This window comes from Lactuca saligna, chromosome 6 (genome assembly GCF_052625555.1).
Source record: "Lactuca saligna cultivar CGN05327 chromosome 6, ASM5262555v1, whole genome shotgun sequence".
NCBI classification, from domain to species: Eukaryota; Viridiplantae; Streptophyta; class Magnoliopsida; order Asterales; family Asteraceae; genus Lactuca; species Lactuca saligna.
Window position 1 is genome coordinate 148,317,418 of NC_136422.1, and position 72,089 is coordinate 148,389,506.

Genomic DNA, 72,089 nt, shown 5'->3' on the forward strand with positions numbered 1-72,089 from the left:
AAAGATGGTCAATATATAGTCTCAACATGTGTATCATACACATGACACAATAAGGTATCTATGTCCACTCCTTTTTTTATCTATATTAACTATGATAGGAAACCTATATCATACGTTTCATTGATGCTCAAATTTTGGCCATTGGCAATCAAAAAACTTGATGGAACAACATTGTCCCTATAAAAGTAAATATTTTATTGTCAAAGACCAAAGTTACCCCAAAAAGTCAAATAATGTCACTCAATTCTTCCTATTTTATTGGGACAATGTTGTTCCATCAAGTTTTTTTGTTGTCAATTACTAAAGTTTGAACAAGGATGAAACATCTATCGTATGGATTCCATCTAGCTCTAAATCCTGAACTAGTCATTAGATTGATTATCAAATACCAAAGGTCAAATAAGGTCACGCAATCCCTGCCATTTTATCTACACATATTTTACATTTTTATATTATAATTAATAACTTTTTAATAATAAGAAACTAATATGTGCATAGACTTGATAGAAAAAGTACAAGAATCCCTGTGTAATTTGTTCACAAATAAATCAACTTTAAACAATTCCAAAAGAAAATTTTAACATGACGAGTCTTGTCGAAATTGGTCAGTTGGTGGTGAAATCCTTGTACGTCCAAATATCGTATCTTTAAATTATCATATCAATACAGTAGCGTTTTTACCCTTAACAAATATTCCAATATCTCTTTGTCTCACATGTATACACACAAACGTGAGAAGGACATAGAAACAAACACACCATTCTACCTTGTCTGGAAAGAAAACAATTAAATATGTCACATTTTTTAATACAAGCAGCTTTATATATATACTATAGTACAAAATATAACATATTTTATTAATAATATTTAATAATAAAACAAAATATAATATAAGTATATAAATCTTTCTGTACATATATACCGTTGGTTGCTTGTCAAAAAGCATCCCATTTCCTTAAAGAAATGTTACTCACAAACTTCCAAATAGTGTGCATTGATGCTTACAGTTTGATCCAATTCATGTCAAAAGCAAACTGCTTTAAAAGAAAACTATATTTTTGACCACTTAGTGTTTTTACAAGTATATATTTATAATATAAATTAACATCTTAGAGTTTATAATATAGTTTTATAATCATATAATGAAAAAGGTATCAAATATGGTACACTAATTTACCAACTAGTCGATTTATATTTTGATTGTATAGTGCATGTGTTTAAAATCTAAATTAACTGAAAATATATTCTTTAAATGCAAATTATCCAAATAAATAATGAGTAATAAAATATTTAAATGCGAAGCTAGATGTTTCAAAGCATTTTTGTTATAATTTTTTTTATTTTCTAAAATATTACTTTTCTTCTAATATATGAGACAAAAATAACTTTTTGGTAATCTTTAATTATTATTTAAACATTTTGTTAATTTGTGTACTAGAATAGATGGATACTTAATTTAAGTTTATTTTATGTTAGTAAGATATATTATAGATATCTAATAAACAACTAAATAAGTGGCACATGCAAACGTGGCCATATAAGTGGCACAAACAAATCTCAAGTCTCAAGTCTGAAATCCCAAATTTGGTAACTATGTTACTATATATGTCTCAACCCATCTTAAGTGGATATACGTTATCATAATCAAAATCTCATTTGAAACATAGTAGTTTGTCCTCGTATCAAAACTCTTTACAAAATTATTTTCATGTACATGTATTACATATACTCATTCATATAATATTATTATATAGACACTCCAACAATGGTAATTTTCAAAATACCAAATATAGTAAAGAACATGTGTTATTAGATAATAAACTCATCCCATAAGTATTTTAGACCTTCTAATCACTTTAATATATGAATGCGAGGTCAAGTATAACCTAAGGGAAGATAATAACTCCAAGCCAATATCACTAAGGGCAGATGGAATCACTGTTGGGCTGTGGGATGTACCGGCATCGGCGGTACCATCGGTTTAGGAAACCTTACACCAAGGGATGAGCGGTTTGATGGAGTATTGATTTTGATTCTTCGGGTTTGTGAACCCGTAAGTTGCATGCATGTGAAAAGTAAATATGATAATTCAAATGTGAAAAGTAAACCATTCAGTGCCACTTTTTGTATTTTGTAACATCCATAAATTTCAATAAAATTTAAACTTTTCAAAACAACCCATTTATTAAAGGAGTGTTTACAAAACTGTTGTTTCCAAAACCTTTATTTAAAATTGGAATCATTTACGCATAGTTTTCAAAACAATAACATTATCAGAGTATCCCAGAAATCATAAGTCCAAAACATGAGGATGTGTGCGGTCACACCTTTGCCTTGCCAAAACATTTGGAGCACCTGAAACAATAAACCAAAACCGTAAGCACAAAGTTTAGTGAGTTCCCCCAAAGTACCAACACACAAACAGTAGCACATATACAAATAACAACACGTATGTAGAGTCTTCAGTATGACTGGACCGCCATCACCAGGCCTTCAGTCTACCTAGCCCACTCTCAAAACCTTCAGCATGTTTGGTCCGTCCTACCGGGCCTTCAGCTTGTTTGGACCGTTCTCTGAATTTAGAGTCTTCAGTATGACTAGAGCCCCCTCGCGGGCCTTCATTCTATCTAGCTCGCGCTCAGAACCTGCAGCATGTCTGGTCCGCCCTTACCGGGTCTTTAGCTTGTCTGGACCGTTCTCCGAGCCTTCGCCCTGACTGGTACGCCCAGATAGGCCTTCAGTCTATCTGGGCCGCCCTGGGTATGTTGGCCTTCAACACAAAGCATGCACGCCTCAACCCAACCACACATACACACAATCCATGTCGACATATAACATATAAGCATACATATAATGTATCGATATAAACATTACCGGGTTTGTTGACTGGCAACACAAAGCAGTCCAATCTCAACCCAACCATACTACTTTAATACAAGCTACTACAAAAAATATATCCAGGACAGATAACAGGCAGATCTAACCAATCACTAAGCATGGAAACATCCTATATACAAGGATACAGGTCTAACAAATCACTAAGCATATCATCATGCGATAACCAGGATAACAATCCAAAGGGGTCGGTATTGGTGCCTTCAACCCTGTTAGTACAATGAGGAAAACTTACATCACAAGCAGCATTGACTGACAAGATCCAACCCTTGAACCACAACTCTGAACTCAACCGCCTACAACCACCATGTGACTAACTTCATTAAAACCCAAATTACAAAATACCCTCAGAAGTCAAACTTGGATAACCCTGGTCAAAGTCAAAGTCAACAGTCAAGGTCAACATTCCATGTTGACCCAACTCGTCGAGTGCAGCTAGCAACTTGTCGAGCTCCTTCAGAACTCAGAAAAACCAGGAAAAAACCCTAACTAACTCGTCGAGTTATCTCATCAACTCGCCGAGTTTATTCAGAATCCAGAAAGCAGGAAAACTCGACTCAACTCGCCGAGTTGGCTAAGTAACTCGACGAGTTCCTTCATCCTTTTCATAATCAGTCCTTTTCAGTTAGATCCAAAGTCCAAACTACAGATCTAGTCCCCTAGGGACAAGATACCACGTAAAGTTGCTAAATTTACGTCCATGCATGGCATCAAAGGGTTTAAAACACTCATATGAAGCTTAATAAGGAGTTTAGGGCTTGGAAGATGGCCAAATCTTGATAAAGCTTTAACCTTTAGGCCCAATGAGGCCTTGAGGTGTCCAAATCTGAAGTCACATGTAACGCCCGTAGATCTAGGCTAGTCAATTTAGAGACGATAAACATCAAAAATGACTTTTTGATGGAAGATTATTTATAAGGATTAATCTTAACTAAGTTATAGTATATGTTACAAGGATTCCGTACATATAAAGAACGCCGAAATCCAAGTTATAACGAATAAGTTATGACATGTCGAAGTTTCGCGACAGAACCGGCACGACGCCGAATGACGTAAAATACAAATTTAAGATAGAACGATATCTAGCCTTAGTAATCTAAACTAAAGTGAAGAGTTCGTTAAACCGAGAGCGTGCATAAAAAGAACGCCTAAATCTGACTTCGTATGAGGAAGTTATGATTTTCCGAAGTTTCGACTTAGCAGTATGCAACCCGAATACTCGAGTATGAGATCGAGTAATTTTTAGCCGAAACAATCTAAATGAGAGTTGAAGATCGCATCGATAGTAGTCCAACGATAAAAAGATAAGCGAAAACGGACGTCGGATGAAGAAGTTATGAATTTATAACGGAGTTTTTCTGTCCCGACCTACTAAAAATAATATATAAGTAATATATTTATAATATATTAAAAATAAAGTCAAAATTAGCCAACGGAGTCTAAATGAGAGTTGTAGATCATAATCTCACCTATGCGTCGATATAAAGAACGTCGAAAACGAAGTTCGTATGCGAAAGTTATGAATTTCTGAAAATCAGGGCGCGAACCCCAAAGTTGTGTCAGAAACCACGGCGTGGCAACAGTGACCACGACGTGGCATGACTTCTGACGCATTCTGGAGCCTGACAGAGCAAGTGGACGATGACGTAAGTAGTGACGACCAAGCCCACGACGTGGGAAAAGGTGTCCCGACGTGGCAAAGGTCAATTTTGCCCTATAAATAGGTTTGAAGGGCTAGCCGTTTAGGGTTGCTATTTTCTCTCCTCTCTCTCCCGTTCTACATCGATTTACGTGCAAGAAGTACCCCCGAAGCCCCGGTATCATCCCGAGACCCGAAGTGAGTCCTGAAGCCCGAAGATCCTGAGAAGTGAAATTCCTGAGCCGAAGCTCTGCCCACGAGGAGCCTGGTTTTTGCGAAGATCTTCCATATCTACCAAAGAATACTACCTTTACAATTCGTAGTGTTGTCCGAGCATCGTCTAATCAAGTGAGTGTATAGTCACTTTCATCTTACACATAGATATGAAGTATTTTATAAAATACGTGCTATGTATGTGTGTGTATATATATATATATATTATTGTTTATACGTGTGAGTGTATAGTCACTTTTCATCTTACATATAGATATGAAGTATTTTATAAAATATGTGCTATGTGTGTGTGTGTGTGTGTATATATATATATATATATATATTATTGTTTATAAGTTTGAGTGAGTGGTTACTTTAATCTAACACATAAATATAAAGTATTATCTATGAAATACGTGTTATGTGTTATGTATTATTTGTCTATTTGAGATGGGCTTGGAATTGATGTTTTTATACGGGTGTTAAATGATTCAAACTATCTATGTATTTTATATCTACAAAATATGTTGGGTAGATGAAATAGTGGCAACTATGAGACGTAGTGCCTATTGTATAAACCTTGGTGAGTATGTAGTTAGCGCCTATTGTATAAACCTTGGTGACTATGGAGTTAGCGTCTGTTAAAGTAAACCTTGGCGACTATGGAGTTAGCACATGTTGAGTAAACCTTGGCGACTATGGAGTTAGCGCTTGTTGAGTGAACCTTGGTGACTATGGAGTTAACGCCTGATAGCTATGGACTTAGTACCTGATAGATAAACTTTGGCAGCAATGGACTTCGTGCCGATTCCTTAGGTAAATCCTTAGGAACGAATGGATAAAGGATAGTTGATTCTTAGGGTAAAACCTTAAGAAATAAAGAGGATAATGGGGATGAGTATTTGGGTTGATTGTTTGATAATTGAATATAATAAATGTATTATTGTGGGTTGAAAACCCTATATACTCACCAGGCTCCCAAGCCTAACCCACTCAGTTTTCTTTGCATTACAAGTAATGGCACAAGAGTATAAGTTGGTGGACCTGACGAGAGATTTTGGATTATAGATCAGTAGTTATAAATAACTGTTGTAAGGTCTATTTTATATTGTTTATGTTTTTGGTTTGTATCGAAACATGACATCCCGAGATTTTGTTATTTAATGAAAATAGATTTCTTTAAGAAATGTTTTGATAAATTTTATTTTATCATATTTTGTTTTGGGAACAAATTCCGCAACTCTTTTAATCAAAGGATTACTCTGATTTTATAAAACAAAGCATAAACAAATTGGTCTTTTTTGGCCGTGAAATTGGGGATGTCACAGTTGGTATTAGAGCATTAGTTTAAGCGAACTAGGAATTTGTAGGATTTTTAGACTTAAACTTAGAATGCTAAGCGATGATTGTGAGATGAGTGTCTACCATATTTTAGGCACGAGCACTAGTATATTTTAGGAAAGATGCCTAAAATGCTATATGTTTGTCTTATATGCTATTATTTGTTTGGATCTATGGTCTGTTGCCGACCGGATCTAGAAATTTTATGTGCTCAGGATTCTAAACGTTTAATTACGATATTATAACTGACATGTAATTTTTCGGAGTAATAAGGAGGATTACACGTATAAACCTTCATCTATCTATATTCTTGTCTCGATACACCGAACGTCTGCTTTGGTGTATAGAACGTTATGGTGAAGACTCGTAGAGAATTGAGTAAATGGAGGAAATGAAAGGCTTATGATAGTGAATGACACCTATTAGAAGATTGTAACGACTCAAAAATACGACCCAAAAATTTTTGTTTTTAATATAACCAAAACTGTAATCAGAGTATCATAAAATAAAACCATGCGTGATGTATTCCAAAACATAATAAAATACTGAGCGGAAAACTGTATCATGCTACATCAAATCAAACAACTAAATCAATCCCAGGCTAAAGCTGAGGCGGTGGTGTGTGCGATGCCGTCATCCCGAGCTCTTCCCTTTGCTTGCGGAAGTACCTGAAACCAAAACTGAAACTGTAAGCACGAAGCTTAGTGAGCTCCCCCAAAATACCACATACCATACAATAACAATATCATATAAACACATATCGGACCTTGCCCACTGCATCGGGACGAAGCCCGGAAACTGCATCGGACCGAAGTCCGGAACTGACTGGGACCTTGTCCCCTGCATCGGACCAAGGTCCGGAACTAACTGCATCGGACCGAAGTCCGGAACTGACTGGGACCTTGTCCCCTGCATCGGACCGAAGTCCGGAACTAACTGCATCGGACCGAAGTCCGGAACTGACTGCATCGGACCGAAGTCCGGGACTGACTGCATCGGACCGAAGTCCGGAACTGATCATGGCATAGCATATCATAACAACTAGCATGAACACATATACTGCATACTACATCGGGCCGTAGCCCGGAACACATAATGCATAACACATAACACATAGCTCACAAATCCTGTCTGAGCCACGAAGGCATCAAACATACTAACTACTGCATCGGATCAAGTCCGGAAACTACTGCTAACTGGACGGGCCGGCATCGTGGCCTTAGACCCGTCCCTACTGGAAGGAAACTCACCTCGTAAACTGGCGGCTGAGTGTGTGTCTCTGAAAGCTAACGGCTGCTGCTCCTGAATCTCCTCGGCTACAAGTCCATGAACACACTCAATCAAATACTAAACACTGCACTTGGGTAAAATGACTCTTTTACCCTTGGTCAAAGTCAACTTACTTTTGGGGCTGACTCGCCGAGTTGGGCCGCCCAACTCGCCGAGTCTCACTCTCACTTCCAACTCATACTTACTGCGACTCGCCGAGTGTGGCATCGACTCGACGAGTACCCTCTTGATCCAAGAACTCAGACAATCTTCATCCGACTCGCCGAGTCGTATGAACAGACTCGACGAGTTGTTCTTGACCCTAAGGAGATTGCCTTGGACTCGCCGAGTTGTATGAACAACTCGTCAAGTCCCTCCATCACTGAGTCTACCCTCAACTCGCTGAGTCCACTCTCTAACTCACTGGATGCACTCGGCACTGCTAAAAACGAAGGAATCGGGGACTCGCGACCCGACTCGCCGAGTCGCTGCCATGCAGCTAGTTTTTACTCGATTTCTCTTGAATCCAACACATGCAAATGATAGATCTGGGTCCAATAAGCTATTTTACCACGTAAAGTTTCCAACTTTACGTGCACAACCTCATGAGTAAGGGAAATAAGGCTAAAAGATGCACAAAATGAGTAGATCCATGGCTAATATGCAATGTAACTCCAAAAAGACAGTAGATCTGGGCTCTACAACACCCCAACATTCAGATCCAAAGGTATTTCGACTTATTAAGACATTCATGCAAACATAAGGCTTGGAACAACATCAAATAGCTCTTAGAAGAGCTCTAATGGAAGTTTAAAGCATATAACAAGAAGGGAACTCCGAAAATACCTCAATAAACTCAGATTTGCCCTTGGATCTGTGCACTACAACTCGTTTCCTTGCTTCTTTCTTCTTCTCCTTCTTCACACCTTCACAAAATGGCACCAAATCACTTATAAGCTCTCAAGGGAGGATTAGGATTCTCTCACTGTGTTCTCAGGGTGAAAGTGGCGAGAATGAGGCTATAATGTGGTTTAAATAGTGGGCAAACCCGGGGATTTAGGGTTTCACCCAGACGGACGGACTCGCCGAGTCCGGGATATGGACTCGCCGAGTCCCCGGCTCCCGCGTGCACAGAATACGCGACCCAACTCGGCGAGTCAGGCTAGAACTCACCGAGTCCCTCTTGAAAACTTAGACAATTAACAATTAATTAACATACCGGGAACGGGTCGTTACAATTCTCCCCCACTTGTCTCAGACTTCGTCCTCGAAGTCTGCTACGGCTGGATCTGCGAATAACTCCGGGTAGTGCGTTCTCATCTCTTCTTCAGCCTCCCACGTCCATTCAGTTCCCTTCCGGTGCTGCCACTGCACCTTCACTAGCTGAATGACCTTGTTCCTCAAGGTCTTGATCTTCCGATCCAGAATCGTGACCGGCCTCTCAATATAATTCAGGCTGCTATCAACCTGAATATCCTCTAGGGGAACGACTGCTGACTCATCCACCAAACACTTTCTCAACTGCGACACGTGGAAAGTGTTGTGGATCTGACTAAGCTCCTCAGGAAGATCAAACCGATAAGCAACCCGACCCACCCGGGCCATAACCCTGAAAGGACCAATAAATCTGGGGCCCAGCTTGCCCTTCTTCCGGAACCTGATGACACCTTTCCAAGGTGAGACTTTCAGAAGAACCATATCTCCCACCTGGAACTCCAAGTCCGAACGCCTCCTGTTAGCGTAGCTCTTCTGCCGACTCTGCGCAGTCTGCAGCCTACTACGGACCTGCTGGATCAACTCAGTCGTCTTGAGCACCACTTCGGTGCTCCCGATGACTCGCTGACCGACCTCGCCCCAGCAAATCGGGGTCCTACACTTCCTACCATACATCATCTCAAAAGGAGGTCGATTAATACTCGCATGGTAACTGTTGTTATACGAGAATTCCGCTAACGGAAGATACATATCCCAACTGCCCCCAAAATCTAGAACACATGCCCTAAGCATGTCCTCAAGAGTCTGAATCGTCCTCTCACTCTACGCGTCAGTCTGAGGGTGGAAAGCGGTGCTAAAATGAAGACGAGTACCCATCTCGTCGTGGAACCGCTTCCAGAATCTGGAGGTGAAACAAACATCCCGGTCTGACACCACCGATACCGGCACTCCATGACGTGCCACTATCTCTCGCACATAGATATCAGCTAACTTTTCCGCCGATATACTCTCCTGGATCGGGATAAAATGGGCACTCTTCGTCAACCGATCCACCACTACCCATATCAAATCCACTCCACGTGCGGTCCTGGGAAGTTTGGTGATAAAATCCATGGTGATATCCTCCCATTTCCACACGGGAATGTCCAACGGCTGCATCTTGCCGTGAGGTCTCTGGTGCTCCGCCTTGACCTTCCGGCAGGTCAAGCATCTCTCAACGTACCAAGCGACGTCCCGCTTCATGCAGGGCCACCAATAATCAGGTCGAAGATCTCGATACATCTTCGTCGCCCCTGGGTGGATAGAAAATCGAGACTTATGAGCCTCGTCCATCAATATCTGTCGTACTCCACCCCAGTACGGTACCCACACCCTACCATGAAGCGTCAACAAACCCCGACTATCGCAATCAAACGATGCTACTTGACCCACTAACCTCTCACATTTCTGCCTCTCCTCCTTGAGGCCCTCCACCTGAGCCTCCTTGATCCGCTCCAACAGCAGAGTGATCACTGTCATCCTCATGCACAGATCCCTGATAGGGGCCGCCGACACTTTGCGGCTTAGGGCGTCGGCCACCACGTTGGCCTTCCCTGGATGATAAAGGATCTCACAATCATAATCCTTTAGTACGTCCAACCACCTCCTCTGCCTCATGTTCAGACTCGGCTGATCCATAAGATACCGCAAACTCTTGTGATCCGTGTATATAGTACAACGGACCCCATACAGGTAATGTCTCCAAATCTTGAGGGCAAACACAACTGCCCCCAGCTCCAAATCGTGGGTGGGATAGTTAGCCTCGTGAGGCTTCAACTGTCTCGAGGCATAAGCTACCACATGGCCTCGCTGCATCAATACTGCTCCCATACCTGTGATTGAAGCATCACAGTAGACTACGAAGTCCTCTACTCCTTCCGGCAAGATAAGGATCGGTGCCTCGCACAATTTCTGTCTGAGAGTCTCGAATGCCGCCTGCTGCTCAGGCCCCCAACGGAATACCACCGACTTCTTGGTTAGTCGGGTGAGTGGCACTGCTATCTTGGAGAAGTCCTGAATAAATCTCCGATAATACCCCGCCAACCCTAGGAAGCTCCGAATCTCAGATGGAGACCTCGGGACCTCCCACTGCATCACGGCCTCAATCTTGGCCGGATCTACCAAAATACCCTTCTGGTTGACGAGATGGCCAAGAAACTGCACCTCGCGCAACCAGAACTCACACTTGGAGAACTTTGCGAAAAGCCTCTCCCTCCTCAAAGTCTCCAACACCTCCCGCAGGTGCTCCTCGTGCTGCCCCTGAGTCTTGGAATATACCAAGATGTCATCTATGAATACTATCACCGACCGATCCAGCATCGGTCTGCACACGCGGTTCATGAGATCCATGAACACGGCTGGGGCATTGGTGAGCCCAAATGGCATCACCACGAACTCATAATGACCATACCGGGTCCTGAAAGCAGTCTTCTATACATCCTCATCTCTAACCCTCATCTAATGATATCCAGAGCGTAGATCGATCTTGGAGAACCAAGACGCTCCCTGAAGCTGATCAAACAAATCATCTATCCTCGGAAGTGGGTAACGGTTCTTCACCGTTACTTTGTTCAACTCCCGATAGTCAATGCACATCCGATGCGTCCCATCCTTCTTCCTCACAAATAAGATCGGCGCTCCCCAAGGCGAACTGCTCGGCCGAATGAAACCTTTGTCTAACAGCTCCTGAAGCTGTGTAGACAACTCCTGCATCTCAGGGGGAGCTACCCGATATGGTGCTTTGGCTATCGGAGCCGCACCAGGAACTAGATCGATCCTGAACTCAACCTGTCTCTCTGGAGGTATCCCCGGCAAATCCTCGGGAAACACATCCGGGTAATCTCGAACAATAGGAACATCATCAATCGTCGTCTTGCCCTTCTCCCGGGCATCCAAGACGTATGCGATAAAACCGGCACAACCCTGCTGAACATAGCGCCTCGCCCTTGCGGCGGAACAAAAGATCGGACCACGCTGTGGCCTCTCGCCCTGAATCACTAACTCTCCCCCACTGGGAGTGCGAACCCTCACTAGCTGAAGCTCACAATCAATCACCGCCCCATTGGGGCTTAGCCAATCCATGCCCACGATAACTTTATTCCCTCGCAGGGGAATAGGAACCAGGTCCACTGAAAACTGCTCATCGAATATCTGAAGAGAACACCCTCTATGCACTCTACCGACCCTCACGGTCCTATCATCTGCTATCTCAACCTCTAACGGACAATCCAGTTCCCCTGGAGCTCTGCTAAATTTCTTGCTGAGCGCAAGCGATACAAATGATCGGGTAGCTCCCGAATCGAACAATACCAAAGCAGAAATGCCGTTCACCAAGAATGACCCTAAATAAAGCATATCATCAAGAAATATACAAACGATAACAATAATAATCAAAAGGTGAAGGAAAGATACCTACCCGTCACCACATCAGGAGTCGCTCGCGCCTCCTCTGCTGTCATCTGGAACGCCCGGCTCTTCGCTGCTGGTGCATCAGATCGGCCCTGCCGGCCATCTGTAATCCTCAAGGTGGCAGGGGCAGGTGCAACCACCTTCCCTGCTGCAGCTAGACTGGGACACTGGGACTTTTTATGTCCCCTCTGATTGCACTGAAAGCAAATCAGGTCTGATGCTGAAACCGCAGTAGCAGGGGCCGTACAATCCCTGCTCATATGCCCAATCCGACCGCACTTGTAGCAGCCGGAACTCCCTGCCTTGCACGCCCCCTCGTGCATCCTCCCACACTTGCCACACCGACCGTGGCTCTGCTGACTCCTGGACCTGTGATCTGAAACCTTGGGCTTTTTGCCCGCACTACCTGAACCCGAAACCACCTCCGGTTTCCTCTTCCTCTCCATCTCGAGATCAATCTCCCTTTCCCGAGCTCTAGCAATCATGTCGTCCAGCGTTTTACAACTGGACCGGCTCACAAACATGTGGATATCACTCCGCAACATCTCATGATAACGGGCCTTCTTCATCTCCTCATCGGCTGCATACTGAGGAACAAGAAGAGCCCTCTCCCTGAACTTGGCGGTGATCTCCGCCACTGACTCGGTAGTCTGAGTAAGATCCTGGAACTCCCTGGCTAGCTGCTGCACCTCAATGACCGGTGCAAACTCCGCCCTGAACCTGGTAGAGAAATCAGTCCAGGTCATAGCATCCAACGCCGCATCATCCCCGATGGCGTGTCCGACCTCCTCCCACCAATCCCGTGCCCTGTCCTTCAGTAGACAAGACGCCAATCTGACCTTGTCCCCCTCAGGACACCTGCTAGTGCGGAAGGCGTTGGCCACATCCGCCAACCATCTAGTACTCGCTATGGGGTCCCGCGCCCCATGATAGTCTGGAGCTCCGCACGCCCTGAACTCCCTGAATGTAAGAGTGCGCGACCCCATCACGGCCGCCATCTCAGCCCGGAAAGTACTCAGTCTCTCATCCATCATCTCCAAAATACCCTCCTTGATCGAACCGAAGATCACAGGAGTCTGCTCCAATATGATGCGGGTAACCTCAGAAGAAAGGAACTCTCTGGTCTGCTCATCCATCTGCCCGACCTCCGGGCCTGATCCCGATCCTGATCCCCCTCCGGCATCTGAGCTTCCGCCTGCTGGTCTCGGGCGCAAAACTACCATTCTGAAACATATCATAACAACATCAGAACATTGAAATATCTCAAGGGATCATGACACTGCTACTAGCTTCCTGGTCTTGTCTTGGCCTTCCTTGATTCGAGTACGGATCCTCTGCTTTCAGTAGTACGGGCCCATACTACCTTCCACATCTATCCGTACTTTCCTCAAGAGCTACCTTGACTCCACCAAGTCACTTCTACTACTGCTATTCTCTGCTACTCTCATCCTAGGCTTGCCCTAGGAAAATCTCAGGCTCAACACAACTGGTCCTCAGCTGCTGAAGGTTTCCTCATAACGCCAATTAGCCATTACCTAAACACCATCACATGTGATGAGGATCAGATAATCCTTTGAGTAAAAGACTCGTCCCTATAACGGTTGGACTCAAACAAGAGCTGCGCAATAGGGCCAGTTCCAGTACTCTGAGATTATTCAATCCTAGTCACATGTGGTGTGACGTGTTCACCTAATGGCTAACTCCCATCACTCGGAACCCCACTAAGCACAAAGCAAGCAGCATTCGGACACGGAAAACAGACTCAAGAAAACTATTCTCATAACAAGAAACTGCACTAGCATAAGATGCTAAGCTCCTGCTATCAGGCATAACCTAATCAGGCTATCCCACTGCTGTCTACTCAGTACTAGCATGCAATACTCATAAAGTTGTAACACATAAGCAGGCACATAAGGCATTCTCCTAAATCCTTAGTCCTATACTAGCATGCTGTTCTACTAAAACTGAAATTGAACAAATAACTTGTATGGGTAATTTGGGAGTACTTACTTGAGCTCGGCTGACCGCATGCACACACCTCTATCTTGTTTAAAAAAAATTCTTCCTTTCTAAGTACTTTCAAAATTCTTTTTTATAACACGTTTTTATTTTAATAAAACCTTTCATTTCCCTTAGTTTGAGTTCAGATACACCCGGAAGTGTATCCGAATCCCTCAAACCAGGGCTCTGATACCAACTTGTAACGACTCAAAAATACGACCCAAAAATTTTTGTTTTTAATATAACCAAAACTGTAATCAGAGTATCATAAAATAAAACCATGCGTGATGTATTCCAAAACATAATAAAATACTGAGCGGAAAACTGTATCATGCTACATCAAATCAAACAACTAAATCAATCCCAGGCTAAAGCTGAGGCGGTGGTGTGTGCGATGCCGTCATCCCGAGCTCTTCCCTTTGCTTGCGGAAGTACCTAAAACCAAAACTGAAACTGTAAGCACGAAGCTTAGTGAGCTCCCCCAAAATACCACATACCATACAATAACAATATCATATAAACACATATCGGACCTTGCCCACTGCATCGGGACGAAGCCCGGAAACTGCATCGGACCGAAGTCCGGAACTGACTGGGACCTTGTCCCCTGCATCGGACCAAGGTCCGGAACTAACTGCATCAGACCGAAGTCCGGAACTGACTGGGACCTTGTCCCCTGCATCGGACCAAGGTCCGGAACTAACTGCATCGGACCGAAGTCTGGAACTGGCTGCATCGGACCGAAGTCCGGAACTGACTGCATCGGACCGAAGTCCAGGACTGACTGCATCGGACCGAAGTCCGGAACTGATCATGGCATAGCATATCATAACAACTAGCATGAACACATATACTGCATACTACATCGGGCCGTAGCCCGGAACACATAATGCATAACACATAACACATAGCTCACAAATCCTGTCTGAGCCACGAAGGCATCAAACATACTAACTACTGCATCGGATCAAGTCCGGAAACTACTGCTAACTGGACGGGCCGGCATCGTGGCCTTAGACCCGTCCCTACTGGAAGGAAACTCACCTCGTAAACTGGCGGCTGAGTGTGTGTCTCTGAAAGCTAACGGCTGCTGCTCCTGAATCTCCTCGGCTACAAGTCCATGAACACACTCAATCAAATACTAAACACTGCACTTGGGTAAAATGACTCTTTTACCCTTGGTCAAAGTCAACTTACTTTTGGGGCTGACTCGCCGAGTCTCACTCTCACTTCCAACTCATACTTACTGCGACTCGTCGAGTGTGGCATCGACTCGACGAGTACCCTCTTGATCCAAGAACTCAGACAATCTTCATCCGACTCGCCGAGTCGTATGAACAGACTCGACGGGTTGTTCTTGACCCTAAGGAGATTGCCTTGGACTCGCCGAGTTGTATGAACAACTCGTCAAGTCCCTCCATCACTGAGTCTACCCTCAACTCGCTGAGTCCACTCTCTAACTCACTGGGTGCACTCGGCACTGCTAAAAACGAAGGAATCGGGGACTCGCGACCCGACTCGCCGAGTCGCTCATCCCGACTCGCCGAGTCGCTGCCATGCAGCTAGTTTTTACTCGATTTCTCTTGAATCCAACACATGCAAATGATAGATCTGGGTCCAATAAGCTGTTTTACCACGTAAAGTTTCCAACTTTACGTGCACAACCTCATGAGTAAGGGAAATAAGGCTAAAAGATGCACAAAATGAGTAGATCCATGGCTAATATGCAATGTAACTCCAAAAAGACAGTAGATCTGGGCTCTACAACACCCCAACATTCAGATCCAAAGGTATTTCGACTTATTAAGACATTCATGCAAACATAAGGCTTGGAACAACATCAAATAGCTCTTAGAAGAGCTCTAATGGAAGTTTAAAGCATATAACAAGAAGGGAACTCCGAAAATACCTCAATAAACTCAGATTTGCCCTTGGATCTGTGCACTACAACTCGTTTCCTTGTTTCTTTCTTCTTCTCCTTCTTCACACCTTCACAAAATGGCACCAAATCACTTATAAGCTCTCAAGGGAGGATTAGGATTCTCTCACTGTGTTCTCAGGGTGAAAGTGGCGAGAATGAGGCTATAATGTGGTTTAAATAGTGGGCAAACCCGGGGATTTAGGGTTTCACCCAGACGGACGGACTCGCCGAGTCCGGGATATGGACTCGCCGAGTCCCCGGCTCCCGCGTGCACAGAATACGCGACCCAACTCGGCGAGTCAGGCTAGAACTCGCCGAGTCCCTCTTGAAAACTTAGACAATTAACAATTAATTAACATACCGGGAACGGGTCGTTACAAAGATACTGTAAGAGTGGTATCTTGCCATTAGAATATGTCTGATAAAATAACGGAAGGTTTAGAGGAGTATGGTACGTCTAAAGTACACCTTCGATTGTTAGGATGATGGAACGGTTGGTGTAATTCTCGAAGTTGTCCTATCGTCTGGAATTTCCACCACCAACCGAGTTGGAGTAGAATTGATGAATAAAGATGCGCATAGAAGAAGACCTAGTAGAGTCTAGGAAAATTTTATGATTAATTGGACACATTCGTATGTGTTAAATTATTTTGTGATTTTAGGACTTGGGTTCAATTGCTTCAATTGGATCCTTGATTTTGATTAATAAGGTGTGTTGTGGGCTTCCCCAACATGCATACATCATATGAGGAATCTTGGCATATCATGCTTCATGATTGTTATAACCAATTTTGGATGAATGATAAGCTTCATATTGAATCCTAATGATAAACACATAAATTTTCATTGTGTTGAATTGCCTTGTTAACCTATTCTCTCCAATATTTAGGCATCTTACCATCTTGCTTAATTGCAAGCTTTTTAGTTATTCAAGTCTTTTAGTTTTCAAACAATCACAACACCCCCTCCCCTTTTAGTTTAATTGTAGTTAATTAGTTTATTCACACTAGTTCTATTAGATTGCATTGGTGATTGAATACAATCATTTCTCCGATGATCGACATCCCTTTTTTACCATTATATTACGTTTTATTTGCAAACAAATGGTGTAATTTGCTTGGTGGACTTGACATCACATCAACTTTTGTCTAGGAAATCTCTGTAAGTTAAATTACACTCTATTTTATTTTAGTGTAATTTATATTTAAATTTATAGTCATTGTTATGAATATATATAAATAAGAACTATCAGTAATTCCAAGCTATAATATTGATTGATCTACTTACAGGAGAGGTGTCTAGAATGGTCATGTTGGCTTAGTTGTTGGATTTCAGATCGGTTATATGTCGAAATGGTCATGCCTTCCAACTGTAATATCTGGTTGATCCTTATTTGATAAAACTATCGGTATTCATTGGAATGATTAATAAGTCTAGACTATTTTCAGTCACGTAAAATATTAGACTAAGATTTATTGAGAATGATACTAGGTTACGTCAAAGGAAAAGTCAGTTTCTAGAAGCGAAGCATTGTCCGAGTTTCGAGTCATCACTTTAACAAGTGAGTGCAAAGTTACTTTCATCTTACACATAGATATGAAGTATTTAAGATAATTAGATGCTATATGTGCATATTATGTGTTCATGATATTTATGCTAGATGAACAATCTATACCTATTTAATTCAATTTAAATTGTATATGTATTTTTATACCTATAAATATATTAGGTAGAGATGGGTAGATGAAAGATGGAATATATGAGAAAGGCCTCGGCTTTTTGGTACGACGGGTACTTGATGTTGAGTCATATAGCGGCATATAGATGACAACCACAGACTATTCTAAAGAGTCCAATGGGACGCTAACAGACTCGCAACCTCTAGGTGTTTTTGAACTAAGTGTTCACCATGTGTACTACATCCAATTCCATTCTCTATTTTTGAAGATCAACATCAATTTTAGACTAGTATAGAGCCACATATTTATCCACATTTTAAATCTTAGTTTTGTTTGAAGCCATCTTGTTTTCCACAACTTCCATATTTAAATATATTTTTTCATTGTTCATTGCCTTCAATTTCTTATGCATATCTGTCATAGTATATACGCAATGCTTATTTGGAAGTTTAGGATCAATCCTATGAAAATACTTATTTTTTCTTACTTGATCCTGCATATTCCATAAGAAATTAAAAGAATTTCGTCAAAAAGAAAAATAAAGACATCGATATTACCATCCAATTAGGACTACCCCTAAACATTCCACATGTATTATCCTTACTCCAACTAACTATAATATTCACTTCCTTCATCTATAGGAAGAGTTTCATTCACATGGATTTCATTCTTGTAGATCATTTGGGTCAATGAAAAGACAATGCGGTAAAAAATCTCAAAATCCATTGACTGGATTTTGCAATGGGAAGAAAGACAACTTGATATTGTGGACAAATAAATTAGAAGGTCACTTGCCACGTAATCATCCATGTAAAATGCCAATTGACAAATGAAAATAGACAGTAGCCAATAAAAAAGATCTAACTTTGGACAAAAGAAAAAATATATATATTTATTTGTAGTATTTCAACTTTATTCTAACAAAATAAAGAAAAGCAAAAAAATCATTTTTTGCAAAACAAACGGAAGATAATGCATCTTTCGGTGTTTAGTTGAACGCCGTTATGGCTGCAAAGATGTTGCATCTGACAGACACAATCCACTGACCCACCATTATAAAAATCTCGAAATCAATTCGAAATTTTTCCCAGATTAACTTACGTAATCTAAATATTGTTCTTCCCAAATTACAAAATCCAAGACACACGCTCTTTCTCTTTCTCTCACTCTACATTCTCTTTCTTTCTCTTTCTAGATTAGAACACCCAGTTTACTTTCCAAGATATTGGAACTCCCCAGTTTGATTGCAATAAGAAACCACTGATTTGAGGTTTTCAATTACACACAATCACAAACATTCATTTCTACTGTTGAAAAAGGAGAGAGTGGGTTTCCTGTGTGGAATGTAATATGAAATTGTGGAGAATACAAGAACAGTATATTATATTATTCGATTTTAATAAATGGGGGTAGCAAAAGCTTGGAGATACACCGGAGGAGTTTTGGTTGTGGCTAAAAACCATCATCATCATCATAATCATAAAAGCAACAATCTGAAGCAGAAAAATCAGCAGCATTTGTTGTCTCGGCATCATCATTGTTTGCTATGGCAGCCGCTGGACACCGAGGCGGCGGTCGGTGGACAGAGGAGGCGGATCTCGTGGACGGTGGTTTGTGGGGTGTTGCTGTTTGTTTTGGGGTTGATATCGTTTTTTACAGGTCATGTTGCTTCTGATCTTGAGTGGTATTCACATCGACTTGTTAAGCGCCGATTGTGGAAGCACAAAGTGGTAATCTCTCTCTCTCTCTCTCTCTCTCTCTCTCTCACACACACACACACACACACACACAAAACACTTGTCACGAACTGTAGGAAACAAATTTGGTTGTTTCTTCTTTTTTGTTGTTTTATGTTTTAATCTCAACAATGTTATTTGTTTGTTCTTCGGACATGGAGTTCAGTTGAAGAACGTATTTTGTTTGTTTGTGGTGTTTCTTTGTTTGTTGTCTGTAACCCCAATATAAACGAGTTTTTGACCTTCAATTTATCAAGAAAAAACTAATATCTTTTGCGAAAAAGGTTAAACTTCTTGAACAAATCGATATCTTGAAGCTTAATTCTGAATTTCTCTGCGAATTTATCCAAAGTTTAAAACTTTTATGCAAATTTTCTGGGTTAAGATCTTGTTGAGTTGTTTCTTGAATCTTTATTTGAGTTGCATTGCTTGAATCAACAGTTTCTCTTTCGTTGTGAAATTTCTTGCATATTTTTTCTCTTTAAAGGTCTAATTTCTCGAACAAAAATCTTGAAGCCGAATTCAAAACTTCTATGAGAATCTTTTTTATGGTGTAAGGCTTGAGTTCTTGAAAGTTTCTTGTGTTGCATTGCTTGGAATAGCAGTTTCTCTTTAGTTGTCAGATTTATATTCTTTTTCCTCTTTTAGAACTCTAGTTTCTTGAAGAAAAAAGATATTTTGATGCTAAATCTCAAACTTCCATGCGAATTTTCAAGGGCAAACTTTTGTTTCTTCAAATTTATTGCACCCTTCTCTTTAGAGGTCTTATTTCTTGAACAAACGTGACATTTTGGATGTTCGTATTTTCGTTTAAACTAATTACCATAATCAGTTTTGAGTGTTTAAAGTCAAAATAGTCGGACTCTTTATTTATTTGTTCCAACATCATTTTTTAAATTTTTAAATTTTACTTTAAACTTAGGTGCGTTTTAGCCCTGGACCCGTTGACATATGGAAATCCAAGTTCTCAAAATTCTATTATGGATGCAGCGAAAGAAGCCCTTATTATGCACGTAAGCCTTCTTACTTATTCTAATGAAGTAATGATTACTCTAAAGTAATTTATAATGGACTACTAATTAATAACTTCTACCATGGTTTTAATTTAATTTGGAAAAAATTTAAACAATACATATTTATGATTTATGCAGCTCCTGCTCGACAAATGCTTTCAAATGGTTATCTACTAATTGCTGCAAGTGGTGGATTGAACCAACAAAGAACAGGGGTAAATATAAATATCTCCTTTTCTTATTTCATTTGGGCATGCATAAACACACACATATTATAGGGGGATAAATGAAAGTATAAATGCTTTCCTATATTAATTTTCTCATGAAAAAATATATATTTTTCTTTATTTTATATCAACCAATTTCATGTTCTCAGATTACCGATGCGGTAGTTGTTGCACGTATTCTAAATGCTACTTTAGTAATTCCCGAGTTGGATCATCATTCGTATTGGAAAGATGATAGGTGAGTAATGAGTTGAGCTATTAGTATTAGTATTACTTATTAATTCATGTCACTTTTTTGTGGGAAGTAATTTCTAAATTTCTATTTAAATTTGTAGTGATTTTGCCAATATATTTGATGTGGATTGGTTTATATCTTTTCTCGCGAATGATGTTCCTGTTGTTAAGCGGGTCCCGGATAAATATATGAGATCACTTGAAAAACCACCGTACACAATGCGGGTCCCACGGAAATCCGAACCTCGGTTTTACCTTGATGAAGTTTTGCCCATACTCTTGAGGAGACGTGTAAGATATTATTTTGAATTCAATAAACAAAAAGACTTAAAATGCAAGAAATAGCAATGTTGTAATCGGGTAGATTTTCTAATTTGATTTGTGCAGGTTCTTCAATTAACAAAGTTTGATTATAGGCTTTCTAGTGATCTTGATGAAGAGCTACAACGGTTGCGTTGTAGGGTGAATTATCATGCTTTACGTTTTACAAAACCAATACAAAATCTTGGTCAAAAGATTGTTATGGAAATGAGGAAGATGGCTACTCGATTTATTGCAATTCACTTGAGGTCTCTAAAGACTACTACCTCTTCATCATATTTTCTTTTATTTGTTTCTATTATAGGAGTGTGCTTTTAATATTTTCTTTATTTAGTTTTGAGCTTGATGTTTAATGGTATGTAATTTTATTTATAGGTTTGAGCCCGATATGCTTGCATTTTCGGGTTGCTACTATGGTGGTGGTGATAAAGAAAGATTTGAGCTCGGTGAAATTAGGAAAAGATGGGTAACATTACCCGTAAGCATATCCATCTTCCATGTCTAAATTAGTAAATTTACCTTCTTTTGCTTGATTTTCTTTTAACTATATTTTACTTATGATTTAGGAAACAAGTCCTGATGGAGAGAGAAAGCGAGGGAAATGTCCTCTAACACCTCATGAAGTAGGTTTAATGCTACGGGCACTTGGTTTTGAGAATAATACATATCTTTATGTTGCATCGGGTGAAATATATGGTGGAGATGAGACTTTGAAGCCTCTTAGGGAACTATTTCCAAATTTTTACACAAAGGAGATGCTTGCTAGTGAAGAGCTTCAACCTTTTCTTCCATATTCTTCTCAACTTGCTGCCATTGATTACATTGTTTGTGATGAGAGTGATGTTTTTGTCACCAACAACAATGGGAACATGGCCAAAATTCTAGCAGGGAGAAGGTAAAAATTCTACAACTCTTCTCGTTAATTGCATGTGTCTAATTTGAATGGCTTTTTTACGTGATAAGGATGAGGAGGGCATTTACTTCTTTTCTTTGAACTCCTCTAGTAAGTTGTTCTTTATGCATTAAGTAAAAAAAAAGAAACATTCGTATATAGCTTAGAAGGCCAAGTCTTGTTCCCATTAAGTCCATTATAGAAAACATAATCTTCTAAATGTCTTTTTATGTCATTTTATATCTTTCAGGTAGCATATCAGCTACTTTTTACCAAACATTATTTTTATCAGCTAGCTTTTCAGCCAGTACACTAAACATAGCTTAGTAAAAAAATAAACACCACCTAAGTATTTGACAATTGATTCGATTATTTTAAAAGAAGCAACTAATTATTCTTATCTTGTGGCATTGAAAAGGAGGTACATGGGGCACAAGAGAACCATTCGACCAAATGCAAAAAAGCTCAATGCTTTATTTTTCAAACGTGAGAAAATACCATGGGAAACATTTGCTAAAAAGGTGAAAGCGGCCCAACAAGGATTCTTGGGTGAACCAGATGAGATGAAAACGGGTCGTGGTGAATTCCATGAATACCCTTCTACTTGTATTTGCAAGAAGCCCTTCAAGTTTTCTGACCTTGATAGCAACTACAATGCAAACCAAACCCTCACAAAATCATCCTTCAACCCCGAAGCAGAAACCGAATATGGACGCAATGAAGAAGATCAAGGTGTGCAAAGTATAGTAGATGGAGGAGGTGTGGTGGAAGAGAAAGGTGGTGTTAACTTTTTGTCTGACTAATGGCAACAAGAAACTTTGATAGTTTTGTTTTTGGATATATGTCTTGGGCTAAGTTGGCTCAGTGTTGTATTTATATATTATCTGAATGCCTATTTTACCCTTGTGGTGTCATGTTAGGGTTTTGAGTTTGAGTTTTAGAAGTGGCATTTGGGTATGAAATGAATCTGTGTATAGACAAGTGTCGACTTCTTGTGATAGTTTTTTTTTTATGGTAGGAGTAGCAAATGGGTGTTAGTTTACAAGATACTTGAACATTCGGTTAATTGATAAGTTTATTTTGGTTTTGAAGAATTAGGGTTCAATTTTGAACCCATAATTGGTTTTTTCTCATATTTCATCTAAAAGATGTTCATTATGATTCGTAATTTTTCAAAAAAAATTGAATTTTTAAACTTACAATTTACTTTGAACCTTTACTTCAATTTTCAATTTACTTTTATCAATTCGGTTGGCTTTAGAGGAAAAGTGTTTCAATTTGCTAGGAAAAACCATAACCAATTAAATATGAAAAATCTTCAAGGCAAAAAATAAATTCAAATTATTTTCATGAATTTATCAATCCATATAACATACCCTTTTAAAAATTCCTAAAAAGGAAGGTCCAAATTCAAAGTGTGACACAAAAAAGAATACATATGTGATTTGTGATTTGTGATTTACTCCCACATGAAAAGAAAATTGGACATCACTAAATCGAATTCTTTCACCCCTTGATTGATTCCTCAAAGGAAGCATAGCAAAGAATCTCCGCAAGTTACATATAATTACAAAAATTAGGTAAAAAAAAAAAAAGTAGAAAGTATGTTTTTATATTTTCATGGTTAACAGAAACATATAATTTTATCTCCCACAAGGATAAAAGAAGAAAATATGAGTTAATTTCTCAAACTCAAAACTAACTAACCGAAGCTACGATCCTCATCCAAAACAAAGTAAACCTGCAAGAACAACAAATGAAACTCAATAGAGAAACTATAACCATAGTCAGTGGCCTCAAAGTTTGATATCACAGAGTCTGAAATTCATCAAATTGACACCAAAACATTGTTCTATTGGTAATGACTAATGATCAATGAGTTTGTAACCTATCAAGTTCAATGCTTGCTAGAATTCAGATCATATTAGAGTATATAAGTGACCATTTTGACACTCAGGTGAAGATAAAGTAAAGTTATTTCTCTAATTTCCACCATCATACAGTTTTAGGAAGTTATGAAATTGACTTCACATCGTGAAAGTTGATAGCAATCAAATCAATTGAGTAGAATTGGAAGTTCCAACTGTGCCCTAACATTGTGGTTTTCTAATGATGTGAAATGATATACAAGGTTCACGAATGTGGTGGTGTGTAAGGATTAAGAGGAGTGAAAACGGAAACTTTACCGAATCATGAGTGTGGAGGAGTAGATGAGGAAGAATCAGGGTTTCCGCGGCGGAGATCTGCAATTAGATCTCCTAATTCCTTCCGAGAAGATTCTCTGCCGAACATGAAGCCATACCTAAGAAGGGGATGATTATGAAGAAAAACATCGGGAAAGATGGAAATGAGATGAAAAAAGGATTTGAAGATTACCAGAAGGAGACGGCAGAGAAGAGTCCGGCGGTTGCAACTGTTTGGATGAGAGTGAAGCTCTTCACCATTGTCGGCACTTACAGATTCTGTAACCGTCGAAGGAGTGTGGTATGTCCGATCACCGATGTTGCTTCTTTTAATTTTTTATTATATCTTTATTTTAGGTTTAGGGCATAATTTTAGAGATACTCACAAAAATAACAAAAAAAAACATATTATTTGGGATATATTAAGTAAAAGTGTCAAACTCAAAAACAAAAAAGAAAACAAACAAAATTGGACCAAAAGTGTCAAACTCAACAAAGTCTAAGGACCATTTATGTAAATAAGCTGATGAACAGCACCAGCTCAGCCGGGTCTCGCAAAAGTCACGACAAAAACTAATTAAAAAAGGCAAAAGTTGACCAAAAGTGTCAAACTCATGAAAATCTAAGGACCATTTATGTAAATTAAGCCGATGAACATATCAGCTCAGTCAGGTACTGTTCATCAGCTCCACAAATTAATATGACGCTTTTAATTTGTATATTAATGTTCTAATTTTTTGGTTTTTAGAATGCCTTATGGGATTTCGGATCTATATATAGAGGGTGTTTGTGATTGTTTTTTGAACTCTAAAAATGTTTTTTTTTAAACGTTTATTGGCTTATAGTGATGGTAAAAAGAGTTTTTTTTTAAAGTATTTGGATTAGTTTTTATGATGAAAAAAGTCATTAAGTCAATCAATTAAAAAATATTTGGCTTAGAATCTCCATTTTGAAGTTAGTTTCGTTAAAAAGCCAATAATTCAAAAAGCCAAGTTTTACTGAAAATTGTTTTTGAATTTGTTAAAAACTTTTTTGACTTATTAGGTTTTCAAAAAATCAATAATTCAATAAACTGTTTTGAAAAGCAATCCCAAACACCCTAATAATATGTAATTCTCTATCTAATACACCAAACATTCAACTAAATTTGTATGTCTTGTATCAACAAAATTCGGTTTAGTAAGGTACTTGAACTTTTATAGGAATCCAATTGTTATGTATCATTTTAGGAGAATGTAATGATAAATTTCAAAATATTCTTTGGGTTTGGAGTCTGAAATAATACATCTTTTTTAACATTTTTAATCAGAAATAACATCAATTATGTTTCTTCGTTTGTTATATTTCATGGAATTTAACCAAAATTCATTCTAATGTTGGATGTGCTCGAAATGTAGTATTTCTTGCATCTATTTCGAAGATGTTCCTTGTATTTTGAAAATATTATTTGTATTTCAGAGTTCTCAACGTGATATTATTTTATTGTGTTGATACATGATTGAAAAAGTTAAGAAAGGAATCTCAAATGGTAACCACTTACTAGGAAGGAATCTAAAATCATCATGTCAATGATGCATTTTTCAATTCTCCTAGCACTAGACTTTTGTGAGTGCCATAAATTTATAGAAACACAGGGGTTAAATGTAAAATATACAATGATAAAGGCACTAATGACCGATGTTGTAAAAATTATGTCAAGTATGTTAGAATCTATTAGGTAATTAGTTTTATAGTTGATGTTGTATTGCATATTGTTATATATAAATGAAATTATTGAGTTTTTAATATTTATTTATGTTGTATTATATCTTATTTATATGAAGATTATGATGTTTAAAATATGATTACTTTTTTAAAATAAAGAATACAGACAGCAAATAGCAATTCGATTCAATAAACATACAATTCTACAAACTGTTTGTTCGTCCGTAGATGTCTAACAGCCATCACTTGATTTGATGCTTCCTTTTTAATAGGAGATGAAAAACGATGCTATGCCCTACATATGAAACTTGATACACCTATGTCGTGAATAAAATCGCAACCAAATCGTGATAATGTATAAATCCTAGTGATTTCTTTGTTGCTATCACATGACCACATTCTATACAAGAGCAATGTCATTTCCTACATTTACAAGCCTTATATTTTGGATGATAAATTTTATTTTGAAAACTCATTAATATATGTAAGGTAATTTTTTACTAACAACCAAATCAACATACTTAACATATACTAGTTGCAGCTAGTCAAACATAGGCTAAATTGGGTAAACATTGTAACACCCCCGAAACTCCAAGCCTAAAAAAGTAAATTCAACCAAAAAACTTAGCATTAAACAACAAAGAAACAACACCTAATTTTATACAACAAAAGCTGAACGCAAACAGAATAAAGATCAAATCACAAGGTTTTAGCGTCTGAAACTCTTTACCACCATTTTTAATGATATCTGTAACCATACAAGGTCCATATAGCGCCTATCAGGGGCAATTTGGTAAATATATAAACATCTTCTACAAGCTTTGCGTTTTAAGACCTTGGTAACCACTGTAATATCTAGTTCTACAATCTCTCGTTAATTACACACTTTGGAGAAATCGCCTCATCCAGGTCTAGGACTCCCTGTTACAAACAATATACTCAACTTATGCACAATAGCTTGTGTTTTTATCAAAGTGGGATATAAAAAAAGTTTTTTTTTAAAGATTTTTGAGTAAACATTACCTTTTGACATACCCTTGTTGTGGTTTCTTTGAGTTGCATATGAAACTGTAGGCATCTTTGAGATAGTCAATGAACTCTGCAAACCTTCTAGAAGCTGTGTAGTAGAAAACAAAGTTTGAAAATTTAACAAAGCTTTGGAAACACGTGTGTATATAAAATTATAGGGTCAAAGTACAAGACTGACCCTGGAAGTTGGCTGAATTTTCCGATTTGACCTCCGTGGTTCGGATTCTGAAGGCAAATTCTCTTTGACTTCCACTTTACCAGATGGAATTTTCCTTTTGTTTAAACGCTCAGATACCACAACCTTCTTTGAAGTTGAGCTTTGTTTTGGTGTATTCAATGGAACATCTTTGGAAGAAGAAGAAGCAAACCCCATATCCTTTTGCTGCTGACCTGGCATGTTTTCATCAGCACTGACATTTTTATCACTCAGAGAGGGTTTTGATTTGTCCTTTTGAGCTAAAGTTCTGACAATCGTTGGAATTGGTGGTTTTCTAGTGGTTTTGAGTGGTTTGGATTTAGCTTCAGCAATTTGTTTTTCTTTAGATTCGTTTGTGAAAATCTTTTTGAGTGGATTGTTGTTATTGTTATAATTTTTACTGCTTCCATCTCCAACATAGTGCTTGCTCACATCCATGAATTTTTGCTTTTTCCCTGGTTTAGGAACACCAAAAACCACCCGTGACCTTTCCTTTTGAAAACCACTCCTCATTGGTCCACGTGTCTTCTGCTTGTTCTCATCCATGGAGGAGGTTTTACCTATGTCAAAGGAAGTATTTTGGGAAGAAAAGCTAGGTATCCTTGATTCTTGATGCCTAATACTTGTCTCAACATCAACACGCTTGTTATTATTCCATGCTTTCTCCTTTTCTTTATCAAACTTCTGTCGTTTTTCTTGTGGTGTATCACCCTGTTCGAATATATATTTTACATTTTATAATTTATATTAAAAAAAAACAAATAAATGTCGAATAGAAAGAGAAAGCAACTAACCTCAGAAGAATGGCGTCCTTTCAAACTAGACCACTCAATCCACTTGTCATCCTTCCAGACAAGAGTTGGCCTCACATGCCATGACCTAACAATTGATGTCTTTCCTTGAGCTGGAAAAAGGGCAAAAAGGTAAAATGTCAGCATGTTTTATAAATTTTGAAGGAAAACTCAGATAACAATACCTACCAGGAAACTGGACAGTTAAAGAAGTTAAATCAATCTTATTTGTGTCCACAACAATTGCTTCATGCCAGCTACAAAAAAAATAATAATAAAATACAGTTTGTGATGATTATTAACTTAATATACATGAAAGCATTAGGAATGAAAATGTAAGGAGTTGAGTTAAATGGTTACCTATCTTGTACCCAAACATCAACATGATCTCCACTACACCAAGCATAATCTGAAAAGACTGTTCTGCCCCTCTTTCTACTCCCTTCAAATCGCATGGTGGTCAAAGGATGTGCTATACGAATCCTGGGTGCCTCAGTGCCTTCAACTTCAAGTGGGACCCATTCCATTAATTTCCCTGACCCTAAAGAAAAAATATATATATATATATATAGTAGAATGATTAATCAATAAATCAATATACAAGAATAAGTAAATTTGTAACATGTTACCTTCATCTGATGGAATTTCAGTGTAACAGACAAAGGCTTTTCCATCTTTCAAATTCAGTACATTAGCTGCAAACCAGGCACCTTTGTTCTTGTTATCATCTTTATACACCTAAAATCAGACAGATGGATTAGAAGCTGTTAGAATCAGAAAAGTGAAATACTAATTCACTTACCTCAACAAGACAACCCTCTTTAATGTTGTTATCTTTCCATGTGGGTGAAGTGCTTAGTGGCATCATGTCCACGTCAGCAGCATTTGAAGCATGACTTGGTCCAATCTCCAAATCAGGAACTGCCCCAATGGTTTTGGACAAATCAATACCTTCATGAATCCTAGCTGTAGTCTTATCATTTTCATAGCCTGTAATCATCATCTGGTTCTTGAACAAATCATCATGTTTCAAAGTCTGAATCTTTTTATCACTGGAAGCAGCTTCAACATTCTGTTTTCTAGATGCCTGTGGAGTTTTCCAGTAGCTTTCGGGACCCGCTTCAACCAATTCACTTATAGCCAAGGGTTTACCCATTGCAACAATCTTCCCAGCTTGTGAGACAGCTTCAGCTGCCAGCTCAGCAGCTTTGACAATCGCATCTAGATTCTCAGCATGCTTTGAAGCGGCTGAAGCAGCTTCAATTCTCTTACGTGCAGCTTCTCTTGCAACAGATATGACTGAAGCAGGTGTAGTGGTTTTATGACTTTCAGTTCTACTTGATAACAACACTTCATCAGCCATTAACCTTGCTTGTTCTGCAACATTTGATGCGATTTTAGCAGCATATGCAGCCACTTTAGCAACAGAAGCAGCAGCTGCAATGGAAACAGCTGAAGAAGCTAGCTTTGCTTCATCATCTGAAGCCAAACCAGAGCTCTTTTGTCTTTCTAATTGGCTCCATACATGTTGGCAGTGTGCGACTGCAACAGCAGCATGTTCAGCAGCTTCTGTTGCTTGTAGTTTGGACTCCTCAATTTTGGTCATGATTTCCTCTTTGTTTACAGTTTTCTCTGTGTTTCGGTCAACAGGTTTAGGTTGACCATGAGTAGATTCAGGAGATAAAGCCGAGAGAAACTGATTGGTTTTGGGTGTGATGGAAACAGGTGTGGAGAAGGGGAGTGGTGGAGGAGGAGAAGAAACAGGTGTCTGAGTCAAGTCCACAATATTAGGAGTCGGTTTTTTCCTTTTTCTGGTTTTTGAATCGTTTGAAGGTTGACTAGATGAAACGATTGTGTTCTTGATGTGGGATATGGAAGGAGGTGGGATAGGAGAAATGATTGGAGAAGAAGTAAGGTCCACAGGAGTTACAGATAACCCTGGAGCACCTGATTCTTTAACAGTGGTTAGTTTTACAGATTCAGTTATAGGAAGTGAGGAAAAGCGAGCATTGAATGGAGAGAGTGGTGAAGAAGCAAGCCATTGACCAGGGAAAGGCCCCTGAGATGGCCAGGATTGATTATGTCCAGCAAAAGTCTGCACCCTTTGAGCTTGAAAAGGGTGAAGAGGAGAAAGAGTTTGGCGATAATCAAAAATAGCACTTCTTGGTGTGGGATTAGTCTGCAAACGATCATGAGGGGTAGAGATATTCCAAAGAGGAGAAGGAATGGGATTCATGGGACTAAGACTAACAATTGATCCTGTAATAATAGGTGTAGAGAGCACTTTGCTTTGAGCAGTATCAGTTTTAGTTTCTTGTTCAGGATCTCTGTTAGCTGCATTTCTCAAAAACAAAAACAAAGTCAAATTCAGATGAACACTACAATAGTAATTACTAAATCAATAACGAATTTAAACAGCTTAATGTCATGAGGTACCTGATCGTGATTGCAAAGGGGTTAGAGGGTTGTTGACCTGAGACTTATGACCATGAACACGTTCTATACAAGCATGCCAAGCAGCCTCCCAGGCTTTCCTTCCAGGATCTTCAATATGGGAAGAGGATGACAATAATATAAGATTTTGATTTGATTCGGTTAAAACTGACAAGTGTAAAGTGTAAACACTGTAAAGTAAACTGACCTGATTGTCCAAATGCAGCAATCATGTGAGGCTCTTCAGGTGACATCCCAGATCTGAAACATGTTTCAGACATGATTATAAAAACAAAAGACAGACATAAATGTGTATGTGTATGAAAAGTAGACTTACATTAATGATCCATATACTAGAATTTGTGCTCGCAATTGCACTTGTTGAATGTCTGTGAAAGACTGGTGGGGTATAGAGGTTGGAATATTGAGATCAGGCTGATTCTCAGAGGTTATCAATGGAGAAGGCGATTTTTCTGCTCCTGAACGTCTTGTGGGAGTTGTTTCCTTTGAATGATTACCTTTTTTGGCAGTTTCTTTTCCAACTGATTTTCTTCTTGGCTTACGTTCAGAAATTTTTTTGGCTCCTGATTCAATGGGTGCAACACTAGGCGTTTGAGGGGTAACCAGAGAATCTTGATGGGGGGTTTTGTTAGAATCCAAAAGCCCACCAGATGACACCTTCATATTACAGCCAGTGTTATCAAGAGTTATGATGCAATGCAATAATAAACAAGTCATGTAAAGTGCAAAGATAAAAGGAATACCTTTGAGAAATCAATATTCTGAATGCCCGTTTGTCCAGTGACCTCAAAAGTGAAGCTTTTTCCTTCTTTTCTAGCACTACTTGAAGAAACCGACTGAAGTCCTCCATATCCTTCATTACTTATCTTTGAAAGTGGTGTATTCTCCATAGTACCCTTAGTGACCTCGTGCTTATCTTTTGCACTTTGAGAAGGTTCGATGCTTTTTGTGTCTAAAAATGAGAAAATTTGAGGTTTATCTTTATCCAAAGAAGCAGAACCACCTTCAGTCTCATGTACAGATGGAACAGCTACACCAACAGAAGCCTGCTGTTCATTTGAGATGTTGACTGCAAAAACAAGTCAAGTGATCAGAACAACAAAACAAAATTGCATTTGAACAACTTTGATATGAAAACGAAAGAATGTCATTGAAATGAAACAAGGAAGATTCACCTGTTAGATTTAGAGGTTCCACTCCTCCTTCTCCTGCCATTGATTCTTTAGGATCCACTAAGCCTCCAGCATCAGCATTATTGGCCTCTTCTGATAAATCATAGGAAAGAGGGGTTGTCTCCAATGGCTTAGAGCACTTGAGATCACTTTGATTAACATCCACTGTTTGTTCACTTGGGCCCACATCAGAGCCTCCAACAGGAAGATCACCATGAGAATCTGAATCTTTTTTAACCAATGGTAATGGACTACTATCAACTTGTGGGGTCCCTTTCTGGCAACTTCCTCCTACTTCCACTCTTTCTTTATTATCATCGTGCAATAAACTCACCCCTAGTATAGGTGATCTTGGCTGGTCTTCAGCAACTATATCAGCTTCCTGTGTGACAGGAGATGATATTTTACTTGATTCCACATCAGCAACTGATTATGCAAAATGAAACAAGAATTAGTTATGATAGATCATGAGCATCTACATTCATATTGTATGTTTGAAACTCCAAACAGAAACCTAGACAATGTACAATAGTAAATCTTATACATACCAGCATCAGGTAGAACCACGATATCAGGTTCAGAGATTTGAGTCATCACAATAGCCTCTTCACAAACTTCAGTAGACAAAGAAGATTCATCATTCTTTTGAGTATCAGGAGCTTTATCGACATCCATGTCTGTATCCTTAAAATCCAAAGGCAATGTTGTGTCTACTCTCTCATTGAAAGTAAAACCTTGATCCATAGAGACATCTTCTGGCTCCAATGATTGAGTTTCTTTATCACCCACATGTGCTAAACCAGAAATCTTGACAGACGAGCTTTGATTTGAATCCTCTGTGTCAATGATTGGAGTAGCATTTCCAGACAAAGATGGTTCAACATTCTTTTGGCTATTAGGAGCTTCAACTTCATCTATGTCCATATCCTTAGACTCCAAAGGATCTCTTGCATCCCCTCTCTCATTGAAAGTAAAATCTTGATCCATAGAGGCAGCATCCAGCTCTGATGACTGAGTTTCATCCCCCACCTTCACTACATTAGAAATATTGACAGGCAAGCTCTGATTTGAATCATTAGTGTCAATATTAGGAGCATTATTTCCAGCTCCTTCATCCTCACTTGAGATGTCTACAACAGGCACTTCAGCTGAAGAGTTTGTTGATAATAAAGTGCTACCAACATTATTGTTGTCACTTCCTTCTACCTTTGAGACAGAAGGATCTTCTTGCAATTCATTAACAAGAGATTCACTTGCCAAATTACTACCCTCCTGATTTGCATCATCAGATATCTTAACAATATGCTCTGGCTCACTATTATGAAAGTTGAGATCACTTGCATTTTCATTTCCTGTTTCAAGGACTTCTTGTGTGTTATCTTGACCCTCCACAACACTTGCATCAACATTCTGAGAGGAACCTGTAATTCCATCTTCTACCTTGGAGGCAGAAAGATCTTGCAATTCATTAACAAAAGATTCACTTCCCAAATCACTACCCTTCTGATTTACATCATCACAAAGCTTATCAACATGCTCAGGGTCACCACTATGAAAGTTCTTTGACAGATCACTTGCACGTTCATTCTCCTGATGCTCCTCAATACTTGCTTCCTCTACCTTGGAGACAGATGGGTCTTCTTGCAATTCATTAACAAAGGATTCATTTGCTAAATTAATATCCTCCTCTTTTGCATCATCATGCATCTTATGAATATGTCCAGGCTCACTGGTATTAAAATTCTTTGAAAGATCCGTGTTTTCAAAGGGTGTTTCAAGAACTTCTTGTGGGTTCTCAACACTTGCATCAACATTCTGTGAGGAACCTGCAATTCCACCTTCTACCTTGGAGACAGAAAGATCTTCTTGAGATTCATTGGCAAATGACTCGTTTCCTAAATTATTTCCCTCCTCATTTGCATCATCAGATACGTTATCAATATGTTCAGGTACACTACTATGAAAGCTCTTTGGAAGATCATCAGTGTTTTCATCGTGTGTTTCAAGAACTTCAACACTTGCATTCACATTCTGTGAGGAGCCTGCATTTCCACATTCCACCTTGGAGACAAAAGGATCTTCTTGCAATTCAATAACAATGGGCTCATTTGCCAAATCATTCACCACATGATTTGCATCATCACAAATCTTATCAATATGCTCAGACTCGTTACTATATTTCACTGAAAGATCAGTTTCATTTTCATTGAGTGTTTCAGGAACTGCTAGAGGGTTCTCCTGACACTCTTCAACACTTGCATCCACATTCTGTGAAGTATCTGCATTTCCACATTCGACCTTGTTGACAGAAGGATCTTCTTGCATTTCATCTGCCAAATTACTACCCTCCTGATTTGCATCATCACATATGTTATCAACTTTTTTCTCACTAAAAGATAAACCATATTTGTCACCTACAACTACAGAATCTAACCCCCGAGGAGAAATATGAGTCTCTTGAGATTGAGAAGTAAATGTAACATGAGATTGCTCAATAAAATTCTCCTGGAGCTCATCTTGATCATTTTCATCACATTGCTTCAAGTTGGGATCCAGTTCTTCAGCCATTGTTTCTTCTAGAACTTTTTCTTCCTGCCCTACTGATTTCAAAAGCATTTCAACAGATTCTGAAGATGTTGCTTCAGACCATACATTTTGACTTCTTGATTCAGCCACACTTGAATTAAATGGTATTGCACTGGGTCCTTGTGAGTATTCCTCAATCCACTGATTATCTTCCTGACTTGTGATACCCAAAAAAACCTCGTTTTCAACCAGACTATCAAATCTTAGATGCTCTTGTAAGTTATCATCAAAGTCAAATTTGGGAAGAGGATATGAATGCAACACAGGAGAAACTTTGGAGCTCCCTTCCCCAGTTAAGTGCAGATTTTGTTCTTGAGCATCATTGTCATCATAATCCATTGAGTATCCCTACAGTCGAAATAAAGTAGTAAGGGAGATGTAGAAACAAAAACAAATTACATACATACATAGATAGATAGATAGGTAAACGTATTTGAAGATAAAAAAAATGTGTCAATAATGCTCAAGACCAAAATCTTGAAATATGTTTACAATAACTACACAGAGAATGGAATGAGTTGTTGATAAGGAATGAAAAACAAATGTTTAGCTAGCAATCAAAATGGAAACATAATCCACAAGAAATTCCAACTTCTTTTTTCATTTCATTGGGTATAGGAATGAAATATGTCAGAATTTGCCCTTGATGAATTACACTCCAGACCGATTAAATCTCTATCCAACTTTCCCAATTACAATTTATAAGGGAGTTTAATATATGATTTTTTTAAAGAAATTTGCTATGTAGATCCTATATATCTACCAAATCTCCTTAATTACATATTCACATTTGTATTATGACCAAACACCTTGTTCCTGATGTAGTGGTCCCATACAGCACTATTGGCTATTTAAGACTCCTTTATATTTCCCCATCTACTATCTTACTTATCTTGTTTACTACTTTTTTCCTGGAACAGTATACTTATTTCTTAAGATTGGTTTGTGTGTGATTCTTGTTTGGAGACATTTATTTATCAAAAATACAAATCCTCCTTGGTCATTGCCATAGTTTGAACAACTATCTTTTATCATTTCATTTTACATCATCCATATAATGAGCTCTAGCAAGCAATCATCCTAAATAGGCATCTCTTCCTAACTTAAACTTCTCGATCTGCCCCAATTGCATAGAAAAAAAAAAGAACCCTTAAAAAATTTACTTTCAAGGGAAAAAAATCTATCGTTGGATGGACATTGTCTTAAAGGAAATATTTACATCAGTTACAGTAGAATCAATTTATAGTATCATAAGAAAGAAAAAGGTACAAGCTTTAGCTCAAGTGCAAAATCTTCATTTAAACCATAAAACCACATTTCAAAAACTAGCTAAAAGCAACAAAAGCCCTTTCAAGTTTAAGTTTAGGCCTCATATGAATAACTATAAACCCTTTGCCACAAACAGGAAAATGCATAAAACAAATCCATTCTATGAGTCCCAAAGCAACCTGGCCCTCTTCCCAAAAAGACATTTATTTTATAATGAAAGCATTCAAAAGAACTAACCATGATAAGTTTGATATATGATAGTTAATCTAACAGTTAGAACGCTTGTTTACAAACATACAAGATACAAAAATCTATGAGAATATGGTCATCACCCATAAATGCACACAAACACTAACCGCATGCAGGCCATCAGGCACAACTTTATGTTCATTTCAAACGACTCAAAAAGGCTTATTTCTACATAATATATATCTCTCTCTCGCACTCAATTCCACTAAAAATTACTTGAACAAAATCAAATTTGGCAAACACTAGATATCATAAAATAAACCCAAATTCACGCTAATCATGTTCAACATATTATCTGACATACAAAAAGTGAAACAATATTTGTGCAACAAACTCACTCTATCGTCAATGAAACAACACACGTTTACAGAGAAAAAGGACCTGTTGTTACCAGAAGAAGTAAATGTAGAAGAAGAGGATAAGATATTACTACCTCCCTCCATTCGGTGATTGAATCTGACCGTTTGATTAAAGCTGCCGGTGCTTCGCACAAAAGTCCCTCTAGGGCTCAGAAAGCTCAACTTCTTTCAAATTAAACAAGGAAAACAAACCCTAATTTTACACGGAAACACTAGACTCGTCAATGAATTCCAAGTTATGCGATCCAACACTGATTTTCAGAAATGAAATTGATTTCTAGGATGAATGAAATGAAGAAGTACCGCGACCTAGAGAGAAGGGGTAAGACACTCTTTCAGTGTTTTTGAAGGCGTGCGCGAGAGGATGGCGATGGAATTTGAAACAGTGTTGAGGGTATTTTGGTAATTAACGATTTAACGTGGAGGCATATGATTTGTTGGGAAATGGAATGGCTTTTTAGAGATTTTTGCATTTGAATTTCAGTGATTACTCGTTGAGTCGTTGGAGTGTATTCCTTTTCTTCGGTCATTTTTATTTATCAAACGTAAGAAAATGGTCATTTTTTATTGTTTTCTATATTTTTATTTTTTTTTAAATATATTTTATATAAATATTATACTTGTTTTTGTAAGAAATTAAAAAACATGAATTTTAATATATTTTTATTACTTTTTTAGTATATATATTTATTTTAATAAAACTTAAAAAAGAAATAAAAAAATTAAATTAAATACAACAGACAATGAAATAAAGAGAGTTATAGCGGGGAAAATACCATTCACCTCTACCCTGCATAGCTTAAAACGCACTTGAGGTGTGGTGTTTCAAGGTGTGGTTCACGTGTTTTTCACCATTACCGCTAGTACAACATATGGTCTTACATTGAGAAAATTGATGAATAAATGATATCTATAAATCAAAATGAGTTTAAATAAATTAGATTTTTTTTTTTTGAAATATCATGATAGGTTTAGGTTTGTAAAGAATTTATAAGTTGAATATTATAGCAACTGTATTATAAAAGTAACAAATTAATTTTTTGAATAATACTTGTCATTTTTCATTTAAAATACGATTTTTTACAAGCCAGCCATTCCAAATTTTCAATATGATTGCGATCAATAAATTATGCTTGAAAATAGACAAATGTTTTCGGGAACATGTTCAGTCGAAGCGGTTGATTCGTAAGGAGGGAACCTGGGCAACCGTCCATGGCCCAATTGGATTGGAGATCCCAAATTAATGTTGAGCGTTAATAGGAAGTTCATGAGCTTCATAATTATATTGAAGTGTCAAAAATTGATGCATCAGTAGACGATAATTTGTCAAACGGGTGAGCGAAGTAGCAAAGCTAAAGTAAATCCCTCATGGTACTGTGACTTTATTTCTCTCACTCTGAGTTTTTTGATTTCTAGTTGTTCATTTTATCAGTCGATTTGCTAATTCGTCTATGATGTGGGCTCTAATTTCTAATTTCCTAAAGTTCTATAAGTTCTAATTGTTGGTGATTTTAGTGTACAGGGCATTTTGTGTAAGTGGAAATGACTTGTGAGCTAAGGGGCGTATTTCTACTCTATATTATATGTTTGATGAATGCAGAGTGCATGCATATATAAGATCGAATTATAAGCCAGTACGACAAAAAAGCGGGGGTTAAAGGAGCGGCGCCCCCTTGCACGGTCCTAAGGGCAGCGCCCCTAGCAGGGTCCAAGGGACAGAGCCCCTGGCGGTGGTTTAGGACTGTGCCCCAAAAGGTCTTCAGAATTTTGAATTAATTTTATTATGGAAAAACCGAATTCTAGTGGTGATTATGGTAAGTGGAATACGTTAATCGCTTAATCTTTATTCTCTCGTCTCTTTGGTTTTTAGGTGTATAACATCTGAATCTTGAGTCACATTTTGTTTATTTAAGTTTGGTTGTTTGGAGTTGCCACGACATGGTGGAGGCACCACCACGACACGGCGAGGCCAATGGCGTAGCCAAGAATTTATTTTATAGTAGGTCAAATAATTTACAAAATATGAACGAGATATGGAATCTGTAGTTTTTAATGGGATAGGTCATATCATAACCTTAGTTCCTTTTATTTAACAAAGTTACATATATATATATATATATATATATATATATATATATATATATATATAAACTTAAATTTTGGTGGGGTGGGCCAAGGCCCACCTTTACCTCAATGTGGCTACGCCTCTAGGTGAGGCACTTCTGGACGTGAACTTCATTTAATCTGCCACGGCGTGACCGTCATCTGGTGAATTAAACCCTAATTTTTTGACTTTACACCCTATTTAAAGGAATAAATAGGCTAGGGTTTGTCCATCCTCAGCCTCTATTAAATAAACTTTAATCTCTTTCCTCCATTGTTGAAGCTCATTTTTGTGCCTTTGGAAGATCTTGAATGAAGAAGGAAAAATAAGTGAGCAAAGATCTAGAAAGCAAGTTTTCATTCCTCATTCTAGCACATCTTTTGACCTCTGTAAATGTCCATGACTCAACCTTTATGTTGTTAGGTTGCTAGATCCTTAGTTTTGTCCCATATTCTTCTTGTTCTTGTTAGTTGGGATTGTGAGACCCCATAAAGTTTGCAACTTCATGAATCTCTATGACGTTTGGAGTGGTTGATGTTTTGGATCTAAAGTGTGGTTGGATTTTGAGCCATGCATGAGATTTTTTTATCATAATCCTTATTTTGACCTAATAAGAGTTCAAGACATGCATGTTTATAAAGCACCAACTTTTATGTTAGTTTTGGTGTTGGAAACTCTTCTAGAATTTATGAACTAAGAACTTTAGAGATTAAGTGCTTAATTGTTAAGTTCATGTCATGTTTTGCCTATATTGGACCTAGGGTTTGAGATCTTGATCTCTTGAGAGGTCTTAAGGGATAAAGTTAGAAACTTTATACATTATACCATAGGAAGGACTAGATTTAAACTTTAGTGTTATTAGGATCGAAGGAAATAGCTTAACCATTAAGTTGTTAAGAACCCAATGCCTACCGCGTGACATCCTGATCGCCACAGCGTGACAACTTGGCTAGATCGATTGCTTTGTCGTTTTTAGGCCACGATGTAGTCATACGTTAGCCACAACATGGCAGTTGGTTGAACTCAACTTTGACCGTTGGCTTGTTTGCTTAAGTTGACTTTTGGTCAAACTCTTAGTTTTGGAAGGTGGGCTAAGGGTTTACCATGTGTGACTGTGTAGGTGGTGTATAGCATTTGTATTTCTTCAGTGAAAGCAGTAGCAATTGATTATCATCTGAGAAGTGAGTCTTCTCACTGTACTCATGGGTCGAAGGCACCAATGGTGTCCTACTGGATTATATTATGTAGGATGCTAGTTATCTTTGTGATACTTTCATGGAAGACCCTAGGGGTAGCCCGTGACATTTGTGTGAAAGGCCATGGGGTAGCCTATGACACTTATATGTAAGACCTTGGGGTAGCCAAGGCACTACAAGGGAAGACCATGGGGGCAGCCCATGGCAATGGTATGAAAGATCGTGGGGGTAGCCCATGACACTTGTATGCAAGACCATGGAGGTAGCCCATGGCAATGTATGTATGGTATATGATATTTCAGGGGACTCACTAAGCTTTGTGCGTATGTTTTTGTTATTTAACACTTTCAGGTACTTCCAATTCAAGAGGGAAGGGGCCGACTTGATCGCATAACATCCCCTTATGATTTATATATCAATGATCATATTACTCTTATATTTTTGATACATTTGTTTGATGGTAGATTTGAGACACATGATGTATGGTTTTGACAATTTTAAATAAAAAAAATTTATCATTATTTTGGGATGTTACAAGTGTTGGATATAGTGTCTAAGTCCATAACTTTATTTGGTATGAACTTGACCCGACCCGGCATGGTCCATTTGGGTTGCATGGCATTGCAATACTTGGATAGACTAAATGAGAGAATAAGGCACTTATGATTATTAATATATTATAAGTTCTAATATATTAATAATAGTATTATTTAATTGGTATTTGATCAAGTATTAATCTAGAATTAATTTGGTGATCAAAGTGAGACTAATTAAATATATAGGGTTGATTATGACAATCATCAATTCTTTTATGGTGGATTAATGATCCATGGTTTATGGGTTTGGTTATAACCATATGGAGCTCCATGGATAGTCCATGGGAGTTACAAACCCATGGGTCATGAGAAATGAAGAGTCATGACAATTAGGGTTTACATTTGTAACTCCTAATTATGACACACTATAAAAGAAACCCTATAGCATGCAAGATTTGCACTAGAGTATTCTTGTGAGGTCATAGCTGATTTTGGAGTGTAGAAATATTCTCTCCAGTTATTCCAAGGTTGCAGTGTTGTGTGAAACATTTGAGGCACAACATTTGGGGTGCTAGGCTCACAAAGTCTTGAAGGAATCCAAGCGACAACAAGGTATGTATTTCTACTAGTTCTTTATGTTTTATGTGATCCCCATGCCATGCTAGTTAGGAAATAACCTTGAAAAAGAAATTTGCATGTATATAGAGAAAACATAGATTCAAGGTTATTAGGGTTGCATGTACACTTAGGAAGTGTTAGAATGCTCAAAACCCAACAGTGGTATCAGAGCATAGGGTTGTTTTCTGTATACTTGATGCATACTTAAAAAACGAAAAATCTGCTCACTGACGAATGGACTCGCCGAGTTCATGGGGAGGACTCGCCGAGTCCATGAACAAATTCATCCTACTCGACCAGTAGAATCATGCACTCGACGAGTAGGAGCGTGTCGGGCAATTTTTCGCGTTTTGTTGCTGGAAATGGATTAAAATCATTATCCCAATCTGCTTTGGACTTGTAAAATCTGTTTTTCAAAGTGATAATGATTATGTTAACCCATTTTACATGACTTTTATCAATTTTCAAGTATTGTATATGTTTATATGATTTCTTGAAATTGTTTGACATAAATTTGTGTTCTTGTGAGTTTTTAGAAGATCATAGAAATTATGTGTAACCTTTATGTGTGTTTAATTCATGATCTTAATGGCAATAATGGTGTCCATAACTTGTCCTCAAGTTATGGATAACCAAAAGTCACTTCTTTAAAAGTTGTCATTAAAGAATAGTAGGTTTCATAAAATGAAGAGTCTTCAACTTTATGAACTATTAAAACTCATAAGTTACAAATTTGAAGAGTCTTGAAATAGTTTCAATACTTGCCCTCAAGTTTTGGAATTTGTAAAGTCTTACACTTTAATTCCAATTTTTTTTAAAGTTAAAAAAATTCAAACTTTATGGACTTCATTAAATTAATTAAAGTGTTTAATTAAAAAAGTTAATAATTCCATAAAGACATGGTTTAAGTTTAATTAAATTAAGAGTATAATTTAATTAATAGATTAAACCACCAAGTATTTTAAATGTTTAAAATACACCCTTATACTATTATTATAATTTTAATTATATAGATATGTATAAGAATATGTCTTTCTTACCGTTAGTAGGCCTCATTCACGAAGCCGGTCTGTAAGGGGGGTATAAGGTTGTTGCCTTTAAAATGGTGACTTAATGGGTGTCCACTCTCACCCACCGCTTCCTTGATCGGTGGAGGGTCGTTAGTCGAACGGGTAGGATACGACTTTAAATACTCATTAAAAGTATAATGAATTATACTTTTAATTCATACTTGATGCATACTTAAAAAACGAAAAATCTGCTCACTGACGAATGGACTCGCCGAGTTCATGGGGAGGACTCGCCGAGTCCATGAACAAATTCATCCTACTCGACCAGTAGAATCATGCACTCGACGAGTAGGAGCGTGCCGGGCAATTTTTCGCGTTTTGTTGCTGGAAATGGATTAAAATCATTATCCCAATCTGCTTTGGACTTGTAAAATCTGTTTTTCAAAGTGATAATGATTATGTTAACCCATTTTACATGACTTTTATCAATTTTCAAGTATTGTATATGTTTATATGATTTCTTGAAATTGTTTGACATAAATTTGTGTTCTTATGATGTGACATCCCCAAAATCACAGCCAGAAAAGACCGATTTTGTTTATGCTTTATAAAAATCAGAGTACTTCATTTTATAAAAAGGTTGCGGAATTTGTTCCCAAAAAAACACGAAAAATACGTTATTAAAACATTTTCGAAGGAATGTATTTTATTCATTTCAAAATGTTTGGGATGTCATCGTTAATACAGAAGCATAAGCATAAACAGAACTTACATTTATTTACACTAGTGATCTACATCTCTTTAAATCTCTCAGTGTAAAGTGACTTCGTATCAACACCTGTGATATAAATAAACTGAGTGGGTCAGGTTGGGAAACCTGGTGAGTAAATAGGGTTTTCAACCCACAATAATATAATTATTATTTTTTAAACATCAAACAATCAACCCAATTACCCATTCCCGTTATCCTCACATTACGTCCCTAAAACATCTAACACAAGGGACCTAGTCAAAGGACTATCATTGGGATGGAGTATATCTGGTGAGCACACAGTTCACACAGTTCGAATAAACACACAGTTCGAACAAACACACAGTTCGGTTAAACACACAGTTCGAATAAACACCTACAGGTTGCGAGCCTGCTAGTGTTCCACTGGACTGTCTAGAATAGTCTGTGGTCGTAATCTATACTCCGCTAGATGACTAGATCATCAAGAACATCTATAACGAGGCATCTCATTATTTCATTTTATCACGCAGCAACTAATACTTCTACCCATGTTTTACCCAACACATTTTGTAGATATAAAATACATATACAGTTTAAATCATTGAAAACATGTATAAAACGTTCATCCAGCATAGATAGCAAGTATACAGATAATATACACACACAGCACGTAATTTATATAAAATACTTCATATCTATGTGTAAGCTGAAAGGGACTATGCACTCACCTGAGAAGGTGGTGACTCGGTACTTGGACAGCGCTTCGTTTACTTTAAAATAATTTCTTCCGACGAAACCTAATATTATCACCAATAGATTTTAGTCTATTATTCGCCGAGACTAATTAATAGTCTAGCTATTATTACTATTATATAAGCGTTAAAAAAAATACTTATATAGCCCATAATAATAGCCCAAGTATTTATTATATGTTCTTAATAACGTTAATATAATTAAATAAAAACTATATTAAAAATAGCGTAGGCGTAGCTCGCTTACAGCGGGTTTTATAGAAAACCAGGCTTTGCTTGGAGCAGCGTTTCCGAGCCGAAAAGCTCTTCTTCTCGGAGCCTTCGAGCACTCCGGGGCTTCCGCCTCGTGCTAGGGAGGTTCCCTAGGCTTTTCGGGGGATTTCGGGGCTAGAGAGAGGTTCTAGAGAGAGAGTAAAGAGAAGAAAGAATGGGAAAGGTGTGAAGAAAATGAGGGTGGGAGAGGTGGTATTTATAGGGTGAAAATGGCTGAACTTGGTGCCACATGTCACCATCTAGTGGCAAGACTTGGGGAGAAAGCAATGGCCAAGATTGTGCCACATCACCCATTTTCGCACAACACACTTCCGACTTCTAAAATCCGTAACTTTCACATACGACCTCCGTTTTTGACGTTCTTTATATCCACGCGTAGGTAAAAATAATATCTACAACTTTCATTTTGACTCCGTCGGCTAATTCTCGACCGATCTTAAATTTAACAGTACGAGGCGTTTAAACTGTTAAATGACCGCGAAGAATTCGTAACTCCTTCATACGGACTCCGTTTTCGTCTGTCTTTTTACCGTTGAGTTCCTATTAATGAGATCTTCAACTCTCATTTATTTCACATAAGCTAAAAACCGCTCGAACTAAAATTCGAGTTTCGGGCTGTACACTGCGAAACCGAATCTTAGAAAAATCATAACTTCCTCATACGAAGTCAGATTTGGGCGTTCTTTTTATCGACGCTCTTAGTTTAACATATTATACAAATTTTGTTTAGATTTCTAAGGCTAAAAAGTCTTCTATCGTAAATTCACTATTTACGTCTTCCGGTGCCGTGCCGGTTTTGCCGTAAAACTTCGGCGGGCCATAACTTCTTCGTTATAACTCGGATTTCGGCGTTCTTTATATGTACGGAAACCTTGTGACACATTCTACAACTTGGTTAAGACTATTCATTCTAAATAATCTTTTGTTGAAAAGTCATTTTTGACCCCTATTGCCTCTAAATTGACTAGCCCGGATCTGCGGGCGTTACATATGAGTTTTTAGAAGATCATAGAAATTATGTGTAACCTTTATGTGTGTTTAATTCATGATCTTAATGACAATAATGGTGTCCATAACTTGTCCTCAAGTTATGGATAACCAAAAGTCACTGCTTTAAAAGTTGTCATTAAAGAATAGTAGGTTTCATAAAATGAAGAGTCTTCAACTTTATGAACTATTAAAACTCATAAGTTACAAATTTGAAGAGTCTTGAAATAGTTTCAATACTTGCCCTCAAGTTTTGGAATTTATAAAGTCTTACACTTTAATTCCAATTTTTTTTAAAGTTAAAAAAATTCAAACTTTATGGACTTCATTAAATTAATTAAAGTGTTTAATTAAAAAAGTTAATAATTCCATAAAGACATGGTTTAAGTTTAATTAAATTAAGAGTATAATTTAATTAATAGATTAAACCACCAAGTATTTTAAATGTTTAAAATACACCCTTATACTATTATTATAATTTTAATTATATAGATATGTATAAGAATATGTCTTTCTTACCGTTAGTAGGCCTCATTCACGAAGCCGGTCTGTAAGGGGGGTATAAGGTTGTTGCCTATAAAATGGTGACTTAATGGGTGTCCACTCTCACCCACCGCTTCCTTGATCGGTGGAGGGTCGTTAGTCGAACGGGTAGGATACGACTTTAAATACTCATTAAAAGTATAATGAATTATAAAGTAACTATACATTATAAATTCCCAATCTTAGTTACTTTAGGAAAATGTGAAATTGGTGCTAGCCCATAAAATTAGACTTTGTACCTTACCAAGTCGTTAGTGGAGCGTGTGTGGTTAACCAGCACACTAACATGGACTAGTAAGAGTGGCAAAGGGTAACTTGACTTTATTATAGATCGGTGGAGCGTGTGTGGTTAACCGGCACATCGATTAGGTAATATTGTTAAGGGTACCAAGTCAATTTGTATGGTTATTCACACCTTGTTTGTGATCCTCGGCATCCCAGTCACAAACTTGAGAGGGCACATTCGAGATTCAAACATGCCATTGAAAAGTTCAATGTATCTCAAAGGATCTAGGAGTTTCAAATCCAATTAAAACTTAGTTATATTTCATTTTTCATGGTGGAAATTGGTAAATCGTCATTTACCTACCTTTAACTATTTTATAATTTGGATTACGACATCTCTCTTCCAGTTATAAATAGGTTATTGGGTCCTAGCCTTAATATTTCATAGTGGGTGTTATATTAAGGACTTTAAATCAACTAACTTGAATTTCTCCCATTATAGATGTCTAGTTTAGACAGCTATGGTCTTCCCAAATCTTAGGAAGAAGCTTCCTAATGAAGATGATATCCCAAATGGCAATCAAGGTGAAAGATCAATCCCTTTGTTGTGCATTAGTGGGATTGAAAATCATACTTCACTTCCTTCACCTACTCCAATAAATCTCCCTATCCCACAAGTTTCAAGACATGATAAGTTCTATGTCACTCAATCCCTATTGGCAAACAAAGTTTATATGTCCTTAGGTCTTGGAGATTAAGTCACATATTGACAAGCCGGGAGATTCGGGTGTCGAAGTCTCAAGGTAGCTGGCTATTGACTTGGTCACTCCCTGATGACAGATCACGACATGACCCTTAATGATCTTACCTATTCGCTTGATGATGTTGAATCAAAAATGGTTTGGAGCATTGGTAAATCAAAATTTGATTGGAAGATCAGCTTCCCAAACTTCCATGGACATTGACAATAGTAACATAGGAAGTCCAGAAAACCTTTCTCTTCCCAATTGAAAGGGATTGGCCATAGTCAACTCGGTTGACCAAATGGTAAAGATAAAGGCTAATTCTGTGATAGTCTCGTATACCGTTTCCATAGAGTCCATATGTTTTTGTTGCCAAAGGAAGGGCATTGGTTGCGAAGCTGCCAAATTTACCTAAAAGTCCATAAGGATAGTAAAGTCAAATGTTTGACTCTGCTTTAGGTAAAGTCCATTATCTAACTCTATTAAGTTTCTATTTTGAGATTCTTATTGCATGATGTGACTGGGTCACATATTGATGTTTAAGAATAAAAAAAAAGAGTGAAGAAACTTAAAGAAAGTATATGTTGATTCTGATCGTGAAGATGGATTTCGATCGCATGGTTCGGTGATCAGAATTTTGAGTTGTTACTTAAGAGTTATGATATATTGCTTAGGAATAGATAACAACAAGTTTTTCATATGGATTGTAAGGATAAGTTTTCCGCAAAGTTTTAAAATAAAAGAAAATGGTCATGATTTTATTTACTTTAAGTATCCTTACAATGGCATTTGTGAAAAAGGTTGTTGCTTATATGTTTCCATTGATAAGCAATATGGGTAAATGGATTTGATTCTTTCATTAGTGGTAGTATCATAATTTACCAAATAAGGAAAGATTCTCATCACCCAAGTTTCAGTTGGATAGAAACTTGGAATCATGCAAGTTGTTTTGTGAGAATTTTCATCTTTGGTAAATTAAGACTAATTCTTTGTTCACATTCGCATGTGAGTCAAGAAAAGGACTAAGAGATTGGGTACACTTGGTTGTGTGCTGGTCAGGTCCACCACAAAGGTTGATAAGATTATTCATTATGATTTACTAAAGTTTAGTAAATATGGTTATGCTTACGAGTTTAAGTGTAATTCTAAAACATTGGAAGAGTTTCAATGTATGGCAGAGTGAATAAGAAGAATCAAATAAGGCAGAAAGATAAAAGTTTCTCCAATCTGAAGAGATGGAAGAGTACTTATGTATTTTGTTTTATGATTATCTTAGTGAATATGAAACCATATCACAATTGATCCTCTAAGGACACCTTAGTTCATTTGGTTGGCTAAGGAGAGGAATCACGAGTTGTTGAAATGGTTAAATCAAAAGATAAATCATACATCAAATCTTAGAGTCATACTCCAAGATTGAGCCATTGAGTGACATAATCTTTAGAAAGTTTATAACACTTATCAAATGTAGAGTAAGATGTGTCATACTCTTGTACATTTGAGGTTGGTTAGTTGTGATGTTTTGGATAAAGCAAAGACCAACTAAGTCCAATTATGGGAAGTGTTTAACTTGATAAGAATCTGCACTAGCTCTTGAATATTTGTATTGTCAAGGAATGGTTCTTGACAAAGATAAGTCTTATATGTCAAGCGGACAGTGGGAGTCTAAAAGATTCTGAAATAGTTTCAAGAACTAATCAAGAGTTTTGTTAATCACTAGCCCACGACTTGAGGTTTGTAACCTATCATGTTCTTATTTCTATGTCTATTCCAGTTGAAAGTTGATTATGCTTGTGAGTTCTGAGAGTTCTCGACTGTTTGCATAACAACCTGGAAGCAATGGTAGGCCCTTGTGCTGCCGAGTGGCAAGAAATTAAGATTGCACAAGTTCAGTCCATATGAATTTGGAAGTGTCACTAACATAGTCCTGTTATTATGGTTTTGACAAAATTCACATGGAAAAGAACACATACACCATAAAATCTAAGTGTCATAAGGTTTCTCTTCGATTCATGAAAATGATGGTAAGAAAATGCTTCCACTAAGAAGATTTTAAGTAGATAGCGGTTGTGATATTTGCATTCTCATATAGTTTGTGGAGCGTGTGTGGTTAACCGGCACACTAACTAGTGAGAATTGCAAAAGGTCTAGAAAAACATGTGAGCTATCTAAGGAAAGGTGTATAATTTTGATAAAGTCTTATCAAAGCAATCTAGTATCAGAAATATGAACTTTGGTAAGAAAGTCAATAAAGTATTGATTTCTAGAAGTCCAGCTGATTTCTGAGTACATGTCAAAGCTAGTGGGAGCATATGTTGGGTTATGAGCATTCTAACACTCCTAAGTGTACATGCAACCCTAAATACCTTGGATCTATGTTTTCTCTATTATACATGCAAATATGAACATCCAAGGTATTATCCTAATCTAGCATACAAAATATCAATATAACAAGATAGAATACATACCTCTTTAATGGTGCTTGTCTTCATGAAGCTTGAGTGCTTAGTGCCCCAAGTGTGACACCTCAAATGGTTCACACAACACTAAATACACTTGGAATAACTTGAGAGAAATTAGAACACTTCATGAAATCGGCTAGCCCTCTCTCTAGAATAATCTAGTGGCCGATTTTGGTCAAGAATAATATCTATATATAGTGTTACAATTAGGGTAAACTCTAATTGTCATGACTTTCCATTTCCTTGGATCCATGGGTTCAAATACACCATGGAGCATCCAAGGAGCATCATATGGGTTTTTGGCCCAACTAGATAATCCATGGAGCATTAGCCCACTATACAAGTATGGATGATTTACACAATCAACCCATATATTTAATTAGTCTTCTTTTGATCACTTAATTAATCCTAGATTAATTCTTGATCAATACTAATTAAATAATCTTATTATTCTTATTATTAATATACTAGAACTTATAATATATTAATAACCATAAGTGTCTTATTTCTCTCATTATAGTCTATCCAAGTGCATGATGCCATGCAACCCAAATGGACCATGCCGGGTCGGGTCAAGTCTTACCAATTATAGTTATGGACTTAGACATTAATCCAACAGTCTCCCACTTGGATAAGTCTAAAACTATTTTTGCGTATGACTTTAGGAACCAACTGGCAATCGTAGCTCTCAAAAGCTTTTGTCGAACTCTGACCTTGTAGATGAACTCTGATCTTGTCAATGACTTGTCCATTAGATAAGGGATCATATATTCCTCCATTCTAGATATCATATGGACTGAGACATGGATTATAATCATTCTCTATGTCCATTAGTTGTTTCCCGATTTCCGATTTATGACGACTGACTAATTGAACAAATCAAATCAGTCCTGGCCCGGCCGAGCACTTCCATTTGTCATCATCAAATCATCGAGGGGCCCACAGATATCGCTTTTATCCCGAATGTAAAAGGAATGGATAAACTTCGACTCATATGGCTTGTTCTACTACTTATTGAATCATACACAAAGACACGTTTTATAACATCGAGTTACCAATGCGTTTCGTGTAATCAATGTACTATCAACTCATAGTAACAACTCATATATTTAGGTTTGAAGAATATAAGATATTATCGTCTCATGATCACTCGTGATAAAATCCATGAAGTGATTCCAATGAGCGCGGGTTGAATCCAATACTCAGAACTTATGAGCACTCATGAGTGTTGTAGCCCTTTTTCCAACATCTTAGACCTCTACAAGCCAACCCATGACAGTCTTAATTCATATCTACTTCCAACATATGACCGACTGTGGATGGTTTGAATAACTTAGTCATTCCGGAAGAATAACCTAGTTTATTCGGGAAGTCAAAACATGCAAAGTGAAACACAATAATAATTGAATCCAATATGGTCTCAGAACTTATGAATATAAATAAAACACCTTTTATTTGTCACCATATGATTACACATTAATTATTGTATATTGTTTCAGCTATCAACATTATTCTTGAATTTAAAACAATAGTTGTCCCATGCTCCAAGCATGTACACTATGTTTTCTAAACACTAGTCATGCCATACACCAAGTATGCATACTATGTTTGTCTATGATCTTTACTTTGTGAACTAGATCAATTGAACATAATCTTCAATGATTCTCTTTTCACACTCCCAAATCCTTACTGCAAATGCAAGAATTCCAAATTCATGTCATTTACTGAAATCTGTTAGATTCTAAACTTATATGCATTGATCCTCTTGTAATGATTATGCACAAAGTCAGAAAGACTTGGCAACAATCATTACAGAGTATTCCAAAGGAGATAAGCTCCTTAGAAACATCCTTCTTGCATTAAGTTTTCTAATCTTAAACAGATTGGAAAAATTCTAACTTTGAAACATTTCCAGATTCCATTTTGACTATCACTTCTGAATAAGAGTTGCCTCCTTACAGATTATGTCAATATGGTCCTTCCAGAATTATCACTATACTTCCAATTGTCCTTGAGAAACCAGTCTTTGGTAAACCTTAGATTGTCCTCGACAATTGTTTAATCCTTTTAGTCATATCCAGTTCTAAACCTTTTCCCTTCTTAATGCCTTAGGCATTTGGAAAATTTTAGAAAGGATGAATATAGCACATGTAATCGATCCTATATCCGAAGCATATGGGACACGATTCATGATGTCTCACATAAAGACTAAACCAGTCTTTTGCTATAACATTTCCATTTCTATTTGCCAAGTTCTCATAATTCGATTATGATTACGGATTTAATCGAATTTAAGAACGCAAATAATGGACCCATATACAGAATTTCCTTATGTTGAGCCATTCCAACATGAAATTCATATATATCCTTGACTAAATGATTAAAACCTCACGATCTAAGTTTATAGATTTGAGATGAAGTATAATTTCCTAAGAACGCAAATAATGGACCCATATACAGAATTTCCTTATGTTGAGCCATTCCAACATGAAATTCATATATATCCTTGACTAAATGATTAAAAACTCACGATCTAAGTTTATAGATTTGAGATGAAGTATAATTTCCTCTCCCTTAATTATAGCAAAACAACTTTTTCCCAATTGAAACCTTTTGTTTTCTATAATTAACATTGCTAGCTTGCAATACTTATCGTAATTATCATGCTCCCACTAACATGATGATTAATAGCATAACACTTATGCTCCCACTAGCTTTGACATGGACTTCTAGAAATCAATACTTTATTGACTTTCTTACCAAAGTTCAGATTTCTGATACTAGATTGTTTTGATAAGACTTTATCAAAAACATACACCTTCCCTTAGATAGCACACTTGTGTGTCTAAACAATTATGAAGAGGGATGTCGTAATCATAATGGTTAGACCTTTTTGCCACTTCTCACAAGTCCAAGTTAGTGTGCCGGTAAACCACACACGCTCCACTAACGACTTTGAGAATGCAAATATCCCAATTGCTATCTAGCTAAAATCTACTTAGTGGAAGTGTTTCCTCACCATCATTTTCATGAATCAGAGAGAAACCTTATGACACTTAGATTTATTGGTGTATGAGTTCCTACCCATATGAATTTGTCAAAACCATAATCACAAGACAAGGATAATGACAAATCCAAAACCATATGGATTGAACTCAATCTTGATTTCTTGCTACCTGGCAGCTCAAGGGCCTACCATTGCTTCCAAGTTGTTGTGCAACACATTGAGAACTCTAAGAACTCATATGCAAAGCCAACTTTAACTAGAATGGGCACAGAATATGTCAACACGATAGGTTATAAACCTCAAGTCGTGTGCTAGTGAAGAACTTCAGGTTTCATTCTTGATTAGTTCTTGAGAATTTCAAGACCTTTAAGACTCCCACTGTCCTCTTGACCTATAAGACTTCCTTGTCAAACATCCAAGAGATAGTGTGGATTCTAATCAAGACAAACACTTCACACAATTGGCCTAAGTTGGTCTTTGTTTTATCCAAAACATCACAACTTACCAATTTCAAATGTACAAAAGTAGAAAACTTTTACTCTTACATTTGACAAGTGTTTTAAACCTTCTTTAAGACATGTCACTCAAATTACAATCTTGGAGTATGACTCTAAGACTTGTATTGGAACGAAGTATGACTCATCTTCTTGATTTAACCATTTCAACAATTCAAGATCCCTTCTTCTTAGTCATAAGAATGAACTAAGACTTCCTTAGAGAACTAATTTTGATATGGTTTCTTAATCATTAAGATGATCACAAAACTGATACTCAAGTACTCTCCCATCTTTTCAGATTTGAGAAACTTTTATCCTTCTGCCTAATTTGATTCTTCTTATTCGCTCTGCCTTACATTGGAACCTTTTCCAATGTCTCAGAGTTACACTTAAGCTTGTAAGTATAATCATATTTACTGAACTCTAGTAAAATATGACGAATAGACTTATATCTTTTGTGGTGGACTTAATCAGTGCACATGACTATGTACTCGATCCCTTAGTCCATTACTTGACTCACACATCCATGTGAATAAGTAATTAGTCTTAATTTTTCCAATACTTGAAAGTTCTCATTCATCATGCTATACAACTTGCATGATTCCAAGTTCCGGTCCAATTGAGACTTGGGTGATGAGAATCTTTCCTTATTTGGTAAATTTAGACATTACCACAAATGAAGGAATCAATTTCATATTTCCACTCTTGCTATTAATGGAATCATATAAGCAACAATTTTTCCTCAAATGCCATTGTAAGGATATTTTAAAATAAATAAAATCAAAAATTTTCTTTTATTTTAAAACTATGCGGAAAAACTTATCCTTACAATCCATATGAAAACTTGTTGTTATCTATTCCTTAGCAATATCTCATAACTCCTAAGAATTAGCTCAAGAATCCGATTTTTCAAACTACGCGATAGAAATCCATCTATGCGATCAGATTCAACATATTCTTTCTTTAAGTTCCTTTACTTTTCTTTGATTCTTAAAACATTACCATGTGACCCAGTCACATCATGTATCAGGAATCTGAAAATAGAAACTTAACAGAGTTAGATTAGTGGACTTTTACCTGAAGTAGAGTCAATCTTATTGACTTTAACATCCTTAGGTAAGTTAGGCAGCTTCGCAACTAATGACCCTTACTTTGGCAATATAAACATATGGACCCTTTGATAATGGTACACAGGACTATTACAGACTTAGCTTTTCTCTTTACCATTTGTTCAACCGAGTTGACTATGGCCGATCCCTTTCCATTGGGAAGAGAATGCTTTCCTGGATTTCCTGTGTCACTATTGTCAATGTCCATAAAGTTTCAGGAAGTTGATCTTAGCAAATAGATAAGATCATAAAGGGTCTTGTCATATTCTGTTTCATAGGTGTTCCAAAAGAACTCACTATGTGACTTAGAAAGTAGTTGAGCCACTAACTTTCTCAAGACTTTGACACCCAACTCTCCCTGCTTGTCAATATGTGACTGCATCTCCAAGATGGGATCACACCTAGACCTTGCCTTGCCAATAGGGCTTGAGTGACCTTTAAACTTTTCAAGAACTTGTGGGTTAGGGAGAATAATTGGAGGAGGAGAAAGAAGTATGATATCCATGGGACATCATCTTCATTAGGAAAGCTTGTTTCAAGATATTTGGGAAGATCATAAATGTCTAAACCAGACATCTTTTTGGGAGATATTCAAGATAGTTGATTTTAAAGTCCTTAATATGACACCCAATATGAAATATTAAGGCTAGGACCCAACAGACTATTTTATAACTTAGAAGAGGTATGCCGTAATCCAAGCTATAAAACAATTTGAAGGTAGGTGAATGACGATTCACCAATTTCCACCAAGATAAACGAAATGTATTATTAGGTTTTAATTGGATTTGAAATTCCTAGATCTTTTGAGATTCATTGAACTGTTCAATGGCATGTTTCAATCTCGAGTGTGCCCTTCAGGTTTTGTGACTGGGATGCCGAGGATCACAAAACAAGGTGTGAAGTAACCATGCAAATTACTTGGTACCCTTAAGTGTTTACCCCTCAATCGATGTGCCGGTTAACCACACACGCTCCATCGATACTATGATAAACATTAAGTTACCCTTTGCCTACCTTGTTAAATACGAGTTAGTGTGCCGGTTAACCACACACGCTCCACTAACCGACTTAAACAAAGTGCAAAGTGTAATTTCATGGATTAGCACCTTATTCACATTTTCCTAAGTAACTAAGATTGGGAATTATTAAGAGTTTAGTTACTTAGTATTTATCATTAATACTTTTAATGAAGGGAGAATTATAGTCATGTCAAACCCGTTCGGCTAACGACCCTCCACCAGTCAAGCAAGCGGTGGGTGAGAGTGGACACCCATTAAGTTGCCATTTTATAGGCAACAACCTTATACCCACCTTATAGACCGGCTTCGTGAATGAGGCGTACTAGCGGTAAGACCGACTTTACTCTTATACATATATATATATTATTAACTTATAATATTATAAAGTATAAGGGTTGAATTTTAACTTTTAAAATTCTAAGGGCTAACTTGGAATTAAAGTATTCATAAGAGAAAACTTTACAAATTCCAAAACTTGAGGGCAAGTTTTGAAACTATTCAAAACTAATTAATTCCATAACTTATGTGTTTAAAGTAGTTTTAATCCAAAAACTCTTCAAGTTCCATAACTTGAGGATAAATTATGGAAGACTTTAAACTAATAAAGAATTAACCTTTTCTTTATTTTATAACTTATGGAATTAATTAAGGTTACATATTTTATTTATTTATTTATTAATGAAGTGACTCTTGAACCTCCATAACTTAAGGACAAGACTCTTCATCTTTTGTAACCATTGCCAACTTTTATGAGTTTTATGAGTCTTTAATGTGACTCTTCATGTAACTTGAGGATAAGTTACACAAACACATTTTAGAATCAACTCTTAGATTAATTTGGATTGAAAACAACTTTTTCACTCAACTTTTCTATTAATCTAAGCAACTCATAAGAACAAGATAATTCAAATCAAACTTTTTCATGTAATTAGTCTAACCTTTAAACTAATACAAAACATGAATCTATTGACAATTATCTTTGAAAATGGATTAGCATGAACATTACCACATTAAAAAACAAGTTTATAAGTTCAAAACAACTTAGGGTAATGTTCCTAGTCCATTTCTAGCCAAAAACCTCGAAGATATGCTGTCTGGGGTCCAACTCGTCGAGTGCATGAACACAACTCGGCGAGTTGGATGCATTTTGCCTTGGACTCGTCGAGTCCCTTCATGGACTCGGCGAGTCTGCTGGGCTGACAGCATCAAAACTCGATTTTTCAGCTTCTATTGCAGGTATAACAAGAAAACAAGCCTAGGCTCTGATACCACTATTGGGTTATGAGCATTCTAACACTCCTAAGTGTACATGCAACCCTAAATACCTTGCATCTATGTTTTCTCTATTATACATGCAAATATGAACATCCAAGGTATTATCCTAATCTAGCATACAAAATATCAATATAACAAGATAGAATACATACCTCTTTAATGGTGCTTGTCTTCATGAAGCTTGAGTGCTTAGTGCCCCAAGTGTGACACCTCAAATGGTTCACACAACACTAAATACACTTGGAATAACTTGAGAGAAATTAGAACACTTCATGAAATCGGCTAGCCCTCTCTCTAGAATAATCTAGTGGCCGATTTTGGTCAAGAATAATATCTATATATAGTGTTACAATTAGGGTAAACTCTAATTGTCATGACTTTCCATTTCCTTGGATCCATGGGTTCAAATACACCATGGAGCATCTAAGGAGCATCATATGGGTTTTTGGCCCAACTAGATAATCCATGGAGCATTAGCCCACTATACAAGTATGGATGATTTACACAATCAACCCATATATTTAATTAGTCTTCTTTTGATCACTTAATTAATCCTAGATTAATTCTTGATCAATACTAATTAAATAATCTTATTATTCTTATTATTAATATACTAGACCTTATAATATATTAATAACCATAAGTGTCTTATTTCTCTCATTATAGTCTATCCAAGTGCATGATGCCATGCAACCCAAATGGACCATGCCGGGTCGGGTCAAGTCTTACCAATTATAGTTATGGACTTAGACATTAATCCAACAGCATAAAGTGTTATGCTGGTAATCATTATGCTAGTGGGTGCATGGTGATTATGTTAAGTATTGCAAGTTAGCAATGTTATTTATAGAAAACAAAAGTTTCAAGTTGCTTTGAAAAGTTGTTTTGCTATAATGAAGAGAGAGAATTCTATACTTCACTCCAATTCTACAAGCTTAGATTGAGAATTTAATCTATAGTCAAGAATATATATGAATGTTATGCTGGAATAGCTCAACATAAGGAAATTCTATATATGTTGCATTCTCAAAATTCGATTATGATTACGGCATCCCTCTTCATAGTTCGAATTTTGAGAACATGGCAAATAAAAATTTTATAGCATAAATCATGTCCCATATGCTTTGGGTATAGGTTTGATTATATGTGCTATAATATTCATCCATTCTAAATTTTCCAAATGCCTAGGGCATTAAGATGGAAAAAGGAATAGAACTGGAAATGACTAAAGTGATTAAGCAAAATTGTCAAGGACAATCTGAGGTTTACCAAAGATTGGTTGCTCATGGACAATTAGAAGTATAGGGTAAGGACCATATTGACATATTTTGTAAAGAGGCAACTCTTGTTCAGAAGTGATAGTCAAAATGGTAATATGGAATTGTTTCCATAGGTGGAAGTTATTCTTTGAATCTGTGTAAGATTAAAGAACTTAATACTAAGAAAGATGTTCAAAGGAATGTACTTTAAATTTGAGACTTCATTTCCATGAAATTGTTTCCCATTGGAATACTTTGTAATGTCTATTGCCAAGTCTTTGTGACTTCTGTGCTGTAACGACCCGTTCCCGGTATGTTGATTTATTGGTAATTATAGTGAGTTTTTCAAGAGGGACTCGGCGAGTTCTAGCCTGACTCGCCGAGTAGGGTCGCGCCTGAGGGCACGCGTGAGCCGGGGACTCGGCGAGTCCATATCCCTGACTCGGCGAGTCCATCTGTCTGGGTGAAACCCTAAAATCCCCGGGTTGCCCACTATTTATACCACCTTATAGCCCCCATCCTCGCCTCCCTCACCCTGAGAACGCAGTGTTAGAACCCTAAACCTCCCTTGAAGAGATTATATGTGTTTTGGTGCCATTTTGTGAAGGTGTGAAGAAGGAGAAGAAGGAAGAAGCAAGGAGAAGTGTTGTAGTGCAAAGATCCAAGGCCAAATCAGAGTTAATTGAGGTATTTTCGGAGTTCCATCTTGTTATATGCTTTAAACTTCCATTAGAGCTCTCCTAAGAGCTAGTTGATGCTTGTTCCAAGCCTTACACTTGCATGAACGTCTTATTGAGTCGAAATATCTATGGATCTGAATGTTGGGGTGTTGTAGAGCCCAGATCTACTGTCTTTTTGGAGTTATATTGCATGATAACCATAGATCTACCCATTTTATGCATCTTTTAGCCTTATTTCCCTTATTCATGAGGTTGTACACGTAAAGTTGGAAACTTTACATGGTAGATCAGCTTATTGGACTCAGATCTATCAATTGTATGCATTGGATTCAAACAAAATCAAGTAAAAATCAGTTGCATGGCGGCAACTCGGCGAGTTGGGTCGCGAGTTCCCGATTCCTTCGTTTTTACCAGTGTCGAGTGAACCCAGTGAGCTAGAGAGTGGACTCAGCGAGTTGAGGGTGAACTCAGTGATGGAGGGACTCGGCGAGTTGTTCATCAACTCGGCGAGTCCAAGGCAATCTTCTTGGGATCAAGAACAACTTGTCGAGTTTGTTCATCCGGCTCGGCGAGTCGGATGAAGATTGTCTGAGTTCTTGGATCAAGAGGGTACTCGTCGAGTCGATGCCAGACTCGACGAGTAGCAGTGAGTAAGAGTGAAAAGTGAGAGTGGGACTCGGCGACAAGGTCAGATTGGCGTCCTATCTTCTGAAGGACAGGGCACAGGATTGGTGGGAGGAGGTCGGACATGCCATCGGGGATGATGCGGCATTGGATGCCATGACCTGGGCTGATTTCTCTACCAGGTTCAGGGCGGAGTTTGCACCAGTCATTGAGGTGCAGCAGTTAGCTAGGGAGTTTCAGGACCTTACCCAGACTACAGAGACAGTGGCGGAGATCACCGCCAAGTTCAGGGAGAGGGCCCTTCTTGTTCCTCAGTATGCAGCCGATGAGGAGATGAAGAAGGCCCGTTATCATGAGATGTTGCGGAGTGACATCCGCATGTTTGTGAGCCGGTCCAGTTGTAAAACGCTGGACGACATGATTGCCAGAGCTAGAGAGAGGGAGATTGATCTCGAGATGGAGAAGAAGAGGAAACCGGAGGCGGTTTCGGGTTCAGGCAGTGTGGGCAAAAAGCCCAAGGTTTCAGATCACAGGTCTAGGAGTCAGCAGAGCCACGGTCGGTGTGGCAAGTGTGGGAGATTGCATGAGGGGGCGTGCAAGGCAGGGAGTTCCGGATGCTACAAGTGCGGTCGGACTGGGCATTTGAGTAGAGATTGTACGGCCCCTGCTACTACGGTTACAGCATCAGATTTGATTTGCTTTCAGTGCAATCAGAGGGGACATAAAAGGTCCCAGTGTCCCAGTTTAGCTGCAGCAGGGAAGGTGGTTGCACCTGCCCCTGCCACCTTGAGGATTACGGATGGCCAGCAAGGCCGAGCTGATGCGCTGATGGCGAAGAGCAGGGCATTTCAGATGACAGCAGAGGAGGCGCGAGCGACTCCTGATGTGGTGACGGGTATGAATCTTTCCTTCATCTTTAATTGTTATTATATCGTTTGAATATTACTTGATGATATGTTTTATTTAGGGTCGTTCTCGGTGAACGACATCCCTGCTTTGGTATTGTTCGATTCGGGGGCTACCCGATCATTTGTATCGCTTGCGCTTAGCAAGAGATTTAGCAGAGCTCCAGGGGAGCTGGATTGTCCACTAGAGGTTGAGATAGCAGATGATAGGACCGTGAGGGTCGGCAGAGTGCATAGAGGGTGTTCCCTCCAGATATTTGATGAGCAGTTTTCAGTGGACCTGGTTCCTATTCCCCTGCGTGGGAATAAAGTTATTGTGGGCATGGATTGGCTCAGCCCCAATGGGGCGGTGATTGATTGTGAGCTTCAGCTAGTGAGGGTTCGCACTCCCAGTGGGGGAGAGATAGTGATTCAGGGCGAGAGGCCCCAGCGAGGACCGATCTTTTGTTCCGCCGCAAGGGCGAGGCGTTATGTTCAGCAGGGTTGCGCCGGTTTTGTAGCTTACGTCTTGGATGACCGGGAGAAGGGCAAGACGACGATTGATGATGTTCCTATTGTTCGTGACTACCCGGATGTGTTTCCCGAGGATTTTCCGGGGATACCTCCAGAGAGGCAGGTTGAGTTCAGGATCGACCTAGTTCCTGGTGTGGGTCCGATAGCCAAAGCACCGTATCGACTTGCTCCCCCTGAGATGCAGGAGTTGTCTACACAGCTTTAGGAGCTGTTAGACAAGGGTTTCATTCGGCCGAGCAGTTCGCCTTGGGGAGCGCCGATCTTATTTGTGAGGAAGAAGGATGGGTCGCATCGTATGTGCATTGATTATCGGGAGTTGAACAAAGTAACGGTAAAGAACCGTTACCCACTTCCGAGGATAGATGACTTGTTTGATCAGCTTCAGGGAGCGTCTTGGTTCTCCAAGATCGATCTACGCTCCGGTTACCATCAGATGAGGGTTAAAGATGAGGATGTACAGAAGACTGCTTTCAGGACCCGGTATGGTCATTATGAGTTCGTGGTGATGCCATTTGGGCTCACCAATGCCCCAGCCGCGTTCATGGATCTCATGAACCGCGTGTGCAGACCGATGCTGGATCGGTCAGTGATAGTGTTTATAGATGACATCTTGGTGTATTCCAAGACACAGGGGCAGCACGAGGAGCACCTGCGGGAGGTGTTGGAGACTTTGAGGAGGGAGAGACTTTTCGCAAAGTTCTCCAAGTGTGAGTTCTGGTTGCGCGAGGTGCAGTTTCTTGGTCATCTCGTCAACCAGAAGGGTATTTTGGTAGATCCGGCCAAGATTGAGGCCGTGATGCAGTGGGAGGTCCCGAGGTCTCCATCTGAGATTCGGAGCTTCCTGGGGTTGGCAGGGTATTATCGGAGATTTATTCAGGACTTCTCCAAGATAGCAGTGCCGCTCACCCGGCTAACCAAGAAGTCGGTGGTTTTTCGTTGGGGGCCTGAGCAGCAGGCGGCGTTCGAGACTCTCAGGCAGAGATTGTGCGAGGCTCCGATCCTTACCTTTCCAGAAGGAGTAGAGGATTTCGTAGTCTATTGTGATGCATCGATCACAGGTATGGGAGCAGTATTGATGCAGCGAGGCCATGTAGTAGCTTATGCCTCGAGACAGTTGAAACCTCACGAGGCTAATTATCCTACCCACGATTTGGAGCTGGGGGCAGTTGTGTTTGCCCTCAAGATTTGGAGACATTACCTTTATGGGGTCCGCTGTACTATTTACACGGATCACAAGAGTTTGCGATATCTTATGGATCAGCCGAGTTTGAACATGAGGCAGAGGAGATGGTTAGACGTGCTGAAGGACTATGACTGTGAGATCCTTTATCATCCAGGGAAGGCCAATGTGGTGGCCGACGCCCTGAGCCGCAAGGTGTCGACGGCCCCTATCAGAGATCTGTGTATGAGGATGACAGTGATCACTCCGTTGTTGGAGCGGATCAAGGAGGCTCAGATGGAGGGCCTCAAGGAGGAGAGGCTGAAGTGCAAGAGGATAGTGGGCCGAGTAGCTTCGTTTGATAATGACAGTCGGGGTTTGTTGACGCTTCATGGTAGGGTGTGGGTACCGTACTGGGGTGGGGTACGGCAAGTATTGATGGACGAGGCTCATAATTCTCGATTTTCTATCCACCCAGGAGCGACGAAGATGTATCGAGATCTTCGACCTGATTATTGGTGGCCCTGCATGAAGCGAGATATCGCTTGGTATGTGGAGAGATGTTTGACCTGCCGGAAGGTCAAGGCGGAGCACCAGAGACCTCACGACAAGATGCAGCCGTTAGACATTCCCGTGTGGAAATGGGAGGATATCACCATGGATTTTGTCACCAAACTCCCCAGGACCGCACGCGGGGTGGACTCGATATGGGTAGTAGTGGATCGGTTGACGAAGAGTGCCCATTTTATTCCGATTCAGGAGAGTATATCGGTGGAAAAGTTAGTCGATATCTATGTGCGAGAGATTGTGGCACGTCATGGAGTGCCGGTATCGGTGGTGTCGGACCGAGATGTTCGTTTCACGTCCAGATTCTGGAAGCGATTCCACGACGAGATGGGTACTCGTCTCCATTTCAGCACCGCTTTTCATCCTCAGACTGACGGGCAGAGCGAGAGGACGATTCAGACTCTCGAGGACATGCTTAGGGCATGTGTTTTAGATTTTGGGGGCAGTTGGGATACGTATCTTCCGTTAGCGGAATTCTCGTATAACAACAGTTATCATGCGAGTATTGATCGACCTCCTTTTGAGATGTTATATGGCAGGAAGTGCAGGACCCTGATTTGTTGGGGCGAGGTCGGTCAGCGAGTTATAGGGAGCACCGAAGTGGTGCTCAAGACGACGGAATTGATCCAGCAGGTCCGTAGTAGGCTGCAGACTGCGCAGAGTCGGCAGAAGAGCTACGCCGACAGGAGGCGTTTGGACTTGGAGTTCCAGGTGGGAGATATGGTTCTTCTGAAAGTCTCACCTTGGAAAGGTGTCATCAGGTTCCGGAAGAGGGGCAAATTGGGCCCCAGATTTATTGGTCCTTTCAGGGTTTTGGCCCGGGTGGGTCGGGTTGCTTATCGGTTAGATCTCCCTGAGGAGCTTAGTCAGATACACAACACCTTCCACGTGTCGCAGTTGAGGAAGTGTTTGGTGGATGAGACAGCAGTCGTTCCCTTAGAGGACATTCAGGTTGATAGCGGCCTAAATTATATCGAGAAGCCGGTCGCGATTCTGGAACGGAAGACCAAGACCTTGAGGAACAAGGTAATTCAGCTAGTAAAGGTGCAGTGGCAGCACCGGAAGGGGTCTGAATGGACGTGGGAGGCTGAAGAGGAAATGAGAGCGCACTACCCGGAGTTATTTGCAGATCCAGCCGTAGCAGACTTCGAGGACGAAGTCTGAGACAAGTGGGGGAGAATTGTAACGACCCGTTCCCGGTATGTTGATTTATTGGTAATTATAGTGAGTTTTTCAAGAGGGACTCGGCGAGTTCTAGCCTGACTCGCCGAGTAGGGTCGCGCCTGAGGGCACGCGTGAGCCGGGGACTCGGCGAGTCCATATCCTTGACTCGGCGAGTCCATCTGTCTGGGTGAAACCCTAAAATCCCCGGGTTGCCCACTATTTATACCACCTTATAGCCCCCATCCTCGCCTCCCTCACCCTGAGAACGCAGTGTTAGAACCCTAAACCCCCCTTGAATTGATTATATGTGTTTTGGTGCCATTTTGTGAAGGTGTGAAGAAGGAGAAGAAGGAAGAAGCAAGGAGAAGTGTTGTAGTGCAAAGATCCAAGGCCAAATCAGAGTTAATTGAGGTATTTTCGGAGTTCCATCTTGTCATATGCTTTAAACTTCCATTAGAGCTCTCCTAAGAGCTAGTTGATGCTTGTTCCAAGCCTTACACTTGCATGAACGTCTTATTGAGTCGAAATATCTATGGATCTGAATGTTGGGGTGTTGTAGAGCCCAGATCTACTGTCTTTTTGGAGTTATATTGCATGATAACCATAGATCTACCCATTTTATGCATCTTTTAGCCTTGTTTCCCTTATTCATGAGGTTGTACACGTAAAGTTGGAAACTTTACGTGGTAAATCAGCTTATTGGACTCAGATCTATCAATTGTATGCATTGGATTCAAACAAAATCAAGTAAAAATCAGTTGCATGGCGGCAACTCGGCGAGTCGGAAGAACGACTCGGCGAGTTGGGTCGCGAGTTCCCGATTCCTTCATTTTTACCAGTGTCAAGTGAACCCAGTGAGCTAGAGAGTGGACTCAGCGAGTTGAGGGTGAACTCAGTGATGGAGGGACTCGGCGAGTTGTTCATCAACTCGGCGAGTCCAAGGCAATCTTTTTGGGATCAAGAACAACTCGTCGAGTTTGTTCATCCGGCTCGGCGAGTCGGATGAAGATTGTCTGAGTTCTTGGATCAAGAGGGTACTCGTCGAGTTGATGCCAGACTCGACGAGTAGCAGTGAGTAAGAGTGAAAAGTGAGAGTGGGACTCGGCGAGTTGGGTGGCCCAACTCGGCGAGTCAGCCCAAAAGATAATTGACTTTGACCGAGGGTAAAAGAGTCATTTTACCCCAAGCGCAGTGTTTAGTATTTGATTGAGTGTGTTTATGGACTTGTAGCCGAGGAGATTCAGGAGCAGCCGCCGTTAGCTTTCCGAGCCACACACTCAGCAGCCAGCTTACGAGGTGAGTTTCCTTCCAGTAGGAACGGGTCTAAGGCCACAATGCCGGCCCATTCAGTTAGCAGTAGCTTCCGGATTTAGGTCCGATGCAGTAGTTAGTATGTTCGATGCCTTCGTGGCTCGAACAGGATTTATGTGCTATGTTTTATGTGTTAAGTATTATGTGTTCCGGGCCACGGCCCGATGTAGCATGTCGTATATGTGTTATGCTAGTTGATGTGTTATGCTATGCCATGTTCAGCCAGTCAGTTCCGGACTTCGGTCCGATGCAGGGGACAAGGTCCCAGTCAGTTCCGGACTTCGGTCCGATGCAGTTAGTTCCGGACTTCGGTCCGATGCAGGGGACAAGGTCCCAGTTAGTTCCGGACTTCGGTCCGATGCAGGGGACAAGGTCCCAGTTAGTTCCGGACTTCGGTCCGATGCAGTTAGTTCCGGACTTCGGTCCGATGCAGTTTCCGGGCTTCGGCCCGATGCAGTGGGCAAGGCCCAATATGTGTTATTATGTGTTATTGTATGGTATGTGGTAGTTTGGGGGAGCTCACTAAGCTTCATGCTTACAGTTCCAGTTTTGGTTTCAGGTACTTCCGCAAGCAAAGGGAAGAGCTCGGGGTGACAGCATCGCACACACCACAACATAGCTTTTATCCTGGGGATGTCTCTTGATGTTTTGGGTTGATGTAGTATGATACAGTTTTCCGCACAATATTTTATTATGTTTTGGGGATACATCGCGTATGTTTTATGTTATGTTACTTATATTATGGTTTTGATTATATTGAAAAAAGAAAATTTTTGGGTCGTGTTTTTGGGTCGTTTCATGTGCACAATCATTACAAGGGGATCATTGCATATAAGTTTAGAATCTAACATATTACAGTAAATGACAAGAGTTTGGTATTCTTGCATTTACAACAAGGATTGGAATTGTGAAATGAGCATCATTGGAATATTGACAATTGATCTATTTCACAAAGAGAGGACCATATGTAAACATAGTATGCATACTTGGAGTATGGCATAATTGTTGTTTGGAAAAACATAGTGTATGTGCTTGGAGCATGGGACAACTAATGTTTTAATTCAAGCATAAAGTTGATTAATCGAAACATAAATAATGAGTAATCAATATGGTGCTTAGATAAAAGTTGTTTTATTTACACCCAAGTGTTGGGGCCATATAGGATTAATTATTATTCTTGTGTTTCACTTTGCATGTTTTGACTTCCAGAATAAATATGTTATGGAATATATCATATTATTCAAACCATCCACAGTCAGTCATATGTTGGAAGTAGATATGAATCAAGACTGTCATGAATTTGGCTTGTATGATTTGTCTAAAGTGCTTTAGACAATGCAATGGTTGCTACAACATTCATGAGTACTCATAAAGGCTGAGTATTGGATTCAACCCACGCTCACTTGCATCACTTCATGGAATTTATCTCGAGTGATCGTGAGACGGTAATATCATATAAATCTTCAAACCTAGAGATATGAGTTGTTGACTATGAGTTGGTTATTCATTGATTGTACGAAAACGCATTGGTAACTCGATGTTATAAAACGTGCCTTTGTGAATAATTCAACAAGTAGTTAGTACAAGCATATCAGTCAAAGTTTATCTGTTCCTTCTAGAAATAGAAGCGATATCTGGGCCCCTCGATGATTTGGTTTTGACCTATGTACCGGGCCCGGTCAGAACCTAATTGATGTGTTTAATTTAGTTCTATGTCGAAACAAATCGGAGATCGAGAAACAAATGCTGGACAATAAGTAAGACCATGTTCCATGTGTTTGTCCGGCTGATATCATGAGAACAGAGGATTATATGATCACTTATCTTAAATGGCGTATCATCATCATCTCAGTTCCAAGAGACTTTGAAAGAGCTATGATTGCTAGTCGGATTTTGAAGTCGTATTTGCAAATATAGTTATTAGACTTATCCAAGTGGGAGACTGTTGGATATGGTGTCTAAGTCCATAACTTTATTTGGTATGAACTTGACCCGACCCGGCATGGTCCATTTGGGTTGCATGGCATTGCAATACTTGGATAGACTAAATGAGAGAATAAGGCACTTATGATTATTAATATATTATAAGTTCTAATATATTAATAATATTATTATTTAATTGGTATTTGATCAAGTATTAATCTAGAATTAATTTGGTGATCAAAGTGAGACTAATTAAATATATAGGGTTGATTATGACAATCATCAATTCTTTTATGGTGGATTAATGATCCATGGTTTATGGGTTTGGTTATAACCATATGGAGCTCCATGGATAGTCCATGGGAGTTACAAACCCATGGGTCATGAGAAATGAAGAGTCATGACAATTAGGGTTTACATTTGTAACTCCTAATTATGACACACTATAAAAGAAACCCTATAGCATGCAAGATTTGCACTAGAGTATTCTTGTGAGGTCATAGCTGATTTTGGAGTGTAGAAATATTCTCTCCAGTTATTCCAAGGTTGCAGTGTTGTGTGAAACATTTGAGGCACAACATTTGGGGTGCTAGGCTCACAAAGTCTTGAAGGAATCCAAGCGACAACAAGGTATGTATTTCTACTAGTTCTTTATGTTTTATGTGATCCCCATGCCATGCTAGTTAGGAAATAACCTTGAAAAAGAAATTTGCATGTATATAGAGAAAACATAGATTCAAGGTTATTAGGGTTGCATGTACACTTAGGAAGTGTTAGAATGCTCAAAACCCAACAACAAGTTGATTCACGTTAGGCTTAGTTTAAGAAATGATGAAAAATATCGAAAAGGCAAATGCAATGTGGGAGATACACCATGTGCATGATATGGGTGGATTGTTTATGAATGTTAGTTTCATTTCAACTATTTATTTCATGAGTATGTAATTATTTATAGTTTTGTGGTTATCATGATTTCTTTTACATAATCATTTGCTAAAAAGGATGAAATTTTGTTAGTTTAAAGGGTATTAAGTGGTGATTCATTACGAGGTTTTTGAATTTGGTATGATTTTCAGGATTTTGTTTAATAGGTGTTGTTTTTTATTCAATTTCTAGACTATAAGTTGTAATTTACTCTAGGTATCTATAACTGGTTGTATAATTGTGTTTTTGTTTTACCTGTAAATATAATGTGAAATTGTGTTTATGATTAAGTAGCTCGAAGTTGTTCAAAATCCTAATTTGGCCCTAATTGCATGGGTATAAAAGCTAGTAACTTTGTATAATCAAGATCTTAAATCGCCCATTTAACATCGTGATTTTCACCATGCAAAATTTATTTATTTTGATGAACATTTAACAAAAAATTGCAACGAAAGTCTTTTAGACATTATTTCAAAAACAATTACTCACGTTACCTTAATTCCAAAAACAAACCAAAAGAAACAGTTTAAGTTTTAATAAACCAAAGCGATCAAATGACCACCATAACAATTCCAAATGGTATTAACTAAACATGAAAAGGAACAATTTACCTAATAAGCTTGTAACATCCCAATACAAGGCTTGTAACATCCCAAAACAATGATAAATACAAGGCAAACATGACAGACATGACAAACAAAAACAAGAAACAAGTGTCAGTAATTGTTTAGTGAGCCAACAAGTTATATAGTGTCAAAGTGAAAACATACAACCCCCTTAACAGGTCAATCATTTGAATTTTCAACACATAACAAGTTTTCAGCTTTACAAAGTACATATCATCGCATACAATTATTATACATTGCTTTAACGTTGCATTATATATTTTACTTGTGTTTTTCAATTTTGTAATTACTTGTCCTCGCTCCTCATTATAATTATTTAATAATAATAGTTCATCGCTATAATTACACACTCTCGCTCTTTGTAATTACTATTATTAATTTCCACTGCCCACAGGTCCCTACATCGATAATTGAGTTTCTACACCGCTCAACCCTAAAAGGATACCCAATTCACTACTAGCATGTTTGACTTGATTGATTCATGAGGTGAGGTGCAACTCTCACCGAGACATGGCCGTCTTGTTTCATAATGTTTTATACTTCGATATTGTGTAGTACAAGTCTTTCATGATGTCGTTAAGGATTGATACAAACTATGTCGAATCTAACCATGACACACCTCCCATATCTCGTGTGATGTTTACGTTATCTTTTCTTGTAGAGCCAACATCACTCTATTTTACATATCCTCGGTGAACCATGTGTCGAATTGATCGGATAGAGAAAACATTCGACTGACTTTCCTCGTATAACCAACATTAACTGACTTCCCTCGTAGATTCAACATTACTTGGTTGTCCTTGTAGATCTCACCATTACCTTGATTTCCTCATGGAGCTAACATTACTCCTTGAGTATCTTACAACACTTAGGCAGTTGCATAATCCAGATAGGGTATGCACCTACTTAAGGTCACTACCATCTCCCCTTTATGGATATTCCCCCTTGCTTTTAATTATTTATAATGATATATAAAAAAGCCATTTTCATTTCATATTATTATATATAATGTTCAACGTTTAATTATTACATAATACATCACTAGAATATGATTGCCCTAACATCTTTGATAATCTAATATCCCATGAAATAGCATGCAAACATCATCATACAACACAAATCATAGTCCTCCGGCTAGCATGAACCAATCATCACAATTCATACCAAATCATAACATAAATTATCTAGCATGCAATACGCCTTAAATAATTATTTCATAGTAGAGCGTCAACTTTTCCAGCACATATATCATACACAAACATGGACACACATCACAACATATCCAATTTGGATGCACTGGTCGTTTAGTCTATCTAGCATGGGTTTAACATCACCTAGCGTATCATATCATCATAGATATCATCTAGCATACTTAACACCCTAAAGTTTATACCACAACCACATAACATATTTCTAGCACATAACATAAACATTCCATATCACACACAAGTTATACTAATTCGGATCAATCGATTCGTTGTAAAGAATTGCATATTATCAACCTTGTACTAAAGTTGTAAAAAGATTGTCGTGCCTCTAATCCAAGTGTAGTGAGTTAGGAACATAGGAAATCAACACTTCAACAAACAAATAAAACACCCTAAAAGACGATATAACAACAGATAGAAAGAAGCGCACCAGACCCGATCAACGATCGCGAAAACAATAAACACTAAAAACCTGTAAGCGTGTCGTGATTCTATCATGGCGTGTCGCTCCTGGTCATTAAAACCATTCTCTATACTTTCAATATTTATCGTTCTAGACCAAACCTATTCCTACTTTGTGGTTAGTTTAACCTCAAGAACCCATCTTAGGATTGTTGGATTGATTGGGGAGTTCGTGATGGCATCAGGGCACTAAAACAACACCAAAACCCCACACACAAGCCAAGACTACCACCTACATGACTTCTAATGACTTGGAAACAAAATTAAGAGATAAGGGAGTGATTCATACCTCCTAGAAATTTGTGATGATGCAAGGAGCAAGGTAGGACAGAAAGAATCGAGCAACACACCAAGAATCCACCAACAATGACCCTGCCACTCTTCAACTGATTACAATACTAAAGATAAAAGGCACCAAAGAACTCTCCCTCACTTTAGGATGTGTTGGATGCAAATAGGATGGAAATCTCATATTTTAAGGTTAGCTACATTAAATCACCCATAACTTCCTCATTTGGCTCTCAAAGTATCATAAATGCCTCCTAAGCCCATGTACATGACCAAACTTCATTTTATTACACTTGAAACCCCAAAATGAACTTTAAATCAATGTAAAAGTTAGTATAAGATTAAAAATTAACAGAACCCTAACCCTTAATAATGGAAGGAAAATTCAGGACGCTACAATCATCCCCTCCTTAAAAGAATTTCATCCCAAAATCAGGTGCCAACACGAACATGCGAGGATAACAAACCTTCAAGTCCACTTTAACCTCCTAAGTCATTTCGACTCATGCTTTATCTTCCATTGGACCTTAATGAGCTTGACTCATTTCTTCTACAACTACTTGATTATATTATCCAATATAACTATCGACTCTTCTACCAGGCGCTTCGTCTCATTATTTCGCAACTTGTCTAATAGTAAGACAATCAATCCTAACTTGCCTCATTTTCCAAAAATAATAATTACCCTCTAATATGAGACTTTTAGCATCACTTTCTCACCCACCTCTAAAGTCTTTGATCAAAACTCCATGACATAAAACTCTACCTGACGTGGCGGAGGTACACTTAACAAATTGTCAGGGAGAATGATACGTATTTTATGTACTGAGTAATAGACCTACTAATCTAGACTAACTAATACACAATAGGCATTGTACCTAATTGAATAACATGATAGTTCATGTAAGCATGGTATCGAACACACGGAACAAAAACAACAATTATATTACTACTAGATGTGAACTAATTTAAACAATTAATAAAATAGGGTGGTTTTATAGTTTTGAATGTCTAGAAACTTAAACACTAATTATCAAAAAACATCATATTAATACTAAAGAAGAGAACAAAGAAACAAGTTAAGAATTTCAAGAGACTTTTGCTTAGATGCGATTCACTTGCTCTAATGGTTGATTTAGTAGAACGTGCAATGGATTGAGTTCTTTGTTGCTTACTGATTCCTAAGTTGATTAAACTTTATGATCAAAAGAATAATCCTTTAGTAAAACTAACTCATTTATACATTGATCAAGTGGATAAACAAATAAGATTACTAGTATTAAGTTTGAGTTAAGCTAGACTTGAAATAATGATTCACATTAATGGATAATAACATCAATTCAACACATGAATGATCATCACATATTAGCTTCCATATTAATTTACCTACTCTTTTATTTATCCCCATGTTTATGATCAAAACACTAGTCTTACAACTTTGATGGACACAAATATATAAGATTCAAGTTTACCAAATAAGAATGATCATCTAATTCAGAAAAACTCAGTAATAAAAAAAATAGTTATCATTAACACAAAAGGGTCTTTGACAAGCTATCATAACAAATAAACAACTAGCAAGAATCCAAATCCACTTAATCAACACATAACATGCAAGTTCATATACTCTAAATGAAAGTTAGGGTTTTTAGCCCATAACTACCATAGACAAACACATAAAAACGGATTCTACTATGCTATACATGATAAAAAAAAGTAAATAAGTAATTAAGAGTGATGTTGCCTTTAGATCTCATAAAAATCAAGCCTTCAATCGATCTTTGTGTTCCAGAACCTCCAAGGAATGTTCATGGCCTCCTAAAGTTGATAATAGCTTCCATCATTCATTAGGGTTAAATATATACGATTAAAATAACTGATATCCCCCTGATTAAGGGATGTATACATGTCTAAGTAAAGTTCTGATCGTAATCACAAAGATTATGGATCATATATATATATATATATATATATATATATATATATATATATATATATATATATATATAGGGTTAGGTTATATTGTTTTTACTAACTATTATTGTGTGCCAGAATGCATAGATCTGGACCATCGGATGGAACATAATCAAATGTCATGATTTGAGGGTCTATGGTAGTAGAATAGGATAGCATGTACCATATAATCACACAAATTTCAGCATAAAGGCATTTTAGTCAATTAACCTATATTAAAAAAGGAAATTTTCGGATTTTTAGGGATGATTAATTCCTTTATTTTTTAAAAATCTGAATATTTTAAATTAATTCAAATTTAAAAATCCGATTTTATTCTGTCAGAATGATAAAATGTCAACCATAAACTAGTAAATGTATTTTTCGATTTTATTCTGTTAGAATGGCAGAATGCCAAACATAAACTAGTAAATACATTATGAAAGAATACACAAAATCGATTCTTGAACTAATAATATATCAAAAAATTACATTGTATGATTGTAATTCATTGAATAATAACAAACATTTTGAAAGAATAAACAAGTATAATTCTTAAAAAATAACAACATTCTTATAAAATGAGTGTGATCATTATTTAATTTATTCTTCAACCCTTTCCCATCAGGTCTTCAAGCCATTCTTGAAGCCTTTTCTACCAGAAATTCATTGCCAAGTAATTTGTAGTGATACACTTGTAAAACCTGCACATTAAATATACAAATAATTAACTACAATTCTATCAGAATACAACAAACAATATTCTTACAAAATAAACTATTCTGCAAGAATATTATTTAAGAATTTGTATTATCAAGAATATATCCAACAAACAAAATAAGGAACTAGCATCAACCTATTCTGACAGAATAAGGAACTAACATTCTTCGGGTTCCATGTGTTTCTTCTCGATATGTTCAATGTATTTAACTGCAAATTCTAACAGAATAAGGAACTAGCATCAACCTGTTGTTATGAAAATGGCATCCAACCCAATCTAAATTGAGTTATATAGTTATGAAAAGAATAAGGAACAAAGTGAAGTAAAAACATTAATGATTTTTAACTATTTTTTCATTGAGACATTTTATCAAACACGTGGTGTGCTTCTTCAGTTTCTTCACAAAAAATTAGTGATAGTCTTACCAATTCAGTTTCTTGAATTCAAGAAACAACCCCAAACAACCATGAGTTATATCCCATCCATTATCATAAATTTTTTCAGGAAAACCCAAACATCCAAATTTACATGGATTCAAATCAAAATAAGATGAAGAAGAAGATCACCTGTTGGCCATGGAAACAATAAAGAAGATCAAAAACTGCAAACTTTATGAAATTGAATGTCCCATTTGAATGAAACATCAACTTCGATTCATAACGAATTAACCTTTTTTTA

At 38.1% G+C, this 72,089-nt stretch overlaps 3 protein-coding genes across 4 annotated transcripts; 1 reads left to right on the forward strand and 2 right to left on the reverse strand.

The window, feature by feature from the left end:
* The first annotated feature begins 18,689 nt into the window (after positions 1–18,689).
* Positions 18,690–23,176, forward strand: LOC145000493 (O-fucosyltransferase 29-like). The gene is made up of 9 exons (XM_078959724.1): positions 18,690–19,350; positions 20,279–20,369; positions 20,508–20,584; positions 20,746–20,834; positions 20,932–21,121; positions 21,218–21,399; positions 21,527–21,629; positions 21,718–22,046; positions 22,462–23,176. Exons 1-9 carry the CDS (start codon positions 19,024–19,026, stop codon positions 22,844–22,846), a joined length of 1,773 nt encoding a protein of 590 aa, XP_078815850.1. The 5' UTR covers positions 18,690–19,023; the 3' UTR covers positions 22,847–23,176.
* A 359-nt stretch (positions 23,177–23,535) lies between these two features.
* Positions 23,536–24,574, reverse strand: LOC145000013 (Putative membrane lipoprotein). Its single transcript, XM_078959153.1, has 3 exons — positions 24,420–24,574; positions 24,230–24,345; positions 23,536–23,784 (listed from the first exon to the last, which is right to left on the reverse strand). Exons 1-2 carry the CDS (start codon positions 24,485–24,487, stop codon positions 24,234–24,236), a joined length of 180 nt encoding a protein of 59 aa, XP_078815279.1. The 5' UTR covers positions 24,488–24,574; the 3' UTR covers positions 23,536–23,784; positions 24,230–24,233.
* A 1,943-nt stretch (positions 24,575–26,517) lies between these two features.
* G2484-1 (protein) lies at positions 26,518–36,390 on the reverse strand. 2 transcript variants are annotated; one of them, XM_078959301.1, is made up of 15 exons: positions 36,110–36,390; positions 32,121–34,506; positions 31,576–31,998; positions 31,144–31,469; positions 30,717–31,057; positions 30,588–30,640; positions 30,383–30,490; positions 28,749–30,280; positions 28,576–28,684; positions 28,307–28,487; positions 28,136–28,203; positions 27,950–28,059; positions 27,138–27,866; positions 26,954–27,047; positions 26,518–26,851 (listed from the first exon to the last, which is right to left on the reverse strand). In XM_078959301.1, exons 2-15 carry the CDS (start codon positions 34,495–34,497, stop codon positions 26,832–26,834), a joined length of 6,471 nt encoding a protein of 2,156 aa, XP_078815427.1. In that variant the 5' UTR covers positions 34,498–34,506; positions 36,110–36,390; the 3' UTR covers positions 26,518–26,831. The 2 variants fall into 2 exon arrangements, with proteins under 2 accessions (XP_078815427.1, XP_078815428.1); XM_078959302.1 differs by having other exon boundaries at positions 36,107–36,390.
* Positions 36,391–72,089: the final 35,699 nt, after the last annotated feature.

What these genes read in the sequence shown, in the direction of transcription:
- LOC145000493 (XM_078959724.1), top strand. Translation starts at nt 19,024, where the DNA reads ATGGGGGTAGCAAAAGCTTGGAGATACACCGGAGGAGTTTTGGTTGTG. An exon ending in TCGTATTGGAAAGATGATAG is followed by an intron (nt 20,835 to 20,931) that starts GTGAGTAATGAG and finishes TTAAATTTGTAG; the next exon opens with TGATTTTGCCAATATATTTG. An exon ending in AAAATTCTAGCAGGGAGAAG is followed by an intron (nt 22,047 to 22,461) that starts GTAAAAATTCTA and finishes GGCATTGAAAAG; the next exon opens with GAGGTACATGGGGCACAAGA.
- LOC145000013 (XM_078959153.1), bottom strand. Translation starts at nt 24,487, where the DNA reads ATGGTGAAGAGCTTCACTCTCATCCAAACAGTTGCAACCGCCGGACTC. An exon ending in TTCTCTGCCGTCTCCTTCTG is followed by an intron (nt 24,346 to 24,419) that starts GTAATCTTCAAA and finishes TCCCCTTCTTAG; the next exon opens with GTATGGCTTCATGTTCGGCA.
- G2484-1 (XM_078959301.1), bottom strand. Translation starts at nt 34,497, where the DNA reads ATGGATTATGATGACAATGATGCTCAAGAACAAAATCTGCACTTAACT. An exon ending in CCCTTTGCAATCACGATCAG is followed by an intron (nt 30,281 to 30,382) that starts GTACCTCATGAC and finishes TGAGAAATGCAG; the next exon opens with CTAACAGAGATCCTGAACAA. An exon ending in GATGTTTGGGTACAAGATAG is followed by an intron (nt 28,204 to 28,306) that starts GTAACCATTTAA and finishes TTTTTTTTGTAG; the next exon opens with CTGGCATGAAGCAATTGTTG.